Genomic DNA, 72,089 nt, shown 5'->3' on the forward strand with positions numbered 1-72,089 from the left:
AAACTAATTGTTGTTTTCCACATAATACCAGTTTAAGAAAGAGGATGTTAATGAATGATGACGTACCATATTATGAGTGACAACCTATTATCACACCACGTAAGTATAACTTAAAAAAATCTCGGCTGTGAGCATGAAAATATGTCACATACCAGGTTTCGAATGATGCTTTACACGTGTCCAGAGCAGATTTCGGATCCACAAAGGGCGTAAAACAGGCAAATGAGCTAATGGAATATGTTTGTAATGCTTTATGTTCTAATTTCAGATTGCAGTTCAAATTCCAAAATGTAGCGTGAGCCAGTCTCGTCCTTACCAGTGCCATGAAGTGGACTATGCAGATCTTGTTTCTACACATCATAGCGGAAAATAAGGTTTCATGGCTGTCAGGGTCATGGACCTGAAGTTAGGTAGTTACTTAATTACTCGATACTGGCTGCCCTCGGGAGATTCCTTGCGGGAAAGGAAAGCCAACTCATTTACTATGGGAATTGCACTGCTTTCGTAGATGCAAATAATAAAATTCAACATTTTTTTCTGTAAGGAATTTACTGCTCCAAATGTGGCGAACAGTTCGATCTTTTCCAGCACCAGTTGGAATGTTATCTAACGCATACCCTTCACTTTGATGGACTGAGGGAAGTAGGAGTCAAATCAATGAGGTCATATCTCAAACACCTCACTAGCCATTGACAGATACGTACATGCTTACATATAAGGCCATTGTGCACTGCCTCTGATGACATAGATTCCCCTCTGCTCACAGTCAATGGTTTTTTCTCGTCGGGCAGCCCCTTTCTGCCCCTCTTGAACCACCTGTCCTTGGGATTCCCAGAAACAAGTGGGACAGTTGGCAACTTGTACAACAGCTCTAGTCAGTCCCTTTTCAAGGAGTTGACCCATGGAAACCAGCATCATACTTTCCTCTCATGGCATACAGGCTGAGTCTCATTGACCTTACTGTAAATGAGCACAATGAGAGGCATATAACAAAACTGTGTCCCTCCTGTAAGCAGATAAACAGTTATCTGTTCTCCCCCTATTTGTGTGGCAGTACTCAATGTACACATTTCCAAATTTCTATTAACAGCAAACAGATCTTAGCTCACTAATTTAACTTAAGAACTAGCTAATGTATTCTTGTGGACTGACTTATGTCAATAGGAATTATTTATCTACATTACAGTCCACCTTCATTGAAAGTACTTTTCTACTTTCATATGCATTAATATTGTGTACAGTAATATATTGATGGTTTGTTGTTTTTGTTGTCCATGGTTCTGAATTTACATATTTGGTGGGTTATTGTGTTTCACTTAATGCTCATGTCAACCTTCCAGCTGTTGGCAGTTACAGTGTTACATGATATTACTATTTCTATACTGAATTTTTCTCATATGCTGGTACTATTGATACTTGTGTAAATATTTTGTTGTTTTTGTCATATTACATCACCTTTATTTGTTGTTACACCAACTTTTCTGAAAGGTTTCTGCAACTACCACTCATGAGCTGGCCTGTCTGTAAAATTAATTAGTTTCACTCATAATATTTACATTTAACTGAGGAAATGATAAGATTCGTTTTAGAGTGAGAATATGTTCTCTCACTCCCCTTTTACCACTTCTAGTAACATCTAGTATTATATTTTGTAACTGGTCAGTTGGTACTGTCCACTATCAGTTGCTCCCCTAATTGTGTGCTACTACATGGAGCAGTCTGTCCTTTTGTTCAGCTAAGCCACATATTTCAGAGAGGCTGCAGTGAGCAGATGGGTGTCTCTGTGCAAGTAGCTTAGGACTATCACAGTGAGCAGATCTATTGTTTAGCACTGTCTTAGCACATTTATGGGCAAGCCGCAACTGTGATTCTTCTATAAATTACACCCCATTCTTTCAGATCATCTGAGTGGTAATAAGGGTATAGCTTTGTGTCCTCTCACTATATATACTCAGAATGTAAATGTACAACTGAAGGTCCAAAGTTGTCTGGGAGAAAAGCTTGTGTTCAAACACATTAAGTCTGCTCAGTGGGAGCATATGTTTTACCATTAGGAAAGCTGCTTAGTAAAGATTTTCATTGATTTACTAAGTAGCAATTTTCCACATGGTGCAGAACAGACCAGTTGTTCAAATTCTTCAGGATAACATGATGCCATTACAGCATTATTAAAAATAATATACTATTAGGTGCAGTGAATAACAAGCAGCAAATGTACATTGTCAAACATACAAGATTTCACCTATCATGATACAATGCTTCCAGTTGTTGGTGACCAGTTTGTCAGTGTGTTAAATGGACCACATATATGGACAACTAGCAAAGTTTTACTCTGCATGGAAATCAAGGTACTACTGCACTGTGGCTTCACAACATGTAAGATTTCCTTACAGTCACACTGCAATATTATTTTGTTTAATATCTTGTTCACAGACAAAGTCATGTATGATTTGTCCATTGGTAATTGGTTTCAAAACTATGGGTATGGTCATATATTATTATTGATCTCTGTTCTGCCTGCTGTCCTATGGCCAATATAAATGTGCAAAATTTGTCTTCTTTTGAGTTACTGTGTGTGTGTGTGTGTGTGTGTGTTTATCACATTAAAAAATACTCCATGCTACAGAGAAATGGATGATCTACTACTGCAGTAGAAAAAAATTCTTACACAGTTTCGTTTGTTTATGCATATTGCTGACTGTTTTATATCCATTACATAACAAAACTGCCAAGCAATTCTTATGATAAAAATCCAAACTTCAAGTATTTGACAGTAAATATAACAGTATTTATAAATGTAATCAAAAGTTTTAATTTACACCACCCATTATCTGGAAGTATGTAATTATGAGCAATAACTAATATTGCAACTCTGAGGATCTAATTTGGCCATTAATTTTTTTGACACTTCTGTTTCATCCAGACAACAGGAATAGTTACTGAAAGGAGTAGGTGTCATAAAGTAACCCTCTTAGGTACGTTGTTGAGGTGAATTAAAAAATCACATAATTACAATTATTCTAAGTACAATAATTTAATAAATCCTTTTTGCCTTGCTTTGTACAGACTCATCTTACAACTTTATGTCAATGGCTTAATCTTACATATTACATATATCAAACTTTCACACAACTTCTACTGCAGAATTTTCATTTTTACTTCAGTTATTAACACAAACACCACTTTTTCAAAATATACTTCAGTCAGTCAGTTATCTTTACATGTTTGTGCAAACATAATTTTGACTAGCTCTGAATACTGTTCCATGACAGAATAAACATAAGCAGCTAAAAATTAAGCAATTTGTAATGTGGGATGCTAGAATGAAACCAGCTGTTACTAACAAGAAGGATAGAAATGTACTGTGCATAGAAATAGATTGTTAGATTAAATAAAATAATATTTCTAGTTCTTAAGTACTGGATGCAGCTACTCAGAATAAAATAACTGTACCAAAAAAAGTAGTTTTTACATACCCAATGCAGATACCAGGCATAAAAGTATTTTGCAAAAAAAAAAAAAAAAAAAAAAAAAAAAAAAAAAAAAAAAAAAAAAAAAAAAAAAAAAAAAAAAAAAAAAAAGAGAGAGAGAAATCTATTCCCTTAAGAAATAAGAGTCGAAAATAATACTTTCATGTTAGATTTTTGTTTATATACTGTTGTTACATTGACCTTGAACAGTATTAATCACATGAAGATTTGCAGATCAGTAAATGAGGACTGGGGCTAACTGATTTTTGATAAAGTGATTAAAATTAATTCCAGCATACTTATAATGTTTTCATCTTAAGTAGTAACCTTTTAAAAGATGGCAAGGAATGTCTCTCATAAGCATATGTCTCTGTAAAGAGTCTGGCAGTATGGTTTGAAAGTGGTATAATCTCAAAAACTTACAGGTTAGCTAACATCATGTTGTGATGCTTACATCTACTCTTCACATTTATGATTTTAATTTCAAAATTTCTTTACTTTTAAAGACTATGTACATTGTTTATTTTCATTTTGCAACATGAGGTCTTTGTGAAATTGGAACTATTGCATTCTGTACACTCAGCTAAACAAATTTATCCTTGTAGTAATCAGTCATAGAAAGGAGCATCCATCATTGATATCCATTACACAAAAGTAAAATAATAAGCAAGGAATTAACAGAACAAAACAGTGGAATAATTCTGGATTGAAATCTAACATACTAGTCCTTCTCCTTTATAAGATAAATGTTACATTGTTAGTTAAGGGGCATGATTATATCACTGTATCCACATCAGCCACAGAAAATTCTTAAATACAATAAGTACAACCATTATGGATCTGTACAGGAACTGGATGAATTCTTCTGATAGTATGTCCAATCAGTTTCATCAATACTCCATACCAACACATCTCAAAAAATTCTGTTTCTCTTTGTCAACTCTGTCACAGTGGTGCACATGAAATAAAATGAAAATCTGCCATGTGACTAGTTTCTATTGGGTTATACGCATCTACCGCACATGCACACACATACAAAATAACTGCCATCATTTCAGTTTTAATAGTAGAAAATATTTCAATCAACTATAATATTAGCAATGGGTATATATGTACGTCCCCTTAAAAATTGAAAACAATTTCTCATCACTTTTCTACTTATACTTTATAAAAGGGGTATATAAGAATAAAAAAGTGAAAGAACAATTTTCCTCCACAATTTTTCATGATAAATAAATTCTACTGTATGATTAGAAATATCAAATCACTAGTAAATACCAGGTAGTCAATTATATCAAAATATGTATAAAAGATTTACTGGGAAGAGATAATTTAAGAAATATCTGTGATCATGCATTAAGCTCAAATACATATTCCTGTTGTGAGCAAATTTCATAGGTATCTTCAGAAATAAATGTCATTATTAGCAGCAATTGAAAACCACTACAAAAATATTAACATAACTTATTAAATTTTCGTGAAAATTACAAAATAATTCTTCAGTGGCTAATATCAAAAAACGTGCTGAACATATAAAAAAGTATATTACATTTCATTTACATGTTTCATAATATCAGTTTACCTGTACCTAGCTGAGGTAACATTACCTTCAAAAAAGGAAACTTTTCCCTGCAAAACCTTAGCAACTGCAAATAAACAAAATGTATATGAAATGCTGCAACACTGTCTGTTTCGAGTTAATGTGACAGTACGTGTGAACAGATTTTGGATTTTATATGCCCAGATTTATTCATTTTTGGTACTTCGTTTTTTGGCCATGTTATTTTTAAAATGGTATTTACCATTCTCAAATGCAAATCAACGAATGTAAAGCATACATTGGCAGTTTTAGAATATTCAAATGCCTTGAAAACAACAGAAATGTTTTTTTTTCTTTTATGGGTGAAAACATTACTTGTAAGTGAATTCAGATTTTCGGTTAGGATATAATAGAGACTACCTAGAATAGAAAGATAACCCATGTCGGTCACAGGTCATGACGGAAGGAGGACGCAGAGTAGCCTTCATGTTAAAGGCTGAGTTGTTTCCCATTATTATAACTCGCGAAATGAAATCGGTAGCGTTCTGTAAATCAAGTAAGGTGTACATGATTTTGTAGTCTCTTTGTTGCCTACGTCCGTGGTCGACACATATCAAAAATGGTGCTACCTGATACCAACACCATTCAACTAAATTTGCCACAAGAATGGCCACTGTAGAACTATGACCGTTCTTTTATACTGTTACTTCTTACGCTCTCGAATGCAGTACACTTTTTGACATTAATTTGTTACATATACACAGATAGGACCCCTGCAATAGGAGAAGAACGTATTCTGAAATGGTCTTTATGTTGGACAGGCGATGCACCTTGATACACAGTTCAAACTCTCAACAGCAGTCATCGAGGAGCTCCTTGCCTTCATCATACGATGTGACGAGCTCCAGTCAATGAGCCCAAGTTGCTGCTGAGCACACTCCTACAGGTACCGGAAAATGGCTTCCATCGGCACTCGCTGACGCACGTCAGCCACAACGCAGAGGTGATGGTGCTCTACTTTGTTGCGAAGTTGTGCAAGATGAGAGGCTGGTCGTCCCGTTCCTGGCCTGGAGAGCCGCTCATGTATCCAGGCGAGGGCGATTCGGACTTCTCTGGCACCGGGGTGATGTTGGCGTACTGCCCGCCGATGGTGCGAAGTGGGTGGCCAGCTTTATCGCCCTGCTGCAAACACACATCGAAGCTTAGTACCAGTGCATTTTCCGTATTAAGACGACACTAAAAACTTCAATAGGGTGACGATGGTAGTGGAAGTGGTGGTAATAGTAGCAGAGGTGATAATGAAAATGCTGGTGGCTATGGTATTTCTAACAGAGAATACAGTGGTATTTAGTCATGTTTGGTAAAATGTTGATGTATTATTAATTATTGTTACACAAAAAGGTTATTCGACTGCAATATGCAAATACACAATCGAAACAAATATGAAAACTCTCAACATAGCTGCTAAGGTTCACTGACCGTGTCAGAATTATATTAGAACAAATAAGCCTTCGGTCACAAATATGAAGTCAAAACTGACCAGGTTTCGACGCTACTATGAGCGTCGTCTTCAGAATTAGACTAACTGTTCTAAAACATATTAAGTATATAATACATTAATAAAATTAAAATTTGTACTGACTGGAAAAAGATGCAGTACTTACAAGTCACGTATTAAAAAAGGCTAAGCCGGAAAGGCGACGCCATGAATGGTTGTAAGTAAGATGGCGAGCCACTAAGGGCTGCTCGTACTGTGAACAAGGGTTGCAACAAGACTGAGGTGCCCACGTTAGAAAGTGTGGGCATGTAAACATGGTGTTGCTACGAGCGCCATCTAGTAGCCGCAGGCGCTCGTAGCAACACCATGTTTACTTGCCCACACTATCTAACGTGGGCACCTCAGTCTTGTTGCAACCCTTGTTCACTATAGTACGAGCAGCCCTTAGGGGCTCGCCATCTTACAACTATTCATGACGTCGCCTTTCCGGCTTAGAATTTTTTTAATATGTGACTTGTAAGTACTGCATCTTCTTCCGGTCAGTACAAACTTTAATTTTATTAATGTATTATATACTTAATGTGTTTTAGAACAGTTAGTCTAATTCTCAAGACGACGCTCATAGTAGCGTCGAAACCTGGTCAATTTTGACTTAATATTTGTGACCGAGGGCTTATTTGTTCTAATACAAGTATGAAAGTTCACAATAATACAACAATTTACTTGGTGGTAGGTACATCAACACAAATTCTACCACACGCCCTGGCTGTTCACTATGATGAGAAAGGGTAATCTGGCCACACTGCAAATGTACTGGAAGGGAGTAAGCTTATCCACTACGGATATCGTATAGTTCATGATAGCTGCAGCCTGTCACTTTGTTTATTTGGATGAACTAGCTACAGAACCATTTCAGAGCCATCGTTAGATGACGTGTGCCTAAATTACGTCTCTATTTTCGTAGCGTAAAGCTAGATACTGGTTCCTTGACAAGAAGATATGTAACGTTCTGAAGTGTCCACATCAGTGACAGTTATGTCACGTTATGTCGAAAAACGAATTTCTTCACTTACTGCAGCAATGAAAGCTTGTGGATGCACATTAACTGTGATATGAGAAAAAAAGTTCAAATGGCTCTGAGCACTATGGAACTTAACATCTGAGGTCATCACTTCCCTAGACTTTAGAAGTACTTAAACCTAACTAACCTAAGGACATCACACACATCCATGCCCGAGGCAGGATTCGAACCTGCGACCGTAGCAGCCGCGCGGTTCTGGATTGAAGCGCCTAGAACCGCTCAGCCACAGCGGCCGGCTTCCAGTAATCCCTCGGGCAAGGGTGTGTGTGTTGTCCTTAGCGTAAGTTAAAGTTATGTTAAGTAGTGTGTAAGCCTAGGGACCGATGACCTCAGCAGTTTGGTCCCATAGTAACTTACCACCAACCAACCAACAGAAATTCATTTCCGACACAGATTATCACGTAAATATCACTCAAGGCGGTATATTGAAATATTTCTCAAAGAACCAGTACAAAGCACTTTTCTCCAAATGTAGCTCCTGAAAGCCTATCTGAGTGTGAACGTGAAAAGTTTGGAAAACAAGTTTATAGAAATAATTATCTGAAATGTGAATAGCCTCAATTCTTCAAACTTTTTGCTTCGCAAGTTCTTCTTTGCTAATGAAAAGTCATCGCAGTCTGTCCTGTATTTTACATGCTTAAATTCACATGTGTATCTATGGTGCATTATTTTTGGTCAAGATTTATTTCAATTTTGCCTTACCCCCAGTTATCCAGTTGAACTGAAATTCTGTTCCGTTAACTGTGGGAGACAGTGAAGTATCACAGTTACTTTCCGCGGAAATTTCAGGTCACAGCTCCATATTGTCGACGAACTATAATATTTGCTGTCAGACTTTACTAAAAATCGATATCCCACAGTTTTCAGAGCCACAGATAATGAACTACTAAGCGTGTGAAGATAAAAATTCATTACATATTATCTTTTCACAGTGTTGCATTGCGGTTTCCTTCGTTGATTTACTTGAAACTATTTGCAATCAGTTTACAGATATGTTATTAAGAGCTAAGTTATTAGGAGTAACCTTACTGCACACCCAATTATTTACATTTTTAACGAGAATTGCACAGCTACGCCGGCCGTGGTGGCCGAGCGCTTCTAGGCACTACAGCCTGGAACCGCGAGATCGCTACGGTCGCAGGTTCGAATCCTGCCTCGGGCATGGATGTGTGTGATGTCCTTAGGTTAGTTAGGTTTAAGTAATTCTAAGTTCTAGGAGACTGATGACCTCAGAAGTTAAGTCCCATAGTGCTCAGAGCCATTTGAACCATTTTGCACAGCTATGCCTCTCCATGGAAGGCCTTTGCGTCTCTGTGGTTTGAGCACCTCTGCACTAAATCATAGTATTTGATAGAATTTTAAAATTATGCAGGTGGAGGGTTAAGCTTACACTCTCTTGCCATAAAATACAATGTATTATAGTTAGTGATAGATATCATTCCTGAAGTGCAAAGTTTCTAGTCACTGGAGAATGCGTTACACAGAGATAATTGAATGAAAGTCTAAGTAACTGTTAAAAGGTAGAACACTGATCGAAACCTGCTATCACTAAGCAAACGTGTAAGTCACTGTACCTCCCAGTGACACACGGCCTCCATGCAACAACAAAGTTGCTACCCCTGTGATTACGATATAATCTTACTCGCATCCTTCGAGTCCAATGTGTCATGGTATTCAATAGACTGCAACAAAATTCCGCCGGTTTTTTTTTCAGAAAGATATGCAATATTGAATTCTCCAATTTTTTCCTTGTGGATCACAGCAGGAAAGCTAATTCTTTCCTCAGTAACACTGGATTGCTCCAATAGTTTCAGGGTTCCACAGAACTCTGCCTTATTACAGTAACTGATCTTGTGAAGAAGACAGGAAGGAAGATTAGGAGTTATCGTCCTGCCAATTGATCTTGGAGGTAAATCTTATAAACACAGTAAAGGAGAACTGAGCTGCCCAGGAAGCACGTCCATCCCCGCCATCCCCCTGCCCACCACTGGGCAATCATAAAATGATAGCACTGAAGTTAGATTTGCATTGCATTCGCCTCCCGAAAAATTTCAGATGGGAAGCGTACAGACTTCCCTACGGACCAATAGTGAAGAAGGATTACTCAAGTTTTGGGGGTCACGACTTGTGGGGAGTAAATGGATGTTTGAACTACGACAAAATCTCAGAAGGTTATAGTATTATACGTAGCACACGAATGCATATCGACTTTACCTTCATGTCGCCGTCAAGTATCGACCGGTCGATTAGCTGATATTCCTTTCCAGACCTCGGCCTCAGCGTTGTTGTGGCTTGTCTTCCCAATCTAGAACAATAACAAAAGAATACATATATTTGCCAGCTGAAAAACGGCGGAATAGCAACTGATGAAGAGCAATGAAGTCATCATACGTACAGTAGAGCGTCCTGGACGTCAGAGGAGCTGTGAGAGGAGACCGACAGAGTCTCGATGTAGTCGGACATGTCAGATGTGCCGCTACTGGTACTGCGAGAGTCCATGTAGGGCGCAACCACGGCGCTCTCGCCGCCCGGACTCTGGAAGCCTGCACACAGAAGAGTTGCAACATTACATCTGCTGAACAACAACTGGTATAATTTACGTATTACTCAGTATAGTGATGTAAGGGCCATACAGTCGTTACGTAACTGATATGATTTCTTAAATTCGAGATTAATTCGTCACAAACTACAGCTGAAATCGTTAAAGTTTAAACTGTCACTGCTGCAAGTGAAATGCACGAAAACGAATTTTATGCTGAATTTCGTACAATATTTTTGTTCTACATCTACATCTGCATGGATACTCTGCAAATCACATTTAAGTGCCTGGCAGAGGGTTCATCGAACCACCTTCCAAATCTTTATTATTCCAATCTCGTACACCGCGCGGAAAGAATGAACACCTATATCTTTCCGTACGAGCTCTGATTTCCCTTATTTTATCTTGGTGATCATTCCTCCGTATGTAGGTCGGTGTCAACAAAATATTTTTGCATTCGGAGGAGAAAGTTGATGATTGGAATTTCGTGAGAAGATTCCGTAGCAACGAAAAACGTCTTTCTTTTAATGATGTCCAGCCCAAATCCTGTATCATTTCTGTGACACTCTCTCCCATATTCCGCGATAATACAAAACGTGCTGCCTTTCTTTGAACTTTTTCGATGTACTCCGTCAGTCCTATCTGGTAAGGATCCCACGCCGCGCAGCAGTATTCTAAAAGAGGACGCACAATTGTAGTGTAGGCAGTCTCCTTAGTAGGCCTGTTACATTTTCTAAGTGTCCAGCCAATAAAACGCATTCTTTGGTTAGCCTTCCCCACAACATTTTCTGTGTGTTCCTTCCAATTTAAGTAGTTCGTAATTGTAATACCTAGGTATTTAGTTGAATTTACGACTTTTAGATTCCACTGATTTATCGTGTAACCGAAGTTTAACGAGTTCCTTTTAGCACTCATGTGGATGACCTCACACTTTTCGTTATTTAGTGTCAACTGCCACGTTTCGCACCATTCAGATATCTTTTCTAAATCGTTTTGCAATTTGTTTTGGTTTTCTGATGACTTTATTAGTCGATAAACGGCAGCGTCATCTGCAAGCAACCGAAGACGGTTGCACAGATTGTCTCAAAAATCGTTAATGTAGATAAGGAACAGCAAAGGGTCTATAACGCTACCTTGGGGAACGCCCGAAATCACTTCTGTTTTACTCGATGACTTTCCGTCAATTACTACGAACTGTGTGACCTCTCTGACAGGAAATCACAAATCCAGTCATATAACTGAGACGATATTCCATAAGCACGCAATTTCACTACGAGCCGCTTGTGTGGTACAGTGTCAAAAGCCTTCCGGAAATCCAGAAATACAGAATCGATCTGAAATCCCTTGTCAATAGTACTCAACACTTCATGTAAATAAAGAGCTAATTGTGTTTCACAGGAATGATGTTTTCTAAACCCATATTGACTGTGTGTTAGTAGACCGTTTTCTTCGAGGTAATTCATAATGTTCGAACACAATATATGTTCTAAAATCCTGCTTCATATCGATGTTAACGATATGGGCGTGTAATTTAGTTGACTACTACTACTACCTTTCTTGAATATTGGTGTGACCTGTGCAACTTTCCAGTCTTTGGGTACGGATATTTCTTAGAGCGAACGGTTGTATATGATTGTTAAGTATGGAGCTGATGCATCAGCATACTCCGAAAGGAACCTAATTGGTATACAGTCTGGACCAGAAGACTTGCTTTTATTAAGTGACTTAAGTTGCTTCACTACTCCGAGGATGTTTACTTCTATGTTACTCATGTTGGCAGCTGTTCTCGATTCGAATTCTGGAATATTCGTCGTCTTTTGTGAAGGCATTTCGGAAGGCTGTGTTTCGTAACTCTGCTTTGGCACCGCTGTCTTCGATAGTCAAAAAATGGCCCTGAGCACTATGGGACTTAACATCTTAGGTCATCAGTCCCCTAGAACTTAGAGCTACCTAAACCTAACTAACCTAAGGACATCACACAACACCCAGCCATCACGAGGCAGAGAAAATCCCTGACCCCGCCGGGAATCGAACCCGGGAACCCGTGCGTGGGAAGCGAGAACGCTACCGCACGACCACGAGATGCGGGCTGTCTTCGATAGTATCTCCATTGCTATCGTGCAGAGAAGGCATTCATTGTTTCTTGCCGCTAACATACTTCACATACGACCAGAATCTCTTTAGATTTTCTGCCAAGTTTCGAGACAAAGTTTCGTTGTGGAAACTGTCATAGGCATCTCGCATGGAAGTCCGCGCTAAATTTCGAGCTTCTGTAAAAGATCGCCAATCTTGGGGATTTTGCGTCTGTTTGAATTTGGCATGTTTGTTTCGTTGTTTCTGCAAGAGTGTTCTAAACTGTTTTGTATACCAAGGAGGATCAGCTCCGTCAACTACATTACTACATAGCTGTTAAAACTAATATTGGATACATTAATTAATTCTCGCTCTTTGTTGGACAGAAAACACATGTTCACTTTAATAGAGTGGTGTAAGGTAATTTTCTGCAAATAGTGTCCTTTGGCTTTTCGCACTTTCCGGTGACGGATGCTCCACTCATTTAGTCAGTTTTAGAGATCTTAAAAGATGTGTTGTTCAGAAAGGCCATGTTGCAGGGGCCGAAACAAATAACTGGAAGGGACCTTGCCTGGTGAATATGGCGCGGGCGGGGTAAGACATCCAGTCTTGCGACCTGTGGTTTGGCATTGTCAAGAAGCGGAACTCCTTTGTCACGTCTCTGAGCTCATTGAAGGTGTTTGACTTTAACTGCACGATTGAAAGTGAAGAATTGTGCTTATAACAGTTCAGCATTCACGGTTGCAGCAGCTCACGGTACACCACACCGACTACGTCGCATTTTACCATTCACCTCAGAATTATCGCCTTTGAATCGTAGAAAACAATCTCAGCACGTCGTTTCCGACAGAGCATGTTCTCCGTTAGCTTCCAGTAGCAAACGATGAATTTCCGCAGCAGATATCTCGAGACGAAAGCGGAAAAGTAATACTTCCCAGACACACAATTTTGTAGGTTCAAAACATGACATGTTTGAGGCACTGAACAGGCATTTCCTTTTCAGTCGACTCGGAAGGTATATACTTTCTACTGTTAAAATTGGTCTAGTGCCCATGTCCGCTATGCTGAACTACAACGGCTATAGCCCATTCCTTGTCAACAGTGAGAATTAATTTAAGCTTCCAATAAATTAACATTCTTTCACTGCACCATTAATGTGCAACTACAAGACAAACATATGCAGTACAATCAGATAAGAAATTATTTTGCGTACGTTTCTCCAGCAGAAACGCTATAACTTACTTAATGACACAGCACATTAGAAATGAGCAAAGATTTAGTATCAAAAAAACTATTCTACAGAAAGCTTTATTACCTTAAGCAGAGGAAAAGAAGAAGAATTATGCATTATTCGACAATATGTTAACCATCTTTGTTTTGCGCTGGATATTTTGTCGATACAACGATGAGCGGAAGATCCTGATAAAACACGTTTGATAGCAGAGATGGAAATCAGTTACAATAAGACTAAAGTATCGTGGATTAAATTTCAAACCTCTCCGAAGTGCGTTATGAGGTAAGGACTAGGACACTGTTGATGGCCAGTTTTCTTTTTTTTTTTTTTTTTTTTTTTGGCGTAATGTCAGTATTTCCTCAATGGAAAGCAGTTATTCCTACAGCTATGAGCGATGCGAGTAAATAATAGCTGCTGGATCTATCTAACGTTACTAGAGCTTTTCGAGTGGAGATCACAACTCAGCATACCCACAGGACACCTATGTGCAGCTATCGTCATCTTTCGGACTTCTGGAAACGTCTATTCATTGGTATGTGTCATATGGGAACAGATCTCTCAGACAGTGGTCTGTAGTACGTAGAGTGAATACGGAACGAGTGATGACGAGACAGACTCAGAACAACAGGTGTGGCAATAAAAATAGGCACTGATTATACTAGAAGCTCTACAGCATTATAGAATCGTAGCATTGTCAAACTGTCTCAGGTGAGACGGTACAGGCAGACAGTCACCACGAACCATCGGCAACAGATTACTGGAAACTGGATTGAGATCTCGAGCTGTCATTCGCCGTTTACCACTGACACCACATCAAAGACTTGCATGGTGTAGAACCAGAGTCAATTGAGACACTGAATAACATTTCCTGGTATTCAGAGAAGACCCACCAACTTCTGCAGTCATGATGAGAGGAGCTATTAGATATTACAAAGGGACTGATCTGGTAATTGGTGAATGGGGACTGTCAGTATGTGGCAATAATAGTAGTTCCTGTTACCATACCTTTCATGAGCAGGATAAAAATGGTATTTTCCAGGAGTAGAATGCGAGACCCCACACTGCAGTTCTCACCAGAAACAGCGTGAAGAAAGTACAGGTTCTTGGCCACTCTGATAAGTCCCTTGATTTGTCACTCACAGATCATGTCTCGGATATGATTGGAAGACGCATATTTTCTTCTAGCGTCCAGCAAGCAATGTGATAAAACATGTAGTTGAAGTATGGCAAGATATTTCTGAAGATGACGTATGGAGGCTGTTTATCCCAAACAACAAACATAGGAATGTAATTGCGTCCAGGGGTGTCAGACATACTGATTTTGTTGATGATGGACATCAGTTCCGGATGAAAGTTTAATCATCTAAGAACAGTTATGAGCATCTATACAGAGTTTGATAAATACTGCAAAGTGCTTCATTATGTAACTATTTTCATTTCCTGTAAAACAACGACGTTCCATTCCTGACACTGCATTTCCTCGATTTGATAAACATCACAGACTGACGAACAATACTAGAGACTTGGTTGAACGAAACATTCGTAATCTGTCCTCTGGGGAAGAATTACTTCCTCCTCAGTATTCTCTCAATGAAATTTAGCCTGTGATGTACCTTCCTAGTTTCATGTGGTCGCTCGTTCCTTGAATGGAACTGGTAGAGATTTCACTATGTGGTAACACAAAAAAATTGTATAGTTTTATAGTGATATACAAACAATGGATTTGGATAAACTACTGTGGGATGATTTGTTAATTTGATGACTACGGAAGGCATAGTTACCTCTAGCTTTCGGACATACTGGAACTTCAGCCTCCGCCGAAGAAGACTTGGCTGGAACTTTAATCTTTTGGAACTGGAAGGTGATGTCTCTGAGAGGATCCACTGACTTGGATCTCCTCGGTAACGAGGAGTGCAAGCAGTTGGTGACATAGCCAGGATGCCTAGCTAAGCTGTACTGGTGCTTCTTCGCTGACACGGACGTCGTCAGGGGCAGCTCAAATTCGGAAAAGTCACCTCCTCCTTGTTTCAGAGAACCGGTGGAGACGCCAGAATCATTGGAGCTGGACGAGTCGCGGTTATTTCCGGACTTGCAAGGGACGCTCGACGACCGACGAATGTGGACTGAAGCTGGTACCGCAGTGTGAGATCCCTTGGGTTGTTCCGATATTGGCAGCTCACAGTTGTTAATGCTGGGTCGGCGAGAGCTGGGCACGGATTCATCGGAGCTCCCTGGCTGGCTTGCTGCAACTGCCTCTTCCTTTTGTCTGGATGAGACGCCATCAGGTTGCGGAGTTTCTTTGTGAACGTCACATGCCGATGAGACTTCAGTCTCTGTAGTGGAAATCATTTCAGTCTTTGGATCGCATTTGTGGAACATAGCGTTCGCGCACACTCTCCTCACTGGAGCCGGTGACATCTTTGACTGAATAACGCTGTTCACGTCTTCTAGGGCCTCTGGGTTTCTCGAATCCGCGGAACTCGATCGTTTCCTGCAAACCACTTGGTGTGCCCGCTCGTCGGATTCGGCAAGCCGCTGCTTTAGGTACGGGCTCATCATCATGGCTGCGCCAGGTACTCTGTGGTACTCCAACTCCGACCTCTTACAGCATTTGTCCGCAGACTGAGTTATTGGGCTGGCCAGACTGGGGATGCTAGCGGACTTTTCACTGGACAAGTTGCACATGCCTCTATGGTGAGCGCGCTTGAGCAGATCATTCTTTGCAGCAGTGGATCCGCTAGGTACTGGAGACATCGGGAGATAACCCGGGTGGTTTCTACCTGCTGATCCGGTGCTCGGTCCCGCTGAACCGTTCTTTGCAGGTTCCATCATCAGGTAATCGTCTTGCGCGTTAGCACTTGCTGCTTCTGCACTCTCGGTCAGTGCTGAAATACGGCAGTCTCCGTCACTTCCCGCACTCATTGGGCCAGACAGGAAAGCGTGACACTCGTGGCCACACTTACTGCACACCATGATCTCGTGAGTGCCGTAGTGTGTCGTGAATTCCCCCGAGGAGGGCTCTTCACACTTCTGCGAACATGTGGCGCCAGAAATTCCACTATCTGAGGCGTCCTGATTCATACCTGCCCTCATCAGCACGTCTTTGGCATTCTCGTAGTACTCCAGTGACTGGGCAAAGTCAATATTTTCATAATTCGTATCCATTTGGCAGAATTCGTCTCCAGCTGTCTGTTGCTCGCCAGCAGTAGAACACTTCGAACTCTCTCCCTCTATATCGACATTCACGTAGTTCGACTGGGAAGAATTCTGCTCTGCGTCTTCCGCTGTCACTCGGGGACATGTACAAGCCCCCTGGCTGCAGGATGGTAAGTGTTTCCTGCTCTTCTTGGACTTATCCACAGTCGCGTAGATAGCTATCTCTCCGCTCGTGTTGACAACTGGCATCTTGCCCTCGCCACTCAGTTTCACCTTCTGTATAGGAACACCAGTGTTCTCAATGCCGTTGCCACGCCTGCAGTAGGGCAACATCATTAGGTTCTCCGCCCAACACATCACTTTCTGGCAAGGGCAGTTGGCAGGAGCGCTCTCTGACGGATCTTCGTGTTCCATGACGAGTTTGGTCGTCTCGACCAAAGACGTGACCAGGACAGACTTCTTGGACAACTTGATAACGCAACCACAGGGCTTACGCAAAGTTTTCACACTGGGCGGCACGTCGTAGTTGCCGTACTGGTTCGTGGTGATCTCCATTTCAGTCGTCGAGGCCAGGGAATCTTTGATGCTCTTCGGAGTGTCGTAATACTCTTCTGTGGTACTTGTGCTTAGTGACGATCTGTTCAGGGTATCACTTTGTCTCGTGTCTTCTTTCGGCTCCTAGGAAAAGCAAACAAAACAGAGCACGTTAAAAACTTACTCCTGTATATACATAAAGAATAGGAAATATTATGGTACAATATTGTTTTGTGTACTAAAATATTTTCGACCAGAGGACGAACAACTGAGTAAACATTTTTTAGGTTCTGAGCTGTATCATAACTAATATTTTAATGTGTATCCGAATAAGTCATGGTCTGCAACCAGGACATTAGTTTCAAAACGAATACATGAACGATACGCATGTGCTAAAGCATGGCGACGGCGTAGACAGAAACAAGTTAAAAAGATTATGTGTGATTATTAATAAAGTACAATAGCCTGATATCAGCGTTTCCATTTGTGCTGTGCTCTGTCGTCCTTTTAATTACTGCCTTATGGATTATCTCTCTATAGGTTTGAGGACGTTGATTGGTACTAAGAAGCGGGTAAGTGGAAAGCGATTAATAATTTTTAGTCCAGTGTTTGTGTCGAGGTTCGTCTAGTCGGTTAACGACTGATCTCAGAAATATGTTTCAGGGTGAAAGTAAGGCTGGTGAGTCTTATGACAGCAACGTAAGGGGCTTATAGATGAAGAAAGGTCATCATGTTGGCCAACAAAATGTGGGGACGGTTACATGCGTCCTTCTTCGATCGTATGGAGGAAAGAAACTTGCATTATTTAGATGTAGCAAGGTTGTGCAACAAAGAATTTTGTTCTGTTCTTGATCTTAGGTACATCTTCCCGAAACCTGTACCATTAACTATCTGCAGGTTCTGTGATGTCTTACGCGAGGACTCTCGTAACAGCTTCCGTGCTAGGACGTTATTAAGCACTAGCCCAACACTCAGAGTTGCCAGATTACTTATTTGTCCTAATATTAAACTGGATAGGAAAATCAGGTCAGAAATCATCAGGACTATCACCAATCAGACTAACGACACAGTAAACTATGGATATGACGCGCATATCGTTCGTTTCTCTATTATTTTTCCGACACTCACTACCCCTAAGGAGGCTGCGCCCCAATAGTATATTTTATCATGCTTTAAGTGGTACATGTGCCAAGATCGTTAAAACTGATTCAGATGTTCCAGTTACGCATATATGTCACAAAGGCCTCACCACAACTCCCACAAATCGGGACGTTGGGGGTGTTCCACACAAATAGTGCATTTTCCTAGATGTGTGTACTAAGATTTGTTGAAATGTTACACAGTCAGATAGAAAACTTACGCGAACAAGGTTACTCATAAGCACATCTGCGATATCGAAGGATCAGCGCGCGAACTACGAGAGATAGAGAGAAATGACAGACAGCACTGAATAAAGCATCTTTTCAAGTTTCGGTTTGTAATACACAGTTGCTCAGCGCACCACTCTGGGCAGGCGTGTCTAACAAGAGAGAAATCATCCGCTCCACATTGTTGCTTCGCATTACACTGCACAACACAACTAAAGGATGAGTTTTTAGATTCCCCATAACTGTGTCCCATTGCGACGTAGAAGTTTGAAATTTGGAACAAAGGTGCCCACAACCTATCTCTGTAATGGTGCAAAAGCATGGCGCCCTGCGACATTAACTATTGGCGATGCTTAAAACAGCAAGATTTTGACATATGAGAAAAAATACCAGAGTTCAAAAAATCATGTGAAGTGTAAAAGAGTTAATTATGTCACATAGGCACCATATTTCACCACCTCTTACCAATAGTTCACCCCTGTTTTGACGCTTCTGCGATGGAGATCAGAACTGCGACATCCAGAGCCCTGATGGAGTGGCATAAAGGGCGTCAATGCAACCACCCCTTTACATGGGACGTTGATTCCGACATATTTCCCTATCGAGAACAACGTTTCGAATTGCAGTGAGCAATAGAATGACGTTCTGGAGAACCTTTGACACTCTTCGAATGCTAAGGCCTTATTCTAAGGGCATCATGGGGTAACAAACCCATTGAAAGTAATCACACCCCTCTGGAGTGCAGTGCGACCGCAATTTTTGCTCTGGTGTACCAGTAGGGACCGATCAAAAGTATTCGACGAAAGCTAAACGAGGTCCAAGGCAACAGTTCACACCGAGGGTGTTGCCGAACTATGGCACGGGGGAGGAGGTGTTAGGTGGACCCTTTGACATTTCGCCGGCCGGAGTGGCCGACCGGTTCTAGGCGCTTCAGTCTGGAACTGCGCAACTGCTACGGTCGCAGGTTCGAATCCTGCCTCGGGCATGGATGTGCGTGATGTCCTTAGATTAGGTAGGTTTAAATAGTTCTAAGTTCTACGGGACTGATGACCTTAGCAGTTATGTCCCATAGTGCTCAGAGCCATTTGAACCATTTTTTTGACATTACACGCCCTCTTGTAAAGTGATCACTCGAGGGAGGAGGGGGGGGGGGGGGTGACACATTGACAGACATGTGAATGAATCGGCAAACACCAACCCCCTTCCCCGGTGCCATAGTTCGGCTACACCCTGGGTGTCAACCACCAGCTTTTGCTGAACATTTTAAAACGTCTGCAAGCACCTATGTCTCTGTTCCACAAAATTTCGGGCGAACTGCCGGATGTTTGCAACTTCCTGCCACAATATTTCGGCGCAGAGTCTTGTGGCCATCTCCAGGTGATTCAGTATCACCTGAAGATGGCCAGAAGGCTCTGCGCCGGAATATTGTGGCAGGAAGTTGCAAACATTCGGCAGTTCGCCCGAAATTTTGTGGATCAATATGTACGCCTAGAAAGTTTTAAATCTCATACCTATGTCTCTGTCATGGATACCTGTAAAAGTACATTTTTAAAGTATTCAGCGAAGGCGTGTGATTGACACCAGGGGTGTTGCCAAACTATGGCATAGGGGAGGGGGGAGGTGTTAGCCGGACACTTTGCCACTTTATTCACTCATTTGTAAATGCTGCACCTCAACGTGAGTATGCCATAGGAGAGTGCCAAATAGGAGGGCTGCAATGCTTAAGCATCCTTCGCTGCTTCCGATCACGTTCAGATCTCGTCGAATGGTTTTGAACAGTCCCTAGTGGTTATACTCTGCTTACCAGAGCAAAAATAGCGGTCGCACTGCATTTCAAAGGGGTGGAACCACTTTCAGTGGGGTAGCTGGCCCATGATGTTCTCAGCGTAGGGTTGAAGCACTCGGCGAGTGCCGGGAAAGACAAAGGTTGCCAATAACATCGTGCTGTTGCTCATCACTCTGTGAACTGTTGTACTCGACGGCGAAGTGGAGGAACCGACGCTCCAGGGGAAATGGTGGGTTCTTTACGCCCTCTATGCCGCCACATAAGGCCTTTCCGTGTCGATTCTGAGCGGCTGTGTTGCTGAAATGTTTTCCTCGGCCACCCAAAGGAAAATCGCGTGAGGCCATGCATTATTTCAGAGTTAAGTATTTCGTCTTCTTAAAGCTATAATAAAGTGATTTATTTGATTTATATCTTGTTTTCTTATGAAACACCAGCAGCACTTACGAATAAACCTGTAACAAGTTCGATTGACCTTGTTCCAGACCTCCTACGTTTATGCTTACAGATCATCATTTTCCCACCCCAGCCAAAATAACTAACAGTGATATATTATCACTATGTCTTATGTGTGTCAAGTTTGGTTGAAATTGCTCCATCCATTCCACACCTATCCCTAACATGTTGCATAGCTGTGCTTTTATGTTACTCCTTCCCTCGACATTTCTCCAACGAAATGCTCAATTTATGAGTTGTAGGAATGTCCTAGTAGGACAGTATATTTCTTTCCCAATTTGTATGTCATATGTGCTTCAAAAGACATGTCTGTGTATATACTGTAGAAGAGTGGTAAGAATGTCCTGCTCCGACAACATATTTCATCCCGAGTTAATATACCATGCATGTATCAAGCGACCAGTTTGTGTGTATACAGGGTCAAAAGTATTTAAACCGACAAACTCTGGGAGGTTGTAGGGGACATCACAACAAATATTTTTCCCTTATGTCATTTTTTCCTATGAGGATTATTTAAACCCGTGGAGGCCGTATTACGCTCTTCAGTTGTTAGAGGCCGTATTACGATCTTCAGTTGTTACAGGGTGTATTATGCTCTTCAGTTGTAGGCAACTGCTGTCCACCAGTGTAGTAGTGCATTGTCTCTGTTTACTAATGTAGCGATACACCTGGAGTGAGTACACTGATATGGTTGGTGCGTACTATGTAGCGCACCACAACGGACGAGCTGCACAGCGGGTTTATCAATAACAATATCCTAATCGCCGTATCCCGCTTCATACGACCTTTGCTGCTGTATACCAACGTCTACATGAGACCGGGTCATTTTGCATATTACCTGGACAGGGACGCCGTCGCACGGTAAGAACGCTGCAAGTTGAGGAAGCTGTCTTGCAGCATGTGGAGAGGGATCCTTCAATCAGCACTCGTGCAATTGAACGTAACATGGGGACGAATCAGACGAATGTAAGAACAGTCCTTCGAGAGCAACTGTTACGTTCATTTCACTTACAGCGTGTCCACAAACTGGAACCAGTTGATTATCCACCCAGAGCATAGTTTTCGCAGTGGTATCTGGAACAGTGTGAAATGCATCCTACATTTCCATCCTCTGTGTTGTTTACCGATGAAGCAACGTTCAGGAGTGATGGAGTCTTCAACATACAGAATTCGCATGTTTTGAGTGAGGATAACCCACATGCCGCAGTTATAGCGCTCATCAAGTGCGGTTCTTCGTTAATGCGTGGGTGCCGTCCGGACTGGCCGAGTGGTTCTAGGCGCTACAGTCTGGAACCGCGCACCGCTACGGTCGCAGCTTCGAATCCTGCCTCGGGCATGGATGTGTGTGATGTCCTTACGTTAGTTAGGTTTAAGTAGGTCTAAGTTCTAGGGGACTGATGACCTCAGAAGTTAAGTCCCATAGTGCTCAGAGCCAGCCAATGCGTGGGTCGGTGTTGTTGGGGATTGTTTAATTGGGCCGTATTTGCTACCTAGGCCATTAAATGGCACGCAATATTACAATTTTCTCGTCAGAGCAATGCCAGAATTGCTGGAAGACCTCACGCTCTCTACAAGACAACGCATGTGGTTCCAACATGACGGGGCGCCGGCACATTTTAGTCGTCGTGTGCGTCGATTCCTAGACCGACGGTTCCCAGAAAAGTGGATTGGCAGAGATGGTCCTGTACCATGGCCTGCTCGATCCCCGGATATGTCTCCTCTGTACTTTTTTGTGTGTGGAGAGATGCGCAACATTGTTTACGTAACTCCTGTTGCGTCAGAAGAGGATCTGGTTGGCCGGATAGTAGCAGCAGCAGGAACAATTCAGGATACTCCTGGGGTTGTTGCCACAGAACATGATCCGACGGTGTAACCTTTGTTTACGTGTCATTGGAGGCATTTTTGAAAATCTACTGTAATTGAAATGAGGTTGTGTTAATTTGTTGTGTCTTGGTCTTAAAAAATGGTAAAGTGTTTGTTGGTTTAATTAATTTGCCACCAGAGGAATCTTCCTCTACCGGTTTAAATACTCCTCATAGGAGAAAATGACATTAGGGGAAAATATTTGTTTTGATGTTCCCTACAACCTCCCAGAGTTTGTCGGTTTAAAAACTTTTCACCCTGTATATTGTAGGGGACTGGTAGGAATGACCTGCTCCAACAGCATACTTCTTCCCGGGTTAGTATACCATGCGTGTATCAAGCGACCGGTCTGTGTGTATAGAGGAGTGGCAGGAATGTCCTAGTCCGACTGTAAATTGCTTCCCCAGTTAATATGCCATACGTACATCAGGCGACGTGTCTGTGTATATAGAGCCTCACCTGCATCTGCACGCTGCCCAGGAGGGACTTGGGCACGTCGTAGTTCTCATACGGGACGGGCTGGCCCGCAGCCTCGGACCTGTGCTGCTGCTTGAGTAGCGCCACTTTGGGGTGGTGCGGGCAGGCGCAGGCGGGACTGGATGCCGTCGGCTGCTCCGTCACCAGCGGCAGCGGCATCGGCGGCTTCTTGATCTTCTTCTTGCTGGGCGAGTCCGTCACCGGGGAGTGCGGAGGCGGCGTGGGCGTCGGCGACAGCTGCGGCGGCTTGGGCGGCCTCGACGGCGGGCAGCACTGGCAGCGGCAGGCCTCGAACGGCGGCACCCTGGCGGTGGGTGGGTGCGCAGGGTGGGCCACGCTGGGCGGCAGGCCGGCGTTGGTGGTGGGCTGCGCCTGCTGGAAGCCGTGCGCCATGGGCGGCGTCTTGGGGCTCTTGGGCGGCACCAGAGGCGGCAGCGACGCCGGCTGGTGGGCGAGGTGCGGCGACTGCGGCCGGTCGTACCAGGAGCGCGGCACGCAGTACTCGGAGGGTGCGCCCCCGCCCCCGCCGCCGCCGCCGCTGCTGCCGTGCGAGGACAGCGACATGCAGTCGCAGCCGCTGCTGGCGGTGCTGCGCGCGCACGCGCAGTGCCGGTGGCACGGCGACGAGGAGGCGGCAGCCGCCGCGCCGTCCGCGCCCACCACGTCCATCGTCCAGGCGGGGTTGAACGGCACGCCGCCGACGGGGTAGCTGGTGGTCGAAGTGGAGGAGCGCGACATGGAGGCGGCACCCAGCTTGCTGATGCAGCTGGAGCAGCGCTCCATGGTGGCGGCCGAGGACGAGGGGGCACCGCGCCCCACCGGGCTGGACGAGACCATCGAGCTGGGCCACACCTCGCCGAGCTGGTGCGAGTGCTGGTGGTGGTGGTGCAGCATGTGGTGCTGCTGGTGCTGCTGGTGGTAGTCGCTGATGGACATGGCGTCGCCGCAGCCGAAGTTGCTGTCCAGGTCCGCCCCGCTGTGTAGGCCCGTGGCTGACGTCTCCGTTGACAGCCAGAAGGGGGAGCTGCTGTCGCGGTGCAGCCGGCTGCGTGAAACGGGACAGAATACTGCATATCAGAGCGAGTACACTCCATTTATTCGAGCTTCAAAATACAGTCTCAGAAAAATTGGTGGAAGCTATGAGGAAAGACGGGTAACACACAGTACTTACATGAACGTAAATGGAAGACCAAGAATGAAGTGATGGAATTAAAACGAGTATAAGGTAGGAATGTAATCTATGGACACTGGAGACCAATTTATAAATCGAAGATACACGAAAAGTTCAAAATCTGATTTAAGCTCAGGGTGGAATAATGATAACGGTAAGACTCTTTCGTTTTTAAAGTTGGGAACAACTGAGAACTTAGCAATCTAATGATTGCAGATTTTGTATTGAGAGTAAACCAAACAGGGAGGGAACTAATGAGGAGCGGCAAAAATGAGATTGGAATCAGACTAAGAGTGACATGAGGACTGGTGATCACAAAGTAAACAAACCTAAGGAATCGAAATGATACACCATGGAAGAAGCAAGGGGAGACTAGCACAGGCAAAAGGGCATTTCCGATCAAAATAAGTCTATCTAGTATCAAATATACTCTTGAGGAAGAACATTCTGAAAATGTACTTTTCGAGCACAGCATTTTATGGTAATGAATCACTGACATTGGCGAAACCGGAACAGGAGAACGTCGAAGAATTTAAGGTGTAGCGCTATAGAAGGATGCTGAGAATTAGGGCGACTAATAATATAAGACATCAGGAGTTTCTCCGCAGAGCTAGTGAGGAAAAGAACATATGGAAAACACTAACAAGAAATAAGGACAAGGTGACTGGACTTGTGTTAAGACATAAGGGAGAACTTCCATGGTGCTAGAGAGGAATCTAAAAACTATAGGGGAAGACTGAAATTTGAATATATCCAACAAATAACTGAGGGTGCTGTGTGCAAGTGCTTCTCCGAGGTGACGAGACTGTTGTGCAGGTGCGGAACTAAGAGGACAGTAACACACACAAGAATATCGCGTGGAAGTAATTGCAAACAAAAATATTGAAAGCAGTGAACACGTAGCTAAATTGTACATCTTATGATTACGATTTCTGTTGAAGAGCGTTTTCCGATATTAAAACGTTGCCTAACAGATTTCAGTTTAAGGGCTTACGTGTCTCACATATTAGTGTTTACCAAGCTCATATTTTAGAATTATTGCTTCCTTGAAAGAAAAATATAACTTATTTTTTATCATGGTAAGTTTGTGTACAGATTACTACCAGAAACTTTTGCAAGAGAAAAGATATGAATATCAACGATGAAGAGGCAGCTGTCTTTAGAAAGACCGAGAATTGACAGAGGTAGAGGCAACTCAAAGAAGAGTACCTCTCAGCCTCGATGGCGTTCCACTTGAGTTACTACAGAATAAATTGCTGACATAAACGCTTGAAAGAAATACGTATCGGAAAAATCAGGTCGCTGGCGTCTATGTTCCAAAAAAATGAAATGTTATATAGTGAGCTGACAATTCCGCCCCATCTTCCTGCATTCAAACAAATAGGGAGCAATCAAGTAATAATTTATGATTATACATGGTACAAGAACAGAAAAAGAACATGAAAGTGGGGTTCGAAGATACGTAAAACAATAAATTACGCCTACAAATTAGAAGTGGGATCCGAGCCTGGATTCTACTCCAAATTCTTGCCTTTCGCGTGCAGTTATTTTATCGAAGGCCCTATTCAGGTCGTGACTTGCAACCTGCCTACACAATTCTAGATCTACCAGAACCTTTTTAATAACATTTCAATTTCTAATAAGGTGCCCACTTTCGGATCCAGTAAGCTGTTTTCATAACAGTGCATGCTTTAAAGTGAAAAATTCATTTACAAATAACCTACAGGCTGCTGCTAAGCCACTTACCAAGACATTCTTCATTCTAGCAATGATATGCCAGAAAGCTTTTTGTAGTTTCGAAATCAGAAAATCGTTACTAGTAAAGGTGAAGCATCATGAGCAGTCACCAGTTAGCACAGCCGGTGAGAAAAGTTTGTATAAATAGCAAGAATCCAGGTTCGAATCTCCAGTCATACAGTTTTATTCTATCAGGAAGTTTCACTAGAGCGCACCCTCTATTAATGTAATTCACGATTCTTTCTTTAAGTAGTAATTGGATCTGATGAGTGTTTAGACACTCAAGTGCGTACTGTTCAGGAGATACTTGGTTCATAACCATCTTAGTTGCAAAATGGACATGGAACATGGAATTAGCCAAGGATGGATTGCAAAACGTCTCGGTTATTATGGAGCATTACATGGTATATCAAACAAGCCAGCTTTCCTAAACCAGTGTGCGTAACAATTGTGACGTCAACATGTACCAGATAGGAAGTGATATGAAATACTGACTCTACGGTATTAATCCTATGGCCCATTGCGTCCACTACAGCGGACAGTTGTTAATGGTCGGGTCACATCTTTGGCGTTTGCAATCACTTCCGAGGCTGGAAATGCACATAGTCTGCTGCAGTGGGCACTCCCTACTCGTCTCGTGCCCTACATACATTTGCAGCCTCATGACTGACTGGAAGCATCAGAGAAATGACCATTAACCACATGGTTAATTTCAGTCTGTTCCCAATGAGCCCGAACAACAAATCCTAGAATAAATGAAACATTTATCGTTATCCAGTGCACAAGATCTGAGCGTTATTTCGTATAGTCAACAGAGGCAAAATTTTGTGAAGTCAGGCCAGGTTCGAAAATAGTAGGATACGATGTGACACTATGACTGCAATTCAGATAAAATTCAGAAGACTTGTACTTAATTTACACTACCTCTCCCAGCGGCGAGTATCTGTACTCTAATACCAACGCTACATTTACAAAGTACATGCTCATGGGAACAGACAGTCCAGATTTTCCAGAACTTATCAAGGAACCTGCGTAACAATTGGCATAGGGGTACAATTACCGGCAGCGAAGCGATTTGAGTAACTGCTTCCGCATGAATGTGTTCAAAGTTAATGTGGATAGGTACGCTGTAAATGTGGAAGCGAATCATCAAAGATAAGAATTTCTTGTCAATTTGGGCCTCGTATGGATCAAGTAAAAACTACTTCTGTTTTATGTTCGGTTTTCACAATAATTTTTCATTCGCTCAGAGTGCTGTTTTTCTCTGAATGCCTGACCACTTTGCTCCCGATTTCTTTTTTGATTTTTTTCTTGATATGGGAATGTATAATTCTTTTTTATGAAACGCCCCTCTCTTCAAAATTGCATGTTGTTCAGTCTTCATCTCTTTCAGATCACTTCTGTTTTCTTGGAGTCACTTCCAGCAAATATATTCTTTTCCAGCTCGCATGTTCAAAAATTCTCTTGTATAACTTTTTTTCATTAAATCGAACCATACGGCCGTGAATCATCATTCTACGTTCTGTGATCGTTTTCTTGTTCAGTTTCCTTGTACAGATCTTCATTACTTCTGTTCCTGTATTCATCGTTTTGTTTTATTGGCCCAATATTTTTCTCAGAATTTTCTTCTCTTGGTGTTCCATTTCTCGTGTCCAGAAATGAAGTTACAAATATACATTCTGATTTTATTAATGTAACATACTGCTGCAACGTTCATTAAGGCACCATTTCCGTCTTCTTTGCACTGGGTTTATTAGTTTCTTCACTCACCGGCGTTCTTCTGTATCAATTCATCGATATATTTAAATTTTTGAACATCTTATACACGGCTATTACAAATGATTGAAGCGATTTCATAAATTCACTGTAGCTCCGTTCATTGACATATGGTCACGACACACTACAGATACGTAGAAAAACTTATAAAGTTTTGTTCGGCTGAAGCCGCACTTCAGGTTTCTGCCGCCAGAGCGCTAGAGAGCGCAGTGAGACAAAATGGCGACAGGAGCCGAGAAAGCGTATGTCGTGCTTGAAATGCACTCACATAAGTCAGTCATAACAGTGCAACGACACTTCAGGACGAAGTTCAACAAAGATCCACCAACTGCTAACTCCATTCGGCGATGGTATGCGCAGTTTAAAGCTTCTGGATGCCTCTGTAAGGGGAAATCAACGGGTCGGCCTGCAGTGAGCGAAGAAACGGTTGAACGCGTGCAGGCAAGTTTCACGCGTAGCCCGCGGAAGTCGACGAATAAAGCAAGCAGGGAGCTAAACGTACCACAGCCGACGGTTTGGAAAATCTTACGGAAAAGGCTAAAGCAGAAGCCTTACCGTTTACAATTGCTACAAGCCCAGACACCCGATGACAAAGCCAAACGCTTTGAATTTTCGGCGCGGTTGCAACAGCTCATGGAAGAGGATGCGTTCAGTGCGAAACTTGTTTACAGTGATGAAGCAACATTTTTTCTTAATGGTGAAGTGAACAGACACAATGTGCGAATCTGGGCGGTAGAGAATCCTCACGCATTCATGCAGCAAATTCGCAATTCACCAAAAGTTAACGTGTTATGTGCAATCTCACGGTTTAAAGTTTACGGCCCCTTTTTCTTCTGCGAAAAAAACGTTACAGGACACGTGTATCTGGACATGCTGGAAAATTGGCTCATGCCACAACTGGAGACCGACAGCGCCGACTTCATCTTTCAACAGGATGGTGCTCCACCGCACTTCCATTATGATGTTCGGCATTTCTTAAACAGGAGATTGGAAAACCGATGGATCAGTCGTGGTGGAGATCATGATCAGCAATTCATGTCATGGCCTCCACGCTCTCCCGACTTAACCCCATGCGATTTCTTTCTGTGGGGTTATGTGTAAGATTCAGTGTTTAAACCTCCTCTACAAAGAAACGTGCCAGAACTGCGAGCTCGCATCAACGATGCTTTCGAACTCATTGATGGGGACATGCTGCACCGAGTGTGGGAGGAACTTGATTATCGGCTTGATGTCCGCCGAATCACTAAAGGGGCACATATCGAACATCTGTGAATGCCTAAAAAAATTTTTTGAGTTTTTGTGTGTGTGTGTGCAAAGCATTGTGAAAATATCTCAAATAATAAAGTTATTGTAGAGCTGTGAAATCGCTTCAACCATTTGTAATAACCCTGTATATTTGTCATATATTCCTATTTTTTATATTGCACTTAAAAGACCTGTTACGCGTAAAGTGCGGTCCTCCTTTCGTTTCTCTTCTGGTCACCTTTTTAGATACTGACGAGACTGACTATAGAATTTTAGTTTTCGTAATTCCAGTATGCAATGATACATTATTTAGTGCCGTGTTTCATGTCTGAACGCTTCCATCAGCTTACCAAAGTGTCTAACAATAACTTACCTGCAGGGACACGGGAAGTCGTCGCCGCTGAAGTCGCTGGACATTGTCTGGTTGTGAATGAAAGACTGCTGGAGGGAGTCCACGTCGGAAGCCCTGGAATGCACCTGTCTCCTCGGACTGTCGATAACTAGGGAAGAGAACCACACAGTGAGCAATATTGTTTGCAGTTGGCAACACAAGAATGTGCACGAACAAGTGTGTGGCGTGAGGTACTGACCGGACATATTCCTGGTGACCGCTCGCCGCCGGTTGGTGATCTTGCCCTGGGCCGCCATCTGGAAGACCTTGGTGATCTCCTCGGCTTGGTCTGTGACGCACACGTGGACACCTTCGCCTTTCCCACAGCGGGATCCACCCTCGAACACGAACCGGCCTTCCACCACGCCATAGCGCCTGAAACATCCGGAACCCCGTGCAGATTTCCTGACAGGTATGTACTTTCCAGTGTGACCGATAGTTACCGCGTATGTACATAACGACAGGGAGCAGGAGGATCTGTGACTCAAATGAAGTAAGGATAATATATGGTCTACACTCGAGAACCACTTGCAGAGAATTGGGTCATTCTGAAAATAGTCTTATACTACATATACACCCGTATGATGTTTAGTGTCAACAGTCAACCAATTATACGAGGGCTATCCACAAAGTACATTACGTTTTGGAATTAAAAATAAATAAAGTATTGCGAAATTCTTTTATTATATACAGATGAAAGCCACACTTCTATACTACTTTTCTACATAGTTGCCATTTAAATTAAGGCACTTATTTTAGCGATGGACGTGCTTGGAAATTCCTTCGTCGTAAAATTCGGCCGCCTGCGCCTTCAACCACGTGGTTACCTCTTCTTGAAGCTGTGCGTCGTCATCAAAACTCTGCATAGCCAACCAGTTTTTCATTGCTGGGAATAAGTGGAAGTCGCTCGGTGCCAGGTCGGGACTGTACGGCGGATGAGGAAACAACTCCCACTTAAAAGATTCGAGAACTTCACGAGTGGCATTTGCCGTGAGGGCCCGGGCGTTGTCGTGAATCAGCAAGATCTTTGAGCCCAACTTTCCCCTGCGCTTGTTTTGTATTGCTGTTCTGAGGTTGTGCAGAGTTTGGCAATACCTTTGAGAGTTTATTGTAGTGCCTATTTCCAGGAAATCCACAAAAATCGTATTTCTACCGGGTTACTGATTAACCATGTGGTTGAAGGCGCAGGCGGCCGAATTTTACGACGAAGGAATTTCCAAGCTCGTCGATCGCTACGACAAGTGGCTGGCTCTGAGCACTATGGGACTTAACAGCTGTGGTCATCAGTCCCCTAGAACTTAGAACTACTTAAACCTAACTAACCTAAGGACATCACACACATCCATGCCCGAGGCAGGATTCGAACCTGCGACCGTAGCAGTCGCGCGGTTCCGGACTGCGCGCCTAGAACCGCGAGACCACCGCGGCCGGCCGCTACGACAAGTGCCTTAATTTAAATGGCAACTATGTAGAAAAGTAGTATTTAAGTGTGGCTTTCATCTGTATATAATAAAAAAATTTCCAATACTTTATTTATTTTTAATTCCAAAATGTAATGTACTTTGTGGATAGCCCTCGTAAAAAACAATAACATTCACAAACATGATACTAGAGGGAAACCTGATTTACGTTATCCATCTCTCGTCCTTAGTGTGGGGCAGAAAGGACTGAGGAAACCAGCCATAAAAATCTTTGACGTCCTACGTAATGTTGTTAAGAGTTTAACAGATAATTAAATTAATATTAAACATAAAGTAAAATCATATCTGTTTGACAACTCCTCAAGCAACTATTCCATACAAGATTTTCTGAATTGGAGATGTTGCGTTGCCTGTGTGTGTGTGTGTGTGTGTGTGTGTGTGTGTGTGTGTGTGTGTGTGTGTGTGTGCCGGCCGGGGTGGCCGAGCGGTTCTAGGCGCTACAGTCTGGGACCGAGCAACCGCTACGGTCGCAGGTTCGAATCCTGCCTCGGGCATGGATGTTTGTGATGTCCTTAGGTTAGTTAGGTTTAAGTAGTTCTAAGTTGTAGGGGACTGATGACCTAAGAAGTTTAGTCCCATAGTGCTCAGAGCCCTTTGAACCATTTGTGTGTGTGTGTGTGTGTGTGTGTGTGTGTATGTGTGTGGGTGGGTGTGTGTCTGCACAATTTTTTTTCTGTTTCGGACAAGGAGAGAGAGAGAGACACTCAACATAGTTAAGTATAAATAACTGTGTGCATCGAAAAAATATAACTTAATAAATCATGTAAATGGCTAGCGTGCTGCATATTTTTAGCTAAAAACAGTAGTGTTGTTATAAAACTGACACTTTCAACATCATACCGGGAAGTGGGGACAAGCCCAGTATTTGCCCCACAAGCGTGGGAAACCGCCTAAAAACCACACTCAGGCTGATTGGTGTCTCACCTTCCAGTCTCGCAAGCTACTGCGCTTCGCGTTACCCTTTCTTTTTTTGAGTCATCAGTGTTCCGGCTAGTTCGAAGCGGCTCACCATGTACTCCTCTCCCGTGCCAACGTTCTCGTCCACTTGCATCTTCTCCAATATTTTCTGGAATTACTACATCCTCTCTCTCTCGCTCTCTTTCTTTCTTTCTTTCTTTCTCTCTCTTTTCTTTACAAACCAATACAGCTTCCTCTATCACAGAAGTTATTCCCTGAAGTCTTGGAAAATGTCCTATCATCCTACCCCTTATTTCGTCAGTGTTTTCCATATGTTCCGTTCCCCTATCATTCCTTACCTTAGCAGTGCACCTAATTTTCAAAATTCGTCAGCAGCACCACAATTCACATGCTTCAATTCTCTTCTTTTGCGGTTTTCCCACACTCATTGTTTCACTACCATACAAAGCTGGGTTTCATGTAAATGGCGAGCGTGTTGCATATTTTTAGCTGAATACGGTCACACAGTGCTACGATGGACATCATCGTCGCAGTGACGTCATAATCAACTGTAGGGCTACTTCCCTTCCCCTCATCAACTTCTCTACATCACTGCGGTCAAACCCCACCCCCGCGCTCAGACTCGCACACCCTCCACCTTGCATGCAAAGCCCGCAAGAAGTATGATACTCGATGCTCTGATCTTTCTGGCGGAAGACCAAGGTCGAGGGCTACTTTTACATGTGCCATGGATCATAATTTCGTCCTCTCGGTATGATGTTGAAAGTGTCAGTTTTATAACAACAGTAAACTGACACTTTCAACATCATACCGAGAGGACGAAATTATGATCCATGGCACATGTAAAAGTAGCCCTCGACCTTGGGATTCCGCCAGAAAGATCAGAGCATCGAGTATCATACTTCTTGCAGGCTTTGCATGCAAATGCAAGGTGGAGGGTGTGCGAGTCTGAGCGCGGGGGTGGGGTTTGACCGCAGTGATGGAGAGAAGTTGATGAGGGGAAGGGAAGTAGCCATACAGTTGATTATGACGTCACTGCGACGATGATGTCCATCGTAGCACTGTGTGACCGTACGGTCACATTAAAGGAAGAAGTCGAATCACTCACTCACACACACACACACACACACACACACACACACATACACCTGCCAAATAACATTAGCAAGTCAACATGCACATGTCAGGAATTCCACCACTACTGCAATGTGCAAAACACAACTCATCCCCAGAAGATAGTCGTCTACGGATTGGGCATATGATAGGCGATGTCTGACGCGAATGATAAGGATGCGTTTCCATCTGGACACGTTGCGTAACTTCCTCCGAAAATGCGTTTGACTCACCAACTTATTCTCCTTACCCATCATCAGAAGGTGACTTGAGACACATATCCTTTTCGTGTGGACTGCATGCGATCAGCATGAAAGCCAACAAAACATCAGTTCCCTACCCACCACTACTGTCCTCGAACCATAAAAAATACAAACACGTACGAAGTTGCCACTGATCTTACACAGGTTGTAAACTGGCACATACCGGGTGTCCTAGGAGGAATAATCAGCATTCAGGCATATGACAGGAACGATCATTCGAAGCAAAAACAACGGTAAACATGGGCTCTAAAATGCATACCTTAAGAGCTATGAGCACTTCATGTTCAATACTGTGAAACAAATCTCTTCTACTGTAAACTCTTTGCTTTCCGTGTTTTGTGGTAGAATGGACCAGGAGAACACTAGCTTGTCTTCGCTACTATGAAACACATTCCTTCTACTGAACAAGTGCTCATAGCTCTTACGGTATGCATTTTGGAGTCCTTGTTTATTGGAAATTTTTGCTTCAAATCATCATTCCAGTAATGTCCCAGAATATTGACACAATACGAATTTATCAGCTAATATGTGCTCAAAATAGGTTTTCAGACAAAAAAATGTTACACTTACGGTCACGTAGTTTCGCCGCATGTATAATGGAGTTACCACTTCTATCAACCGAGGCGGTGAAGGAAGTATTTCTTAACGGGGCGATATACTTTATTAAAAAGACGATTACATTGACATAACGGTATTAAATGTTGGCATTGAGATATTTTGCAGAAATATCCAGAAAATAAACTGAAATTGAAAGGCAAGGTCACCGGAGTCAACTAGCCTACTTCAGTGTAAAAACCACTGGCTAGGGCACTCATGCCACAATTTGCGTCATTCTATCAAGCCTTTCGACTGTTCACTTGTTTTCAAGAAAGCGGTTTACTAAACATGAGTACGTAAACACATTTTAAATCGTGTTCCTTGACGTAGCTAATGTGTGTTTGTCGTTCAAAGTAGGGCCAAGAAGAATTACGTTCACGTCGGCCGGAGTGGCCGAGCGGTTCTAGGCGCTACAGTCTGGAACCGCGCGACCGCTACGGTCGCAGGTTCGAATCCTGCCTCGGGCATGGATGTGTGTGCTGTCCTTAGGTTAGTTAGGTTGAAGTAGTTCTAAGTTCTAGGGGACTGATGACCTCAGATGTTAGTTGCCATAGTACTCAGAGCCATTTGAATTACGTTCACTCTTAGAAGCGTAGGTATATTTTCTTGCTGTAAGTAATGACGAAGGCACGGATGACAGCGTCACTCGACAGCGTAAGTCGCTCAGTAGCTTATTCCAGCCACCTTGCCTCGGAGAAGAATATTTATGTAGACAACTAAACGTAAGAAATGTTACTCTTCCTCTAGCGTTGTGAACATAGATTATTTATTATTTTCCAGGATGTTACATCAACAAGTTACAGTTTTCTAAATAGAACGCAATTTTTTCTATAATATAAGTGTTGTGTTAGAAACAATGGTCTACAAACCAATTTAAATAAAACTGCTATCAATTTTAGTTAGGGAACTAGAAACGCCCAAAGGTCTAGGTGTGAATGCAACGTTCTGTATATTACTGGTGGTGTTTTAGACGAATTTACTTGGGACAGAATGTTCATTTCAGTGAAGTGTGCAAACAAGTGTCCATTTTCCTCAACGCACAGCTCAATACGACTTCTGAACGATCTGCAGACTCCCGTCTGCTGGTGTTACGCAGCGGTAAACTTCCTCGATGAGCTGCTTGAAGTCATGTTCGGCTAGACAGTAGAATGTACCCGTACACTGCCGTATACAAGGCAGGTCGGAATGCGCAAATGAACCATGTTTGGTTTCCGTCTGAACACAGCCCATTAAGTACAACACGCATCCGCCCCTGAAAGTCTGAACGTTTCTAGCTCCCTGAATAAAACTGGCAGAAATTTTGCTTGAATTTATTTGTCGACAGTTTGTTTAACTGTATCAGATCGGGATGGAAAAAAATGTTCTATTCAAATAAATCGTTGGTGAAATTTCCTGGAAAATAACCAAATAAACTACATTCGTAACTCCACAGAAATAGTAACGTCTCTCACGTTTACCTATTTAAATAAATATCCCTTGCCCTTATTTTTTTTTGCCAACAGACTGGGCCGTTGAACACACTGGTGCTCGTCAGATCACCGAAGTTAAGCAACGTTGGACACGACCAGTACTTGGATGGGCAGCCGTCTGGTTACGCAGTGTAATTTTGGCTTCTTTCCCTTTGTCAATAAGGCAAAAGGGAAGAGGGGTGGTGACTTACAATTCCTGATGACCAGACGTTGCCACCAATGTCTTGGATTAAATTCCAAACCTTTCTGCAACGTCTCATGATGTGTTGGCATATGACACTGTAGGTGGTAATCAGCTCAACAGATGCTGACGCTGAGATCAGCGGCTCTCCTGCTGCTATTCCAGAGCCGTAAGCTAAGTCGCGGCACCTTCACACTTTTCTCATTATCATCATAATCCAATACAACAGGCGTCCATTAGGGTGACCTCCACCTATCAGACACAAACTCACATCTCCCATACTTCGCGAAGGAAAGGTGCGCCAGTGCGCTAAAGACAGAAATTATTTCCAATTAGGCGGCCTAACGTACGATTCGACGACTCCCAGCCAACAACGTCACACATCTCATCGTTTTTTAAAACACCATTACTCTAAACTAAGTCTCATACAAAGCCCGCAAAGTGGTTTCTCCAGATCATTTCTGAAGAACTCTAGTACGGCTCTTGGAACAAAGCTACGGTCAGTTTCTACCAACCCTCCCATCTCAGCTAAAGCTGAGTCTCTCTCTCCCTCCCTGCCTCCCTTTCTCTCTTTCTCTCTCCCTCCCTTTCTCTCTATCTCTCTCGCCTTCCTCCCTCCCTTTCTCTCTCTCTCTCTCTCTCTCTCTCTCTCTCCGCTTCCTCCATCCCCCTCTCTCTATCTCTCTCTCTCTCTCCTTCCTCCATCCCTTTCTGTCTCTCTCTCCCTCCCTTTTCTCTCTCCCCCTCCCTCCCTCCCTTTCTCTCTCTCTCTCTCTCTCTCTCTCTCTCTCTCTCTCTCTCTCTCTCTCCCTCCCTTTTCTCTCTCTCCCTCCCTCCCTCCCTTTCTCTCTCCCCCTCCCTTTTTCTCTCTCTTCCTCCCTCCTCCCTCCCTTTTCTCTCTCCCCTCCCTCCCTCCCTCTCTCTCTCTCTCTCTCTCCCTCTTCTCTCTCGCTCTTTCCCTCCCTCCCTTTTCTCTCTCTCTCTCTCTCTCTCTCTCTCTCTCTCTCTCTCTCTCTCCCTCTTCTCTCTCTCCCTTTTTCTCTCTCTTCCTCCCTTCTCTCTCCCTTTTCTCTCTCTCCCTCCCTCCCCCCTTTTTCTCTCCCTCCCTCCCTCCCTCCTTTTTCCTCTCCCTCCCTCCCTCCTTCCATCTCTCTCTCTCTCTCTCTCTCTCTCTCTTTCTGTCTCCCCCCCCCCTATCTCCCTCTCTGTCACACACAAACACACACACACAAACACCTCCTTCCTTGCCATCATGCTGCCGTGTGGTCCAGAAGACAGGCGGTTACAGCGCGGCCCGCAGATCTTACCTCAGCTGGCTGATGTCCCAGAAACCGAGAAGCCGCGGCGGCACGCCGGACGTGAGGCAGAATCGCTGCTCCTGGACGTGCAGGCGCGCGGGGCCGGGCGAGATCTTGGCTCGCGGCGGCGCCGACGTTATCTGGATCAGGAACGGCTGGTCTGAAACACCGAGTGCGCACTCAGCTGGCGGCACCAGGACGAGAGTCGGTGGCAAAAAATGACATATGAAATCAGTGGAGTCACTTCCAACAGAAAACTCTCAGATTCTGTAGTGACAACTCAAGAGTTTCCAGAATGAGATTTTCACTCTGCAGCGGAGTGTGCGCTGATAAGAAACTTCCGGACAGGTTAAAACTGTGTGCCGGAGTGACGCTCGAGCTCGGGACCTTTGCCTTTCACAGGCAAGTGCTCTACCATCTGAGCTACCCAAGCACGACTCACGACCCGTCCTCACAGCCTCAATTCTGCCAATACCTCGTCTCCTACCTTCCAAACTTCACAGAAGCTCTTCTGCAAAACTTGCAGAACTAGCACTCCTGGAAGAAAGGATGTTGCGGAGACATGGCTTAGCCACAGCTTAGGGGATGTTTCCAGAATGAGATTTTTCACTCTGCAGCGGAGTGTGCACTGATATGAAATTTCCTGACAGATTAAAACTGTGTGCCGGACCGAGAGTGGTAGAGCACTTGACCGCGAAAGGCAAAGGTCCCGAGTTCGAGTCTCGGTCCGACACACAGTTTTAATCTGTCAGGAAGTTTCAAATCAAGAGTTAATTGGTGCCACAGACATGCCTGAAATACCGCGTGTATTAAGTGCCTGAAACGAGCAAGGTTTGTCCTTGTCTTAAAATACTGACTTCGTGACAGGCACTCTTTCATTCAGGTGGGGGATTAATGTTCTCCTGTATAATTAAATTTTCTTCGAGACATTTGAGTCTCATCTTTATCTACGATAATGATGGAAGCTGAAGAACTGAATTAAAATTTGTACCGCAGTTGAAACTTGACACAATATCTCCTTGCTTACAAGGCTGGTATGCTAGTCATTACACCACCATAGCATTACAGCTAACCTAAGTGCACAGACTACCCAAGTCAAATGCCCTCCCCAGCACTAACTTCAATTCACATCTTCAGTTTATTTTCCCTTTTTAGATCGTCATTATGGCCAAGGCTCTCCGGTATTGGAGTAGCACTCCAGCATTGGATGTAATGGGGAAAATCCTGCAGAAACGATAAAAATGAGACTGAAATGTCTGGACGAAAATTTCACTATATCACTCTATAGATCACCTGTTCCTAAGGTACAAGCAGAATTTCCCCATTACCATGCGGTGTTATTCCAGTACTGGAGAGCCTCAGCAATAGTGACGACCTAAGAAGAGAAAATATGCTGAAAATGTCAATTGAAGGCTGTGTTACGGACGGCACTGGAATATCTTAGTCCGTGCAGTTATTGCAGCTGTAACGCTGTGGTGGTATAATGTGTACCATACCTGCCTAGTAAGTAACGGAACTCAGGTTCAAGTCGCCGCCTCAGCACAAATTTTAAATCATTTCTTCAGCATTCATCATTCTCCTCTTTGTTTATTCAGATAGCTAATAACGCATTTTAGCAGCAACCCAATAAATCATACCTGAACATGATGCCTGTCTGTTCCACTGATTTACTTCTTTGCAGTTCACACTGCTGAACTTCGTGTCTCCGCTGTTAGCAGTACAACCTGGGATCCTTCCTCTTCTTCTCCTTCTTCTTTTCATTAGCGCTTACCCGTTTGGATCCAGGCTCCGCTGCTCTCGAATTTTGTCAGATTTATTTTTATTTAACTCTGCGACTGGGTGCCCTTCTTGTCGCCTCAAGCGTCAATTACGTAAGCGAGGAAAGTCCTGTGCACTACCTGTCTGTTATTAATGTAAGGTTCGTTCTGAATGATTGTATTTTAACTACATACGTCCCATAATTATTTAAATAGGGGCGTGGGGACAAGCCCAGTATTTGCCTAAACGAGCGCGGGAAACCGCCTAAAAACCACACCCAGGCAGATTGTTGTCTCACCTTCCAGTCTAGTAAGCTACTGCGCTTCTCGTTACACTTTCTTTTTTCTTTCTTTTTTGAGTCATTAGTCTTCCGACTAGTTTGAAGCGGCTCGACATGAATTCCTCTCCCGTGCCAACCTTCTCGTCCACTTGCACCTTCTCCAGTATTTTCTGGAATTACTACTCTCTCTCTCTCTCTCTCTCTCTCTCTCTCTCTCTCTCTCTTTCTCTCTTCCTTTACAAACCACAGTTTCCTCTAGTACCACAGAAGTTATTCCCTGAAGTCTTGGAAAATGTCCTATCATCTTGCCCCTTCTTTCTGTCAGTGTTTCCCATATGTTCCATGCCTGACCGATTCTGCGGAGAACCTCTTCATTCTTTACCTTATCAGTGCACCTAATTTTCAAAATTCGTCTGCAGCACCACAATTCACATGCTTAAATTCTCTTCTGCCGCGGTTTTCCCACAGTCCCTGTTTCACTACCATTCAAAGCTGTGCTTCAAATGTACATTCTCATAAATTTATTCCTCTAATTAAGGCCTTTATTTGGTACTAGTATATTTCTATTGGCTATTTCCTGTGATAGCCTGCTCTTTATATTCTCCCTGCTCCGTCCATCATAGGTTATTTTGTTGCGTACGTAGCTCTATTCCTTAACTTCTTCTACTTCGTGACTGCCAGTTCTCATGTTCAGTTTCTTGTTGTTCCCATTTCTGCTGCTTATCATTACTTTCGCCTTTCTTCGACTCACTCTCACTCCATATTCTATAATCACGAGACTGCTCATTCAATTCAACTGACCCCCTTTACCCGTCTTCATTGTCATCGAGGAAACTTAAATTTATTCCTGTCATTGTTTCTTCGATGTATAGGTTAAACAGTAGGGGCGACAGACTACATCTCTGTCTCACACTCTTTTTAATCCGAGCCCTTTGCTCTTGATCTTATAATCTTATTGTGCCCCTTGCTCCTTTTCAATATACACTCCTGGAAATGGAAAAAAGAACACATTGACACCGGTGTGTCAGACCCACCATACTTGCTCCGGACACTGCGAGAGGGCTGTACAAGCAATGATCACACGCACGGCATAGCGGACACACCAGGAACCGCGGTGTTGGCCGTCGAATGGCGCTAGCTGCGCAGCATTTGTGCACCGCCGCCGTCAGTGTCAGCCAGTTTGCCGTGGCATACGGAGCTCCATCGCAGTCTTTAACACTGGTAGCATGCCGCGACAGCGTGGACGTGAACCGTATGCGCAGTTGACGGACTTTGAGCGAGGGCGTATAGTGGGCATGCGGGAGGCCGGGTGGACGTACCGCCGAATTGCTCAACACGTGGGGCGTGAGGTCTCCACAGTACATCGATGTTGTCGCCAGTGGTCGGCGGAAGGTGCACGTGCCCGTCGACCTGGGACCAGACCGCAGCGACGCACGGATGCACGCCAAGACCGTAGGATCCTACGCAGTGCCGTAGGGGACCGCACCGCCACTTCCCAGCAAATTAGGGACACTGTTGCTCCTGGGGTATCGGCGAGGACCATTCGCAACCGTCTCCATGAAGCTGGGCTACGGTCCCGCACACCGTTAGGCCGTCTTGTGCTCACGCCCCAACATCGTGCAGCCCGCCTCCAGTGGTGTCGCGACTGGCGTGAATGGAGGGACGAATGGAGACGTGTCGTCTTCAGCGATGAGAGTCGCTTCTGCCTTGGTGCCAATGATGGTCGTATGCGTGTTTGGCGCCGTGCAGGTGAGCGCCACAATCAGGACTGCATACGACCGAGGCACACAGGGCCAACACCCGGCATCATGGTGTAGGGAGCGATCTCCTACACTGGCCGTACACCACTGGTGATCGTCGAGGGGACACTGAATAGTGCACGGTACATCCAAACCGTCATCGAACCCATCTTTCTACCATTCCTAGACCGGCAAGGGAACTTGGCTGTTCCAACAGGACAATGCACGTCCGCATGTATCCCGTGCCACCCAACGTGCTCTAGAAGGTGTAAGTCAACTACCCTGGCCAGCAAGATCTCCGGATCTGTCCCCCATTGAGCATGTTTGGGACTGGATGAAGCGTCGTCTCACGCGGTCTGCACTTCCAGCACGAACGCTGGTCCAACTGAGGCGCCAGGTGGAAATGGCATGGCAAGCCGTTCCACAGGACTACATCCAGCATCTCTACGATCGTCTCCATGGGAGAATAGCAGCCTGCATTGCTGCGAAAGGTGGATATACACTGTACTAGTGCCGACATTGTGCATGCTCTGTTGCCTGTGTCTATGTGCCTGTGGTTCTGTCAGTGTGATCATGTGATGTATCTGACCCCAGGAATGTGTCAATAAAGTTTCCCCTTCCTGGGACAATGAATTCACGGTGTTCTTATTTCAATTTCCAGGAGTGTGTTATCCGCCTTTACACTGTACAAGCAGGTAACAATTAAGTTCCCCAAATAACAGACCTACCTAGAGAGTGCACGATAGCTCTCCATCAAACCTTATGTCTCAATCCCATATCTCTATTCCTACGAAACACAGCAATTTTGATAATCGGTTTTATATACTCCATTCTTTGTCCGACCTTGCAATTCTTTCAGTCTATGGCTCCTTTCAGTATTAAGTCTTTCTGTGTACTTTACAACATGTACAAATAACTCGTGCACGTCTTGCTCCTCTTCGTGTTTTTCCAGTAAGTCATTCACAATACTTATAATTTGTCTTCTGTTTGTTTCCTAGTTAACGTGTGTCATTCCTCATTCCTGTTGAAGGGTATGTTCCAGTCTTAATATTCTAAGAAGGTTCATCTGTTCAGCTGACAATGAACTGAGAAAGACGACAAAACTTAGTTGCTAGTGGGAAAAATTCTTACAGGGTTAATATATTAGCCAATTATAACAATCAAACACATTTTCAAAATCTTTGCTCCTTCTTTTTATGCATATTTCGAGTATCTTACTTCACACCAGATTTATCTCAGCCTTCGGAACAATGGTTTTCATTTCGCACTACTGCCCTGGCAGAACATTTATACAGATCCTTCCAATTATTCTCTGGTGTGTCTTACAGAACTATAACATCTACTCTGCGCCATTAACCACCATGAACATCCCTCACATAATTACCTACATTCCAAGAATGGAATCCGTTTTTGATATTCGAGACATCAATTTATCCAATTTTTCACGTTTATTAAATATTAAATTTTTCATACTAAACAGTCTGTTGTGTACATAGTTCCGCGTAGTCAGCGCGTACACAACTTTCCCACTAGAGCGCGCCCCGCTAAGCACAACAGCGCAGGCGCAGCGCTCGTCCGTCTCCGCACTACGAGATGGTGCTGCCTTACAGACGGACCAAATTCTGCTTCCGCCGATCCGCGTATTAATATGTAACGCAGCCAATGAGATTGCTGCTAACGTAGAACATTTTCTCCTCGCGGATCACACTCGCGCAGTGATACCTGAACGCGCGAGGTATTATAACGAGTGTACAGACCTCCGATCAGTCAGTCTGCATTTGTATGCACCAGTCTGTACTAGTCTGCATTAGTCTGTACCAGTCTATAGTCAAGTTTCAGTCTGCACCTAATAAGATTATCATATTCCTGTACATAGCCATGAAGATAAATGTATAGACACTTTGTCAAGTATCAGAGATATGTGAGAATAAGATTAACGTACTAAGACCAAAGGAACTTCAGACTGTCAATTGTAAATAGCATCCACAATCAAGTTACGTAATATCTATGCTTTTTATTATTTTAATAAATGTGTGTGAAAATTAATCAAGTTCTGTTTAAAGTTGGTCACCGTCAATCTGCTACTCTGAGGGTGTAAGTAGCATTTCTATCGTCTGACCTAACGGCAGAAGATAAACACGCCACGATAAGACCACGAGACATATTGCTGACACTTGCCTACTTCGTTAGAGTGACAAGTCAAATAATCTGATGGTGTGTGTACCGAAGGTCTTACAGTACGCATACCACACAGTCAAAGTAAACTGTTAGGGTTGTACAAATATTAATGAAGATTTTCCTACATCTGCGTCGCTTTTTGTGGATAGCTGTTAACTAACGTGTTCTAAATTTTGTATAGATAAAAGTAGAACAATAACCGAGGAAAATGTGCTGTATTTAGAAATTTTGGTGAAAACTGAAACCGCGAAGGAACAGGAAACTTGCGAAATTAAACAATAGTTATGAGCATAGAACTGAAGTACACTAGACTCTCGCTAATCCTGCGTTCAGTAGTGCGATCTCACACTAATCCGTCGCACATCCAAAAACACGTGCACAATGAATAAGTCATGCGCAACAATCCTTAGTTAAACAACGCTTTATATACTGTATTTGAAATTGTAGCTTTCTTTACAGGTCGGAAACATGTCTTCTAAAAGGAAACACGTTACGCTAGACCTCAAGCAGAAATTCGAAATTTTAGATAACTTAAATCGAGGTTCATAGCAGAAAGCCACTGCTGCTGAGTTCAATGTTACACGAGCAACTATTTATGACATCAAAAAGAAAGATGTTATTCGACAGTACTCAACATAAATGGATAGTGAGTTGGGAAAACGGAAGGTTATGCGAAAGACTGAGAATGAAGAACTGGACGTAGCTATTTATAGATAGTTCAGATAACAACGCAGTAAAGGAATTCCAGTCAGTGGCCCGATTATAAAGGTAAAAGCAGCTGCATTTAACAAACAGCTTCGTAGTAGTAACTTGTTTGCAGCGAGCGAAGGTTGACTATCAAACTAGAAAAAACGACATGGCATTCCGCAGCTGACTGTAACGGGGAAAGACGCTCAGCTAACGGTAAGGACGCTGATGAGTTTTTAAGCACGATATGGAAGATAATAGAGGAAGAAGATTTAACTCCTGACGCCTTGTATAACGTTGATGGAACAGGACTCTTTTACAAGATGTTTCCTTCAAAAACATTGTCTGCCAAGAACGAGCACGAAGCTCGTTGTTACAAGCAACAGAAACAACGCATAACATTAATGGCGTGTTTTAATGCAAATGGGAGTCATAAACTACCGCTTATGGTGACTGAAAAATCCCAACTCCACGTTGGTTTCAACACATTGACATAAATGCTCTACAAGCGCAGTATTGCGCTTTCAAGAAAGCGTGGATGGACACACAAATATTCTCTCGGTGGTTCCATGAAACGTTTGTACCAGCAGTGAGAAAAAAGCTAAAGAAGAAAAAGCTTTATAATTCACAGTGCTCCCAGTCATCCTTCAGATGTTCCTCCAAAGTCCGATGGTATACAAGCACTCTATCTCCCACACAATGTGGCGGCCCTAATTCAGACTATGGACCAGGGAATCTTGGAAGCTATTAAACGTCATTTTCGACATTCATTTCTCGCCTCCTTGCTGAACGAAAGTGAAAACGACTCCATCGAGAATATGCTGAAGGCATGGAAAACAATTAAGATACGTGATGTTGTTTTCCAAGCAGCCGAATCATGGGATAAATTGGAGAGCGGTGCCATAATGAAGAGCTGGAGAAAATTGTGGCCATCCATTGATGCCGAGTTGGATCCAGTAGACAATGACAGCGATGAGTCAGTCAATTCGGAATTATCAATAACTTTGTACACTGACATACTCCACAAACCTTTCAGGACGAGAAGAAATTGATGATGAAGAGGTTACTAAGTGGCTGAATGAGGAAAACTGTGATCCGGACCAAACTTTAATAGATGAAGAAATAATCAAAAGCGTGCAAGAAAGTAATGATGAAAGTGATGAAGAAGAGGACACAGGAGGAAAGAGCATGAAGGTTTCTCACGCTGCTGGTGCTGAAGCTGCCTAGGTCTTCTTGGAGTACCTTATGCACGAACCAGATACATGCAGTACCGATGTAATGCTTGCAAAGCGGCTGCGTGATAAAGCATGCCACCGTCGCGTATCATCATTGTGACAGTTAAAAATTAGGGACGTGTTTCATAGTGAGTGATACGACTGTATAATTATTTACAGTATACGCTTAACGAGTATGTTTTCTTTGAAAAGTAATATACACTACTGTCTATTAAAATTGCTACACCACGAAGATGACGTGCTACAGACGCGAAATTTTACCCACAGGAAAAAGATGCTGTGATATGCAAATGATTGCCTTTTCAGAGCATTCACACAAGGTTCGCGCCGGTGGCGACACCTACAACGTGCGGACATGAGGAAAGTTTCCAACTGATTTCTCATACACAAACAGCAGTTGACCGGCGTTGCCTGGTGAAACGTTGCTGTGATGCCTCGTTAAGGAGGAGAAATGCGTACCATCACGTTTCCGACTTTGATAAAGGTCGGATTGTAGCCTATCGCGATTGCGGTTTATCGTATCGCGACATTACTGCTCGAGTTGGTCGAGATCGAATAACTGTTAGCAGAATATGGAATCGGTGGGTTCAGGAGGGTAATACGGAACGCCGTGCTGGATCCCAACGGCCTCGTATCACTAGCAGTCGAGATGACAGGCATCTTCTCCGTATGGCTGTAACGGATCGTGCAGCCACGTCTCGATCCCTGAGTCAACAGATAGAGACATTTGCAAGACAACAACCATCTGCACGAACAGTTCGACGACGTTTGCAGCAGCTCGGAGACCATGGCTGCGGTTACCCTTGACGCTGCATCGCAGACAGGAGCGCCTGCGATGGTGTACTCTACGACGAACTTGGGTGCACGAATGGCAAAACGTCATTTTTTCGGATGAATCCAGGTTCTGTTTGCAGCATCATAATGGTCGCATCCGTGTTTGGAGACATCGCGGTGAACGCACATTGGAAGCGTGTATTCGTCATCGACATACTGGCGTATCATCCGGCGTGATGGTGGGGTGTCATTGGTTACACGTCTCGGTCACCTCTTGTTCACATTGACGGCAATCTGAACAGTGGACGTTACATTTCAGATGTGTTACAACCCGTGGCTCTTCCCCTCATTCGATACCTGCGAAACCCTACATTTAAGCAGGATAATGCACGACCGCATGTTGCAGGTCCTGTACGGACCTTTCTGGATGCAGAAAATGTTCTACTGCTGCCCTGGCCAGCACATTCTCCAGATCTCTCACCAACTGAAAACGTCTGGTCAATGGCGGCCGAGCAACTGGCTCGTCAAAATACGCCAGTAACTACTCTTGATGAACTGTGGTATCGTGTTGAAGCTGCATGGGCAGCTGTACCTGTACACGCCATCCAAGCTCTGTTTGACTCAATGCCCAGGCGTATCACTGCCGTTATTACGACTAGAAGCTGATTTCTCAGGATCTATGCACCCAAATTGTGTGAAAATGTAATCACATGTCAGTTCTAGTATAATATATTTGTCCAATGAATACCCGTTTATCATCTGCATTTCATCTTGGTGTAGCAATTTTAATGGCCAGTAGTGTATTTTTGGATTTAATGAAGTATATCCTCTGTGTTTTAATATTTTATCCTTCGGTTTAATAAAGTACAGTACACTGTATCTCCTATGTTTTCAAAATAAATAGAAAACAAAATAAATGAATAAAATAAATTTCAGACACTCAATAATCCGGTACTTCCGCTAATCCGGCACCCACATATGCCAGGAATGGCCGGATTAGCAAGAGTCTAGTGTACTAAATTTCACGGAGAGGAATGGTTTAGTGATCTGCAGACCTGTTAATATGTATTTGTGGTGCATGTAAGCACCATGTGCATGTAGTCTGGCAAAAATTTTCAGCTTGCCCCGTTGAGATACATCAATGCCCACTGGCAGCTAATGTCTTATTTCCTTTGTATCTTATTTCAATATTTGTAAGAAAGTTGAGAGACATTGACTTACCTTCTCCTAAGTTGTTGACAATCTTAACCTGCCACTGCATCAGTCTCTCTCGGGTGTCGAAAGCGAGAATGACAGTCACATCTTGACAGATTATAGCTATCGTGTTCGATTCCTTGTCAAGAGTGAAACCTGAAACAAAGAAAGTAGTATAAAGGCTTATTATTAAATTCACTTTTATTACACGTTGTAAAATTTAGAAAACTCAATAGTGCTGTAGATTTATTAGCCACCCAAAATTGGAGAGGGATGTAAATAATGCGTTCTACGGAGAAAATGTGCGAGACCCTTTAAAAAGTGATACATACAATAAAAAATTTGTAGCTATTGTTGCAAACAGTATCCCTAAAATTTGAATCAGATGTTTATGTGGGTGTTGAAGACCAGACTTTTTGTAGGTGTTCAAGATGACACTTAATTTCTTGAAAGACATTTTACTATCTGCAGTACGCTGTAGGAATTCGGTATGGAAAATTTGTAACTGGAAATCTAAACATTACTAGTGGTATTAAATGTCTAAATTGTTTAAAGTGATAGTTATTAAATGTTATCAACCATCAATCTGATACGTAATAATTGAAATTAAAAAGTAGTTCATTCGCACAGGAATCAATGTTTTATTGAAAAGTAAATTCGTATCTGTAACAAAAGGGCACTTTCAGAATTATCCGAAAAGACTTTTAGCAACCTTTGGAAAACGGTATGTGACATAGCATATGGACTACCGCTCCAATTGGTATGCTATCTAGTCTACAATGGTGGTAATCTCCATGGTGAAGAAAAATTCGTGCACTCGGTCTTCGCAGCGTGATTCCTCACATATTGGCAGTACAAAAATGTCTCATATAATTTCGTCCTGCGCATATGTTCAAAAATGTGTGAAATCTTATGGGACTTAACTGCTAAGGTCATCAGTCCCTAAGCTTAGACACTACTTAACCTAAATTATCCTAATGACACACATGCCCGAGGGAGGACTCGAACCTCCGCTGGGACCAGCCTCACAGTCCATGACTGCAGAGCCCTAGACCGCTCGGCTAATCCCGCGCGGCTCCTGCGCATATCTCGGACAGTAAATGGATGTTAACAGATTGGCAAGGTTAGGTTGCAAGAAGTCGAGGGTTCGACTCTGGATCGAGTCTAGATTGTTTTTATTTGCTAAAAGTAGTCTGCGTGGTACGATATTTGGGGTCTTAATCGTCATATAGCTATTAAAGTGGGTCTTCTACAAAACGTTTGCAGTTACATTCTACGAACACAGAAATGGAAGTACAATCGTTTTCATTAGGCAGCTTTTAAAGAAGCGAAATTTTTCGCACCACTACATCTACTAGATTCCAAACCTGTTTTCTGTGTACCATCCTCGAATGGTCCCGTCGAAGCACATTGCTAGCTCTACTGGTGACCTAAGGCCCTAACTAAATGTAACGGACCTAAACGTGGCAGTGTTAACAGTTCTTATTAATCAACGGAACCATTGGTGGAACGTGCACACTTAAAAATTTGGAATCTGGTGGATGCGTGGTGCGAAACAATTTCCGTCCACGACGTGCAAATATTTTATTTTTAAACGCCCACTAATGAAATCGATTGTATTTCCATTTCTGTGTTCGTAGCACGTAACTGCAAATGTTTTGTAGAAGACCCATTGTATTCGCTGTACAGGGTGATTCAAAAAGAATACCACAACTTTAGGAATTTAAAACTCTGCAACGACAAAAGGCAGAGCTAAGCACTATCTGTCGGCGAATTAGGGGAGCTATAAAGTTTCATTTAGTTGTACATTTGTTCGCTTGAGGCGCTGCTGACTAGGCGTCAGCGTCAGTTGATGCTAAGATGGCGACCGCTCAACAGAAAACTTTTTGTGTTATTGAGTACGGCAGAAGTGAATCGACGACAGTTGTTCAGCGTGCATTTCGAACGAAGTATGGTTTTAAACCTCCTGATAGGTGGTGTATTAAACGTTGGTATAAACAGTTTACAGAGAATGGGTGTTTGTGCAAAGGGAAAAGTTCTGGACGGCCGAGAACGAGTGATGAAAATGTAGCACGCATCCAGCAAGCATTTGTTCGCAGCCCAGGAAAATCGACTCACAGAGCTAGCAGAGAGCTGCAAATTCCACAGTCAACTGTATGGAGAGTCCTACGAAAAAGGTTAGTTATGAAACCTTATCGTCTGAATTGAACGTCAACTACCCGAGGCGATGGATCGGCCGCCAGGCAGCCCGTGACAGAGCACTTCATCACTGGCCTCCAAGAAGCCCTGATCTTACCCCCTGCGATTTTTTCTTATGGGGGTATGTTAAGGATATGGTGTTTCGGCCACCTCTCCCAGCCACCATTGATGATTTGAAACGAGAAATAACAGCAGCTATCCAAACTGTTACGCCTGAGATGCTACAGAGAGTGTGGAACGAGTTGGAGTATCGGGTTGATATTGCTCGTGTGTCTGGAGGGGGCCATATTGAACATCTCTGTACTTGTTTTTGAGTGAAAAAAAACCTTTTTAAATACTCTTTGTAATGATGTATAACAGAAGGTTATGTTTCTTTCATTAAATACACATTTTTAAAGTTGTGGTATTCTTTTTGAATCACCCTGTATAACGATTAAAATGCCAGATATCGTACCACGCAGACTACTTTTAGCAAATAAAAACAAATAAGCCCCGACCTCAATCGAACCCTCGACCGCCTTCATCCTAACACAAAACACTACCACTGCACCAACTGTGCAGTCCTGCTGTTGTATTCTGACAGAGATAGTTGCCGTAAAAGTGATTACAGTGTTGCCACATTGACAGTATTTAACGTGCACTACAAGAAATTTTGTGAGAGTCATTTCTGTATTGCTAGTAATTGAGGAATCGCATTGCGAAGTCCGAGTGCGCGAATTTTTATTCACCTTGTATATTGAAGCAGCTGTAATAGTACTTCTCTCATGATTGCAACGTTAAAGGATTTTTACTTTGAAAAACTCACCAGTTTCGATGGCCAGGAAGTGTTGCAGGGAGAGCGATGCCTTTGTGTGTCCCTGCTTGTAGCGGTCTTTGCTGTCCCGGTACAGCTGAAGGTGCAGGCAGTCTGGAACAAAAAGAAAAGAGATTTTACGTTTTCTGTAGGTTACGGATTTGGCATTCCGTGGCCCTCAAAGTATACTTTAAATCCTGTTACATAGCTGCAACAACAAAATAATGCTAGGAAATCTGCATGCTATGATTTGCAAGAACGAGAAAATACATGTATTATTACATCATACATGATACTTCAAGACACCGGCACCGTATTAGAGAGGATAGAAAGAAATGGTTGAGTGACTGGCTGGAACGCTGAACCAAGGGTGCCATGACAGGTTTAATTATGTCAATATCCACTCCCGAAAGCATGTGGGAAAAATGAGTACCTAAATCTTCACGTTAGAGCTCTGATTTCTTATATTCTATTACAATAATCATTTCTTCCTGTTGGTGGGGAATTGCCCAAATTTTTTGGCATTCGGGAGAAAAAGACGGTAATAGGAATTTCGGAAAAAACATCGCAGCGACGAAAAATGCCTATGTTTTGATGACTACACCCTAACTCGCGTATGATATAAAGTTCTTTCCCCTGTTTCACTACAGCACAAAACGAGCTGCCCTTCTTTGAACTTTTTCGGTGGCCTCCGTCAGTCTCATCAGGCAAAGATCCCATACCGCGCAGCAATACTACGCGAGAAGATACGTATATATTATCTGTGTATTTTGATGTTACTATTTTTAGTGTCGCTTCAAAGACCTTGTGGCCATTAACTGCTGTATATATCACGAACTATTTGCTAAGGATTTTTCATTGCTGTGGGAGCTAGTATGTATCAATTGTACTATGTATCATTTGCACTATGTATCGTTTGCTTTCGTGTAAGCTCCTGACCTAACCCGTCAAAATAATTTTCGGAGAAAGCATTTAGTACAATTTCGGACGATGTTTTATGCCTACCACCGAACTTAAAAATGTATTTATCCGAGGGAAGATAGAAGTCGCCACGAACCACTGAGACGAGTTCCAATTGTAAATGAGCCCCAAACTTTCCTTCAACCTTTCAACAACTGTATCTTCTGCATCAGGGGGTCATTAAAAGGACAAATTGTTAATTTATTCCCGCTCATGAGTATACCGTCTACCCATAGTAACTCAAAGCATCAATCTGTTTCAATTTCATTACAAGATAAACTACTAACAGCAACAAACACGTCATTAACTACTGTATTTAGTCTATCCACATTGAAAACCGTTAGGCCTTTGGTAAAACCTTCGGCTGAACATATTTCCGGCCTTAGCGATGTTTCAGTACCTATACAGCATATTTCCGGCCTTAGCGATGTTTCAGTACCTATGCAGCTTTCTACGTCAGTGCTCGCTTCGAGGTTTGGTTCGTTCCTAAGACAACTAGAATACCGTCGTTTCTTGGGTTTATACTCCCCTGGTGTACTCCCTTCGAGAGTTTAGCCTGCTTGTATTTTTTTAATCAATAATCCAGCCAATTACTGCTCGTTTTCGTTTACCATCTATTGGCATGGGTAACACCGTTTTCGTCACATTCATAATAACCTCTTCCACTCCAGTCTGTTAGCTGCTCCATTTGCTTATTTTCTGTCTTTCGTAGTAATTTCCAACGTATATGTCTCTGCTACGCACTGAGAAAATGTATGATCTTTGATAGCTGTTGTGTTCACAGTCAGTGATTCGCCATACGTAGAGTGGATCTGAGCGCGCTTTCCACATTTAAGTCTTCACATCTTCGTGTATAGGTGTCCTCTAATTCTTTTTTCTCCCAACCAGGAATTATTATTTGTTTCTCATCCTTTCAGTGCTCGTCTTCTTTTCTCCTTCTTGTTGGGACATATGTTAAATTTCCTTCTGGCCAACGAGCGTCCTCCATTCCATTATATGTACATAACACAGTAATTACTTTTGCTTTAATCGGTAGGTCATTGTAGCTTCATTCATATTCACAAGACTTCTCACTTTATCATCCCCAATTATTTGCGAACGAGATACCATACGTGCAAGTGTAAGAAAGTCAGACCCGTTTCCAGTGCTTCTAATATTTTTCTTATGTTGTTTGTTCACCAATGCTCTATTCTGCTCTACATGTGTTTATCTCTACACTGATTTTGATTTTATCTAAGCCAAGCAGAACAAGAAATGGATACTTTCAATACATTTCGTCTCTTGTTCATCTATTTTCTAGACTTCTACTGTTCACTTCATCTTCTAACATAAAGCTTGCAAGTTATGTTCCAAAAGGCTAAAATTACAAATTCACTAAATCTATGTAGTTTTTAAATGAGAGAGGAAAGATGTAGAGAGGGAGTATAACATGTAGAGAGAGATGGAAATGACATATTTTAATGAAACCTTCTTCTCATACATAAACAATGTTTCGCGCATAATTTCGGCTGCAGAAAAACACATTGTAAGCACTGTTTAGTTTTCAAATACATACAGTAACTTATATTACGTACGTATTTGTGCAGTTGTTGTGGGAGGGGTTATAGAATTCGATATTATCCGCTCATGGCTGAATGAGTAGTAAACCACACCAGAAAGCGCTTCAGTGACGAGGCGATAGGATTAAATGCATTGCATAGTGCCCAGCCACCATTCTCGTAAACAAAGCTTAGCACGCAAACAATAGAGGTATAGATTCAGAGCCCGATGCACCCGCACTGCTGAATTTGAAACCGAGATCCAACGCTTTCAAAATATGTGACTGACTGGCTCGACAACAACATTTGTTTTGTATCTATGAAATTCATTCGCCGTTGCATAATTAGCTGCATTGGATATGAAGATATAGCCATTGGTGACAAATGAAAAACTCTGCCTGACTGGGACTCGAAAGTCGAGTTCTTGCTCGTCGCGAGAGTTAGCTTTGACTACTTCAACTCAGAACTTCCGTATGTCATATTATCCACGGCCACACTGCTCGCAACTTTACTTACTTTTATATTTCACTCTGTAGTTCACTAAAAATAACACAGAAAGAAGACCCATTCTCACAAGCTTCAGAAGATAAGTATTTCTGAAACAACAATTTGCGAAATTGTGTGATAGACTCTATTGTCATCTTTCGATAGGTCACGGAAATTAGTCGACGGGTACCTCTTGTTTGTTTTCTAAGGCACGAAATCTAAATCATGCCATCTGGTCTTATACCTCTAGGGTCAGTGCACTCGCTTACGACAAAAGGAGGTCAGTCACACCAATGGATCAAATCTGTCATCGTCGGATAATACTCGTATCCGAGTTTTCATTTTCGTCCCGTATTTCCTTTACTGTCCTTTACTGCATCGCAGTTCGACACACTTGTTTAACGGCCATTTGCCTAGTATACCGACTACCCTCTCTGTGGTTTTAGGCGATTTTATGCAGTTCGTCTATGAGCAGCAATAATTGAGTTAATTTGCAGACTTTATCCCAGAAACAAGACACTCAGACACTTGAAATATGAATACCTACCTTCAAAAGTCTACACGATACTGAGACAGATGACACACATATTTTCTCTCTTACTATAAATGAACGTTGTAGATATTGGATGGGTAACTGCATCTGAACTAAAATACAAATCAATGTCATTCAGCGATCGTTTTGCATAGGAGGACGTATTGGCAACCGGTAATCATGTGCTAAAGTACTACAGCTCAAGTTTATTATCACGTTGAAATTATACCATTTTTCTTCGAATGTGAGACGGAAAGCGCACTAAAATTGTGCATTTCTCAACGAATGCATGCCATAAGGCAAATAAAACGGGCGAAAATACGTTTTGTAGCGCTGTCTCCGTGATAACCAGAGACCAGTGTCAACAGCGCAAAAGTCAAGTCAGAGAAGGGACGCAGCTGCTTATTTACGACTGTGCATTCTCTGATGTGACGCCTCTTTGCCGGCACTAAGGTTGCCACGGTGCTCTCGCAACCACGTCAGTATTTTTCGTTGAAAGTGCGTGACAATTGTTGAGGAAGCAACAAACCGCATTCCGTAGATGGTCTGCTAAAGAGGCTCATTTGCAGTAGATCTTTGGAGGAGAAAGTGGGAGTTAAACAATTTGGCAGACCTATTCGAAATTTAAATCCAACATGAGGAGGGTGTGGGATGAGGCTTATCAGTTTATTTTAAACTTTGTGAGTAGAAGCAGGTTGATGTCCTTTTACTGTTCCTATAATATTTCACCTGAGTGGTCTGTAGGGAAAGTTGGAACGCTCCCTAAAGATCTACGAGTAGAGTGTGAGGGATTTTTGAGCAACACTGGATGAATCAGTGCCGTGCCACAGTGGTGAAGAGCACCTACTGGCCGTGAGTCACATGGGTTTGATTCTCACTGCTATCACCTTTTTCTCCATTTTATTTTATTCCTCACAATGTTAAACTACTAATAATACAAATTAAATATATTTCTACAGTTCAGTTTATATGCTTATGTAAACATAATACATTCAGTTTAGCGACGATTACTACCCTTGTAAGTCAAAAGGCATAGGTGGTGGTAAGAAAGCGAGTATACGTGAAAATTTAGTATGAAAGAGTATCAAAAGAGCTTGAGCTGCATGTATGATGTTCGGATTGCACTTTTTTGCTTTCCATGTCAGTTGTTTGGGAAGAATGATGCGTCGGTACCGTGAGAGTGAAATATATAGAATATATTAACGTATTAATAAAGAAAAAGGACGGAAATCATAAACATATAAGGAACATACTGCTTCTTAGTACAGTATATGAATCTAATATTACAACAACATTGAGTCACGCGTTTATTTTTGTAATACTGTAGTATTTAGGCAAAATTTTGCAGGGAGCCGCCACAAGTGCAACATAACCAAGACAAAAAAAAAAACCTGACGTGAAAATCAAAATTTAAAACACGCATTCGGCGTTCTCTGCCCTTTTCTGGCCTGGAAGCCGGATCAGGCTAACCACTATGTTATTCTTCACAATGCCTATAGTGTCCCCGAACCTCATACCATCATTATCACTCCTGGTACGCCTTAGAAAATGCTGCCAATAACCGCTCCATCAGACGAAATCGATATCGTCTTTAATGATACTTGGACATCTGATTTCACCCATAACTTTTATTGTGCCATGATGTGGTGGGCGCACTTGTCGTTTAAAGTAACGGAATTTCAGTGGAATCTTTTTTACACGTTACGAAGCCTTCACCTCTCAATGATGTGAGGAGTCGCGGGAACTGGCAGGTGGTTCAGATTCCAGATTAAACTGTAGGATCCCTTCTCCCAGTTGGGTTACCAGGGTAGATCAGGGAACACAAGTCACCGAAGGGGCGTTCAGTAGAAAGACTAGGACGAGATCACTGAGTCACACGATATTATAACTTGGAAATTAATTTGCGCTATGACTTTTGTTTAATATAAGCAAATGCGGCACATATTTTCACCAAACATTCTCATAGGTAATTCTAAATGAAAAAAATGTACCACACTGCTTTTGCAACAAGCTCATGGTGACAGTTATTTGATACACCTTTAATATATGATACCAGCTTTACGCCCCGTTCGTGTTTTCAGCTGTTGGAGGTTTCAGGAATTCTTTGATATGCATCTTTTTCAAAATATGTATGACTTCTGAATTCAGTCTCCCATTTCATAACTGTTGAAAACGAAGGTTTTAAGCAACACAAGTGTGATTATCCCTTTCCCAAACTAACTATCCATGCGGTCTCAGTGTTTAAGAATCATCCGACACCACTTTTCTCTGTTGGTCCATCATGGCCAGGGGATATCGGCTCGTAAGTAGTTTTCAATGTCAATAAAATTCACCAACACCCATATACTTTAAAATATTTTATTATATTCTGAAAGCAACCATTTCCGGCATTTCATTTTGCTATCATCAGGCCCCGTAGCCTTCTATCCAAATAAATGAACTTGTAACAAAGTGTTTGAAGTCACGCTGGTACGTTCTGTTGCTGTGTGTTTCCATTCCATGATTAATGTGATTTGAAGAGATGTAATAAAATGAGCTCTAACATGGAAAGTAAGCGTTTCCGGACACATGTCCACATAACATATTTTCTTTCTTTGTGTGTGAGGAATGTTTCTTGAAAATTTGGCCGTACGTTCTTGTAACACCCTGTATGTCCATGCGAAGTTTTTTGTTCGGAATCACTAATACTATCACCCTTCAAAGCATGTACCTTTCCTCGTAACGCACCATGTGTATCTTGAGGTAACGTAACTCAACAGTGTTGAAGAATGCGAACACTCAGCTTGACAGTTCCAAGCATTTTTGAAACATTTTCCCGTTGACACCCCGCTCCCTCTCCCACAACACAGTAAAATTTGATTTGCATACTGTAGATCTTCAGTATATTTTAATCTGTTACCTCTTTACCAATAATTCTATTGGCAATAAATTTTGCAGATATTCTGCACAGTACCACTGAATGGACGTCGAAAATTATAGCATTATACGACACACAGTTAGCGAGACACGACGTCGTAAACATTGAGAAACGTAAAAAACTAGCTTTTCTTAAAGGTTTTATACGTGGGAGTTCCGTATGTTAAAGAATCGGCCTCTGGGCTGTTACTGCTAAGGTCTAATTGCTCACGCAGTGCTTGCATAATATTGTTATTAGAGTTAATTACCGAATAAAATTTTATTTCTGGATGACCTATCGCTCCCATCAGCTGTAATTATGGATTGGTCTATCATTTTCTGTTACGCGTCTGACATAGGCTGAGCAGTAGTTCTACCGTCGCACTGTCATACGTATTTACTGAGTCGACCTTATCTGCGGCATTAGCCAGATTTCATTACCTGTAACGACCGTGACTTCAATGCAGTCTGTGTGCGCTTGGAGGCACATCACGGTCATTACTCACCAACCAAGCATAGACTAAACACGCTGGAAGTTAGACGTCACTATGATTTTCGTCTACTTGTTTTTCATGCAGAGTGTACAGTGACCTTTATGTCTGCTGACTTCTAGAGGTGTTCTCACTGTGATGGAGATGGAACTCCCGACGTGTGTGAAGATGTATGTTTAATTCTCACGGCTCCAACCACGGGTGCTGTGCTCTTTGCAGAGAGAGAGAGAGAGAGAGAGAGAGGGCTAATCTTAACGACATTACGTTCGCACTGCGAGAGCTCGCCAAGTGCAATCATGGCCGGGGAGGTATGTTGGAGTCGCTGAGGCACTTTCTCTCTGCTAGAGTCCCGCATCCTTTTGTAGAGCAATTACCATGGACGACAGCATAATCAAGTGTCATCTCGCGGCACCTGTCTACAAACGGAATTCGTAACGTGTGTCAGAAGAGCTACACACATCCAGGCTTCCAGGCTCTCTTCAGTGGCCGAGCACACACGGAAATTCGTGCATATGTGTATGCGTGTGTGTGTGTGTGTGTGTGTGTGTGTGTGTGTGGAAGGGGAGGGAGGTTGAGAGAGAAATGCGAGGAAGTGGGAGGGGTTAGAGTTAGGCAGGCTGAGAGAGAAGGAACTCGCGAGTTATATATGGTAGCAGAATCTGAGTCCGACAACTCGCTCCTGCAATATGAATCGCATCGCGAGGTACTGCAAAAAATAAATGCATAAATAAAAGCCAGCACCAGGCATCCGGCACATCGCGAGCCAGCGTTCCGTGACGTGAACAGTCACGCACCGGGATTGCGAAATGCAAATCAGCGGATCTGCGCCGTTTCAATCAATGGTGTTTCCCTAGTTATTGAGTCTGGACTAATAATGTGCAATATTACAGAATTAGGCAGAAATGTAGCGGAAGTCACTGTAATACTGTAGCAATAACAGGCAGAACATCAGTTCCGCTTTTGTGTAGGCGATTTTTCGCGGAACAGACTAGCTGTGCTTTTAAACATTTCCGTATGCGCCTTTTTGTGTTCTTTTCTGTACATAATGACAATGACATAGGTGTTTGCAATTGCCTTGAATGCTACGCTGTTACGTGATTGTTAGCTCCTATGAAAGATAGGACTTTATAAAAGTAGGGTCAAGTCTCCATTTCACTACTGACAATATTTTAAAAGAGTTTTTAAAAGTTGGTTTATTCTAGAATATTCTAGAATAGTATCCCACCATTGCAACAATGATATCCTCAGTAAAATTCAGAAAAGTTGCTCAATTCAGATTGCCCTTACGGGTTCACCAAATATTACAAATATTAAATAACAAAACAGAACTTGTTGGTATTTTCTGTCACATACCTGAGGCCTCTGATTGTGTGAATCACTATATTCTTCTAGATAAGCTGAGGTTTCAAGCAATTTATGGTATATCCAATCAATGCATAAAGTCATATTTAACTAAAAGAACACAGGAAATTCTAGTTGATAGTGCAGCCTATGTAAGCAGGTGAGACTGTTCTGACTGCGGTCAGCCGGCCGAAGTGGCCGTGCGGTTAAAGGCGCTGCAGTCTGGAACCGCAAGACCGCTACGGTCGCAGGTTCGAATCCTGCCTCGGGCATGGATGTTTGTGATGTCCTTAGGTTAGTTAGGTTTAACTAGTTCTACGTTCTAGGGGACTAATGACCTCAGCATTTGAGTCCCATAGTGCTCAGAGCCATTTGACTGCGGTCAGTTCACGTATTTCGTCCCAAAAGGCTCGATCTTAGGTTCACAATTGTTTCTCATATACATAAACGACCTTCCGTCTAATATACAACGAGTAAGATTAGTCCCTTTCGCAGAAGACATTACTACTGTAATCAATCCAAATATACCTACAGCAACAGAAGAAATGGTAAATAATGTTCTTGAAAGTGTTATTGTGTGCTTTTCTGTGAATGGTCTCACTCACATTTCAGAAAGTGTAACATATTCAGTTCTGCATGTCTAGAGGTACTACACCACTGATAAGTTTAACATAGGTTGACAACTCACTGCACTTGGAAGGAGACTATACTTATCTTGTCTGTACTTCACTCTTCGGGCACAAACAGCACGTGAACTGGGCTGGGTTTTTGGGCTGAACTTGGGCCCCCTAGATCTGAGAGGTAATAGAATAAATCTGCTACTAGAGTATTTGCAAATACTATTTGCAATCACTTAATACGACACTAGCATCCGCTGCCTACTGACTACCAGTTAATTTATAACTTCATCGAAGTTTACCCTTTGTCCACATTGGGATAGGACTAAGACAACAGAAGCAAGTACATAGTTCAAGACACCAAGGTCCACGAGCCCTTAATATCACCACGTTAAATGCTTAAAATAACTGCAAGATTAATGTACGTGATACTTTCAGTATAAAAAAGTACTGTCAATGGTAGAAGCCTTAAGTCAGCACAACGGAGCGAGAAGTCCAAGTTTTCATTAGTTAATTTTGCCTACGTCGATTCGAGCACTGTTCAAAATTAACTTTGCTTGGAAGCAGTATAATTTTATTCTTCAAATAATATTTTTGCTAGTTATTATTTCGTTTCTTTTGTTACAGAGGCCTTTTGTTCATTTTCTGTGCGAGTTTGCAGCCAGGTAGGTACGCAACAAAAATGTACGATATGCGAGTGCCCATCACGTATCCAATCAATGCCTCATTTCATTACTAAGTCATGTCCATTTCTTCCACACCCCATATTCATCGCAGTATTCGTAATGGTATAAAAATGTTTATGTATGTTCCACATCTCCTACTAACCCACTGGATCGATTTCAACCAAACTTGGTACATATATCTCTTAGTGTTAGACAACAATCACTTTGGGAGTAAGACCACCTGACTATCACAGTTCTGGAGAAATAACGCCATAACAATCAAATGCGTGAAAAACTGCTGCATCAAGCATGACGTTTAAATTTACTGCTTCTTTGCTACTAACGCTCCTCGCAAGATATTTCTCAAACAACTATCTCATATGAAACTCAATGTACATTTACGACACTTATTTCAAAAGATATCATGCATGAACTTTTATTACATTTATTTTTTACAACTAAAACTCGCCTACAGTCGAATCATCTTAAGGTAATCCCTGTCATCTGACAGTGCTTTTTACAGCTTTCAACAGCGAAGTGCAAATGGCTTTAGGTGAAAAACATAGCCGTCTACAGAGTTACAAAGACGCCTTGCCGGAGGGACGTTTACAAAATTGCGTTGTAGACAGGCAAAGCAGCTGCGCCCAGTATACCGAAACTGTACACTACAAACATAATTCCTGCATCTGTTTTTGTTTCCAACAGAAAATTGACAAAATGAATAACCGCGCAATACCGGGTTCGTCATCTTCTAGTTCACTCAAGCGTCAGACACTGATCAGCCAGAATGTTATGACCGCCTACCTAATAGTCAGTTTGTCTACCTTTGTACGGATAACAGCGGCGATGAGTCGTGACATGGAAGCAACGAGGCGTAGTATGTCGCTGGAGGGAGTTGGCAACACATCTGCACACACACACACACACACACACACACACACACACACATACACACACAAGTTGTGTCACCCGGTTCCCGGAAAGGTGGGTGGTGAGCTCTGACGCCACGTTCAATCACATCCCAGATGTGTTCAGTCGGGTTCAGATCTGGTGAGTTGAGGGGCCAGAACATCAATTGTTTCCCTCGAACCACTCCATCACACTCCTGACCTTGTGACATGGTGCGTTAGCTCGATGAAAAATGCCACTGGAATTGGGAAACATGAGGGGATGTAAGTGATCGGCAACCGCGTACGATACTCTTTGGCCGTCATGGTATCTTGCACGAGCTCAACTGGACCCGTGGATGCCCACGCTAATGTTGCCCACAGCCTAATGGAGCCGCCGCCAGCTTGTCTCCGTCCCGCTGTGGAAGTTGAAACACCCCCGTTTGAATTCCTTTATTGGGTTTTGCGTGATTTACCAAAGCCACCAAACAGTTAATTATTATAATTATATGACCGTGTGCTTAATGGATGAAAGGCTACCGGTTTTTTTCTGCTGTGGTTTCTGGGGTATTTCAACCGAGTGCGGCTGTTCTGAGACGGAATAGTTAATGATTGAAAGTTTGTCTATAACTAATGACCGTAAAGGTTGCGATGTACAAACTGATATGTATTTTCTACTAACACACAAATTCTGAGACAGTTGCTACCTTCGCCTTACACTTTTAATTACGGTTATATCTTTTTATTGGTTGCTGATTTCAAGCACTTCGTCACACGCAATGATGATGGTTAACATTCACAACAATCCTCACTGCAATCCATGGTTGTTGCTGGCCGACGCGGTTGACGCGAAACACGTAATTCGGCACTTGTCACTTTAGGTTTCATATCAATGGCGAATCGGTATCGATGAGGGTCAACCCCACAACGATCAGGGGGACGCGCTCATTTGTCATACTCCAGTGAATTTACCGTTTACTACTCACTCGACCACCATTCTTGCCCGTCTCTCCAGTATTACTCTCACTCGACACTAGTCTCACTGCCTCCCGCAGCGCTCGTCAATCGACTCCTGTCTGCTATCGACCTGGGTGTCGGATACTAGCATCTATGTTTGTGGGATCACGGATCCCTTACAAAGTGTCAAGGAGCTGTTCTCCTGGAAGACGACGGATTCGCGTCCTCCCATCGGCATGATGGATAAAGTATTCATCAGCTCATGCAACGCTCTGACGCTGCTCCAATGTCCAGTATCTGTGGTCACGTGCCGACGTCGTTGTATCAACATTAGCACATGCATGGACCTTCAGCTGCGAAGCCCATCGTTAGGAGTGTTCAATGAACTCGTGTTCAGACACGCTTGTTCTCTGCTCAGCATTAGTCTGATGTTAGTTCCTCCACAGTTCGCCGCCTGTCCTGTTCTAACAGTCTACCTGCCTACGACGTCCTAACCTCACGACATCTGAAAGCGATTTCACCTGATAATGCACTGTGCGTGCGTCTGACTAGCAGTCATTCCTCGCCAGGTGACACTGCTGTTGAATGTATGGGTTTATACTGACAGTAGGTGGGTGGTCATTATATTCCGGCTGATCGGTGTAAATGCCATACCAGCTATATTTGCGTAAAACGTTGCTGCTGGTTACAAACGTCTTAAAGTTTCGTAAATTTACAACAGGAACTTTCCCTAACAAGACTTCCGTATTTTTTCTGAGTGCCTTACATTCGTATTGCGCGATGGTTCCCGCATCCAGCAGAGCGTATTCTCTGTTCGCAATTACTCCGATATAAGCGACACATTTGAATCAGGACTTGTTTCCACCCTTTGTGAAAGCCCTGTATCATTATCGAGGACTCTGCGTAGAAAATTCGGCGAAAACGTTAGGTTTAGCCGTTTGTCACATAAGAGATACGTGAATCGGCAGTGCTACACGCAGAGGAAGTGATCATTAAACGCAGTCGCGTGTACATTAGCCGACACGTAATACCAAATTAAGGGACCCGCCTCTCCCCTTTACCAGACGGATGTCGGGCGTCCGGGCGTCTGCGTTCGGCGGAGTTCCTAGCATCCCTCGCGATAGGAATAGGCAGATAAAGCCGCGGTCGGGGGGGTTGAAAAGCCAGGGGAGGCGAAATGTGTAAAAGAGGGATAGGGGGATGCGGGTTACCCAAACCACACGCCCTCGAAACCAGCTCATCGCGCTGGCTGTTAATTAAAAGCTAGTGAATGTTTCAGCTAACCCGTGCCGGCAGCTCGCTACACGGGCGCATCCGGCGAGAGAAGTTGCGCGTCGTGTACAGGAGTGGAAAGAGGGAGGGGGGGGGGGGGGAGAGGGGGCAGAGGGGGATTCGAGGAACGGCGCAACTGTAAAAGCCTCGCCGGCGAACCGCCTGTCCCGTCGCCTTCATTACAACCCCATTAATAACAGTTACCGCATCAGCAGGAAATAGAGCTGCAGCGAGGCAAGTTTATTGACCCGACATTCAGACCGCCCGAACGCGAATCCAGCTTACTGATAACAAACGAGAGTGGAGTGACACTCTCCCTCCGTCCTGGATGATCATTTAATTAACACATGAATCATGAAAACGATATAAATTTTGGTAACACGCTGCTTAAGAGACTATGGCTTTTAGGAGCATATATCTTGTTCGAACAGAAATGTTGTTGTTGTGGTCTTCAGTCCAGAGACTGGTTTGATGCAGCTCTCCATGCTACTCTATCCTGAGCAAGCTTCTTCATCTCCCAGTACCTACTGCAACCTACATCCTTCTGAATCTGTTTAGTGTATTCATCTCTTGGTCTCCCTCTACGATTTTTACTCTCCACGCTGCCCTCCAATACCAGATTGGTGATCCCTTGATGCCTCAGAATATGCCCTACCAGCCGATCCCTTCTTCTAGTTAACTTGTGCCACAAATTTCTCTTCTCTTCAATTCTTTTCAATACCTCCTCATTAGTTATGTGATCTACCGATCTAATCTTCAGCATTCTTCTGTAGCACCACCTTTCGAAAGCTTCTACTCCCTTCTTGTCTAAACTGTAAGTAGGGTGTTTAGGTTTTTGTATTGGTAACGCCACGTAGCGCTCTGTATGAAAATCATTGACTGTGCTGTGTGCAGTCTGAGGCTGGTCGGCATTGTTGCAATATTCGCTATTGTAGTGTTGGGCTGTTGGCTGTTAACAGCGCGTAGCGTTGCGCAGTTGGAGGTGAGCCGCCAGCAGTTGTGGATGTGGTGAAGTGAGATGGCTGATTTTTGAGAGCGGATGATCTGGACGTGTGTCCATCAGAAACAGTACGTTTGTAAGAATGGATGTCATGAATTCCTATATATATTATGACTTTTGAACACTATTAAGGTAAATACATTGTTTGTTCTCTATCAAAATCTTTCATTTGCTAACTATGCCTATCAGTAGTTAGTGCCTTCAGTAGTTTGAATATTTTATTTAGCTGGCAGTAGTGGCGCTCGCTGTATTGCAGTAGTTCGAGTAACGAATATTTTTGTGAGGTAAGTGATTTGTGAAACGTATAGGTTAATGTTGGTCAGGACCATTCTTTTGTAGGGATTATTGAAAGCCAGATTGCGTTGCGCTAAAAATATTGTGTGTGAGTTTAGTGTTGATCAGAATAAGTAAAGAGAGTAATGTCTGAGTACGTTCAATTTTGCTCAGCTGTTTGAAAATCAACTAATGTAAGAGATTTATCAGCACAGTAATTCAATAATTTTTCCAAGGGGACGTTTCAAAACTATTCATCGTCCACGTTGCAATTCCATATATGGCTACACTCCATACAAATACTTTCAGAAACGACTTTCTGACACATCTATACTCGATATTAACAAATTTCTCTTCTTCAGAAACGCTTTCCTTGCCATTGCCAGTCTACATTTTATATCCTCTCTACTTCGACCATCATCAGTTATTTTGCTCCCCAAATAGCAAAACTCCTTTACTACTTTGTCTCATTTCCTAATCTAATTCCCCCAGCATCACCCGATTTAATTCGACTACATTCCATTATCCTCGTTTTGCTTTTGTTGATGTTCATCTTTTATCCTCCTTTCAAGACACTGTCCATTCCGTTCAACTGCTCTTCTAGGTCCTTTGCTGTCTGTGACAGAATTACAATGTCGTCGGTGAACCTCAAAGTTTTTATTTCTTCTCCATGGATTTTAATTCCTACACTGAATTTTTCTTTTGTTCCTTTACTGCTTGCTCAATATACAGATTGAATAACATCGGGGATAGGCTACAACCCTGTCTCACTCCCTTCCCAACCACTGCTTCCCTTTCATGTCCGTTGACTCTTATAACTGCCATCTGGTTTCTGCACAAATTGTAAATAGCCTTTCGCTCCCTGTATTTTGCCCCTGCCACCCTCAGAATTTGAAAGAGAGTATTCCGAACAGAAATATCCCCAGTAAACAGACCTATTGAACAAGTGTCTCACTTTCAGTACATTAACTCTGACATGACACTGATCTTGATATCGATCAGAAGCTGAATAACTCGCAAGTTCTATGTGGAAAAAGCGAAGAACAGTCTCCAGGAAAAAGAGAAATATTAAAATGAAATTATATGAAAGTATCGCTGTGTCGGTTTTGTTTTACGCCTCAGAGACAGGTGTGAGGGGTGGTAAGCACATTATGAGGGCTATTCGGAAAGTAAGGTCCGACCCGGAAGCGACATAGAAACCACAGCGAAAATCCGATAAAGTTTCGTGCAGACGTCTTGAGCAGTCTATCTAGTACGCCTGTTGACCGCGTCACGTTGCTCTTTTCTCAGCGCACAGTGAGCGTGTAAACTTACCTAGATAAATAGTGTCTCCCGCCAGGTATGACGGTCTGTGAGAGATTTCGCCTGATGTCATGCATCCCACATAACATAACTGTCATGCGTTACTTCATCAAGACAAATCTGGGCCACTCTCTGCAGGGACAATGAAAATGCTGCAGAAGAATAATCCAGTAATTGTCTCCACCAGAGTTTCGTCTCGTCTCACATGAACCACTGCCTATGAAGGCAACATTTTGGTACAGACAACGAGCTGTAGACCAGCGTAGAGAATTTGCAGAAAGCACAGGCGGTTGCCTTCTACGATAAGGGTATTGGAAAGTTGGTGCAACGCTACGAAAAATGTCTAAGTCGAAGGGCGGACTATGTGTAGAAGTATCTGGAAGGTGTAGCTAACTGTTGCAAATAAAACATTTTTGATTTTTGCAGTGGTTTCCATTTCACGACCAATCGGACCTTTACGGAAGACGTATGTTTCAAGAATTCGCCTTTTATTATGAAGAGTTTTCTGAAGTTCGAAAACTGCAAACTCTTAAAAAAAGAAACAGGCGAAGGTTTCCTATATGCTGTTGCATGCGGAAATATGTACATTATTTGGTAAATGATGCAGTAGGGGAGCAAAGATTGTGGAGGACTAAGATATAAATGACAGTCAGGTGTGCCAATGAGGTACAGAACATAAGTTTGGAACTGATTTCGAGATAGGCACTTCACATCTGCACCAGTTCACATAACTTGCAATCCACAACCTAATAGCGATGTTTGACATTCCTTTGTGCGATAAAAGAATTGCATTAATGTGATAAAGTAATACACACATCCTGCTTCTGTTGCAAGCTAACCTGGAACGGTCAAAGCACTAAATCAGTTATATATGAAACAATCATGAATAATTTGAGCGTTTCGTTACTCTATGATCGAAGTTCGACAACTGTACTTCTGAAGAAAGATGGACACAATAATCTGCTTCCAGATGTAAGGCATACCGAACAAAAAGATTACCATCCGGCGCATCAAGACGCAAATGCGGCAAGCATCAGTCGGATATAGATAGTGAAATCGATATTTATGCTATGTTTCTTGACTTCCAGAAGGATTCATATATAGTTCCGGGCCGTAACTGAATGAACCAAACAAATGCTTAGTGAGTATGCGTTTCGAATGGAAACCTCTTATGTCACAAAACTCAATACTTGTTCTTAAATGTAAGGACATCGTCAGAAGCTTTAGTAGGGTCTGGTGTAAGTCCAGTAAGCCTGACACAATTGACAGTGTCTACAAAACAGATTTATGCTTATGGATGTTTAAGGTGCATTAGCATTCTGGTGGTAGCAAAACTAACTGGCTCACTTGGATCTCGTGTTGTTGAAATGTTAACACTCATATGTAAGATATTAGCTGCAGGGATGCTGCTGAGATATGGATATTCTGAAAGGGACAAGAATGAAATGGCACAGTGACAGGTCTAGCCGAAAGCTTTATAACTCATTGTTTCCTCGACCACATATATTGAACAGTCTGTTATACGAGTGTTATTTCAAACGGAGACAGATAATTTCTGTCTTATGAACAGTACTGAATTATATCTCATATTCCGATTCTCGACTTCTGTCTTTACTCAACAGACATTTTGTGTTCAATTAATCGCCGCTGTTACTTATTGGTATAACGAAAAAATTGCCGGAAGATGTTGCCTGTGGCAGAGATCAGACGAGATAAAATTCTTGTTTAGCTCTTCAAAGAATTATGAGCAGTGACGCCAGAAGGGGGATAAAGAACGAGAGGAAATCGCTCTAATGCGTGAATCAAACAGCCTGGTTGTAAATAAATTTTATAATGACTTGCAAATTAATTCCATGCTGTACAGCCAAGGCAAGAGCGCATCAAAGGAGTACACCAGCTTCCTTCTTTAGAAGTTCCTCTCCCACTCTTCTGCCACAAAATTGGTGGTATCGTTCTCCTACAGTCATAAGAAAGCTCTGGAAAGCTTTCAGCGGAGTCAAAACTGTTGATGGTAAATGCTAAAGATTGTAATTACTAACCCATCAAAATTCGACGGACCATTAGGTGATACTGCAAAGGCAAATTAAATTACTCAAGTAATTTTTTTGTGAATGCTGTCTTACTCTATCATAAACCGACTTGATAATACACATATATTATGAGTCATTCACATAACGAAGTGGTGTGTACCAAATGACGATTTATACTGTGGAGGTTTTAAATTTCAGCTACCCGCTACTAAAATGTGTGAAGAGGCTTGATTCCAGTTTATCAACGGTATATACTGCACAAATTAAGGGTTCAAAATATTTCTAGATGGTGCGTACCTCATTATATTTACATTAATTTTTACTTCCGCTTTGAAGATAATATAATGAATTGCTCCATGAATATAAAAGATGAGCGCATGTTCTCGACTGTTGCAAAACCATTTTATGACCACATCTGTTTGTAAAATCATCAAGAAGAAAATCGTAAATGAATGAGTGAACTGGTACCAGCCACCACACAATTGCTTACTAATAACTGTTGCACGTATCGTGGGATTAACTATATCGATAGAACTAGTTAGTTGTCAATTGCTTTTAATCGTGGCAGCATAGGGCGAAATGGATTTCTTCATTGTTACTTTAGTCTTTCATAGAGAGGTAGGCCTGCACACTTTTCATCCATTCCGTTATTATTATATATTAATTATAAAAGAAACATGTTCAACTACTCCCTAACCTGAGTCTAAAACAAAACCGCGCTACGTTAAAGAGGAGACTTAGGGTTTTCAAGTTATCATTGGTATTGCTTCCTTCTTGGAATATCCCAGCTGTCCTCTTTCAGCGATCCAGTAATTATTTCATAATGTCATTACAGTTCCATCTTTCGTCATGACAGTTATGTTTTCTCTTCCATCTTATTTCACACTCCCCTCGGACTAGTCCACTTCTTCCCTTAAACTGATTCCTTCTGCACCGATGCCATGTAAGTTAGGTAGTATGTCGTTACCACCATGTAGTCGTGAATGTAGTCGTATTCATTCACTACTGTGGTGACAGCATGGTTAGTGCGATGGATCGCTGGAAAACTTCAGGAAGTTCACGGTTCAAATGGCTCTGACCACTATGCGACTTAACTTCTGAGGTCATCAGTCGCCTAGAACTTAGAACTAATTAAACCTAACTAACCTAAGGACATCACACACATCCATGCCCGAGGCAGGATTCGAACCTGCGACCGTAGCGGTCACGCGGTTCCAGACTGAAGCGCCTAGAACCGCACGGCCACACCGGCCGGCAGGAAGTTCACGTCTACGAAATGTAGTAAAGAGTTATTATGAGATTCAAGGCTGAGAGATGACGTTCTTGGGAAGTGGGAGGTTACTGAAGTTCGATAAGGAGATGCATGGAAGATAGGATGAAGTTGCAGTTTCTTCTTTGGGATGCCTGTATAAGCGTATTTCGTTATGTTCATGTTCATTGCTTTTTTGATGGTCTTTATTGGTAATTTGGAATACTTTTTGTAGAGTTCGACTTCTGTTCTGCTTGTTCTCGCCAAGAGATAAATTTTTCTTTTCCTTTCACAAGATTCTTTAATCTCTCCAGCGTTCCAGTTTTTTACATGGCTCTCGAATGTCCTTTCAGATTATCTCAGGTAGAAAGGTGTTTTCAAATAATTATTGAGTTTATGATGGAATAGTTTAAATTTTATGTCAGCATTTAGTTCATTATAAATTTCATCCCAGGTCGTCTCTTGTGAATTATTCTTAAAAATCATGAAGTGTCATGATTTGCACTACGGAGTATCCATGTTGCAGAATAATGGAGAATATCTATTTTACGCCTTAGTGATGGAATAATTTCACATTTATTTTCCATTATTTTATCAATTCAATAATTTATTATAGTTAAATCTGTAATTATCTCCTTGATTCATTTTTAGCAAAAAAATGGTTCCCACATTGTTGAAATCAGTCTTGTTCAGTCTTCCAAGACATCACGTACCATGAAGTAAGTACATCCTCACACAGTGAGAGACACGGTTCCAGAAATCGAAGTCACATTTCATTTGTTGTTTTACAGCACTGTTGATACTGTGATTTTAAAGCAGTCGCAAAAAAAATAATAAAGGTTTGTCAAGTCTTGCGTCAGTCTGCTAGACCACAGACCAGGGGAAGCCTTTATTCAAATTACACTAGGGTATCACGGAAAAATTAACCGAAAATATCGAGGTAAAACCAGATAAATGCGTTCTTCTGCAATAATTGAAACACGATTGCCAATTAAAAAACCCTAATTTTTGCTGTTAATTAATGAAAATTTATTTAATGTTAAAATATTAACTTCTTCCTCTTAGCAACGCTTTTTTTCTTAATAACGTCAGATTTCTTGCTTTAAGTCTTGTTCCACATGTCAAGTGTATTGTTAGCTGGTGTTATCGAATCACTGACAAATAAAACAAATCCACGCTAAAAATGTGCAAACGTCCCGTTCTGAACCATTTTATCGTGTGCAGCTGACTTCGTTCCTCCCAGTTTCCATATCCCAGACACTGCGACGTTCCCCGTTAAATTTTCTGTTACAGTTCGCCTGAAATGCTCTTCATCCGAAAAGACTAGAGCTTGGTACCGTATTGTTTTAAACATCAGGTTTAGAAGTGGAGACGAGACATCTGTAGAAAAACCAACAAACAGTGAATATCACGTGATATACAGTGCATTTATAAATTAGTTATACAAAAGTAACCTTTAATTAGAAAGGATAAATAGATTACACAGATGTTTGATACAGTACTGGTTGTGGTATATTTTCAAGTTTTATTCCTGTTAACACTGCTGGTTCCCAACGTTCTCGCTAGGTGGCATTCGCAAATGAGTTATTCCAACAGTCATCAAGGAGTTGTACAACGGTGCAGAGGGTACACAGTGTTACTTATGGTTCCATGAATATAAATTCGCTACTGCAGTTCGGAGACGATTCAGGATAAAATATTGCAAGCCACCACTTCAGAGATAAACTGTTATTGATTCGTGCAAGTGTTTCATTGAAACTGGCTGTGTATCACAGAGGATGCCTGGTCAGGGTCGGCCATTATTCTCTGACGCAGCAATTCAAGTTCGGCAGTCTTCATACAAAAGGTAGTCACATTGAACATTTGTAAATAAAATGTGAAGAAGTGCTACACTGAGCGTTGTATCAAACATTTTTGTAAGCTGTTTACGTTTTTCGCAGTTACAGTTTACTTATGCATAACTGATTTATAAATACGCTCTACGTCATTAGGTGGAGAAGGAATGTGGCATATTCGGATGATAGCAATGTTATGTGACACGTTTCAGGAGCATGTGGCATAAAAAAATCATTTCCAACTCAGCAATAACAGTGCTATCACATTTCCTGAGGGATGATGTTTGTGTTTCGGCGATGATGCGAAGTGTTTTACATTCGTTTGCCTTATTTCCTAGTGAAACCTTTTCAGCTCAATAAAAATCCGGCACCTAACATAGCCGACATGTCTCACTTCTAACTATGTAGAGGCGGTAGCTGAGATGGGTTCCTCCGTACGAACGATAGCTCCTCCTACTCCTTGGTAAGTACGTTACAGAAAGCCTGATAATCCGGAATGTTACACTATCACATCTCCTCCCCTTACGATCAAACATTAATAATCAAAATTACTTCCTCTACCAGGTTTCGAACCGGTTATCCCGACCCAAGTTCAGACGTCCACGAGTGCGCCAGCTATCTCGGCTAGGGAGGGTACTAGAGGCGTGAGTGCCAAACACCTGTCAAATCCATGGGCAGACGCTCAAGCGGCCAGTGCCCTCGTTTTATTTCCAGGCAAGTATTCAAATGTTTGCGTGGTACCTCTCGGGAAGGGAAAAAAGAAGAGGAGTCGGAGAAAGAGAGGGGGTGTGGCTGGGTGAAGGCAGGTGCACAGCTGGAGGGCCCTCGCGAGCGGCAGCTGTTTATCCCGGCCAGCGCTGGAGCAGAAGGACCTCTTGTGTCCCGCCAGCAGCGCGCAGGTGTCTGCACTGGAGAACCAACGGACACCTTGCGCTATGGACACGTGCCGCGCACGTGCGCCCGGCAGCCTCACTTGCGAGCGCCGAGTGTTTAGTCTGCGCTGGACGTGGTATACAGCGTGCGTGCCCCAGGCTCTCTTTCGCTGTCCTCAGAGTAACCTGCACCGGTTTCTTCGAGTCACCGTTACATGTGAGGCCAGCCTATGGTCGGTCGAGAATGAATGAAAACTTTTATTCCGGAAGCAGCAATCATGCGGAAACCCGCCTACTGCGATCGTTGTTCATCAGTGGTCGTTAAATTGTGGTCCTCGGGCCACAGGCGGCTCGAATCAAGTTTTCGCGCCGCCCGCGGTTCTCCGCTGTATTTTATAATTCGTAATATGCAACTAGTAACTAGCTATCAAATCCAAAAACGTCAACTAACATTAAGAGCCTCTTAAAAACGTAGTTTCCCTGTTCAGTATCTAACAAAAATAAAGGGACAGTAATGTTTTAACGTGTGCTTAGTTTTAACTGTGTTGATGAATTCGGCCGTTATGTAAGAAAAGTCGACTGCTTACTTCATGCGTCCAGGGGTAAGCAGCACGGCAACTAAGGGTCTGCGAATATGAGAGGAGGAATGTGTTACAATGAAATGAACACCCTTAGATGCTTACAGGCGTTGACATACATCAACGGGGACAGATGAAAATGTGTGCCCCGACCAGGACTCGAACCCGGGATCTCCTGCTCACATGGCAGACGCTCTATCCGTCTGAGCCACCGAGGACACAGAGGATAGCGCGACTGCAGGGATTTACTTGTGGCACGCCTCCCGCGAAACCCACATTCTCAACGTATTGTCACGCACTACATTCGTAGTGCCCCCACCCATTATACCCATTGCTCGCGGCGCGTTGCCGATTGCCGTAAGAGTTCGGGCACTCTTTGTGAATTCACCGGTGAGCCTTAACTATATAGATACTAAGATGGTATCTGTTCTTTCGCCGCGAATCAATCATTTAATTAAGTCAAAGTCAATCACTTACTTAGCACAATCAACAATTGTTCAAGTCAATCACTTACTTAGCACAATCAACAATTGTTCATTACACGAATATATCGTCACAACAGTTATACCCTTGAGGTTGGCAGCAATCTGATACAGACAACAGTCGACACGAAGTGTCCCTATCATTACGTTCTGCACTTATCGCGTCCTAGCTAAACTGTTAGGGGCTAATAACATACCACTCTACCTTATTAATAGTAAGATCGTTACATATGGCGAACTAGGTGCGCCCCATAATGTCAATATTGGTTCTAGAGCAAT

The 72,089-nt window shown here is 42.8% G+C and overlaps 1 protein-coding gene across 1 annotated transcript; it reads right to left on the minus strand.

Moving 5' to 3' along the window:
• Positions 1–3,646: 3,646 nt before the first annotated feature.
• Positions 3,647–56,748, minus strand: LOC126455822 (uncharacterized). The gene is made up of 11 exons (XM_050091584.1): positions 56,715–56,748; positions 49,561–49,662; positions 46,584–46,712; positions 36,721–36,871; positions 29,591–29,766; positions 29,374–29,500; positions 23,054–24,116; positions 15,217–17,269; positions 9,985–10,132; positions 9,804–9,894; positions 3,647–6,192 (listed from the first exon to the last, which is right to left on the minus strand). The coding sequence occupies exons 1-11, from the start codon at positions 56,746–56,748 to the stop codon at positions 6,025–6,027; spliced, it is 4,242 nt and encodes a 1,413-aa protein (XP_049947541.1). The 3' UTR covers positions 3,647–6,024.
• Positions 56,749–72,089: the final 15,341 nt, after the last annotated feature.

The sequence above is a fragment of the Schistocerca serialis genome, chromosome 2 (assembly GCF_023864345.2).
Source record: "Schistocerca serialis cubense isolate TAMUIC-IGC-003099 chromosome 2, iqSchSeri2.2, whole genome shotgun sequence".
NCBI classification, from domain to species: Eukaryota; Metazoa; Arthropoda; class Insecta; order Orthoptera; family Acrididae; genus Schistocerca; species Schistocerca serialis.

What these genes read in the sequence shown, in the direction of transcription:
- LOC126455822 (XM_050091584.1), bottom strand. Translation starts at nt 56,748, where the DNA reads ATGATTGCACTTGGCGAGCTCTCGCAGTGCGAAC. An exon ending in TGGGACATCAGCCAGCTGAG is followed by an intron (nt 29,767 to 36,720) that starts GTAAGATCTGCG and finishes CGGATGTTTCAG; the next exon opens with GCGCTATGGCGTGGTGGAAG. An exon ending in GGTCACCAGGAATATGTCCG is followed by an intron (nt 29,501 to 29,590) that starts GTCAGTACCTCA and finishes TCTCTTCCCTAG; the next exon opens with TTATCGACAGTCCGAGGAGA.